Here is a 72,089-nt window from a genome sequence, read left to right on the forward strand (position 1 = left end):
GGTTCTGGGTCCCGAAACAAATCCCACTTCCCACCCGAGACCGTACCACAACTACACGGGACACCCGACAACTGCGCACATTGGTCAAATACCCTGCCCACGTAAAGGCCATAGAACTTGACAAGACTAAACAACTAGGAGGCCGAATGCCCCATAAAAGTACTTCACAGGCCCTCCTCGTCCCTTTGACAAAGATGTCACGGGTCTGGCTCCTTAAAAATATACAAAGACCCTCGAACAACACCCCCCCCCCCCCCCCCACACCCACCCCCTAAAGTCCTCCCAAAAACTCCTAAATTTCCCAAACTCTCACGAAACCCCCAGTGGACCCCCGTCCAACTCTACTGTCCGCATATAAACCTTGGCCCGCCCCACACTCTTTTAAACCCACCTCCTACCTTATGTCATCCCGATCATCAACTACTCGACCCGTCTTCTCCCCCGACCTCTGTTACCGCAACCGATGTCGTAAAGATTTTCGCCAACGGTGTGAAAATTGAATGGAATGTACAAAATTGAGTGTGGTTCTTTACACACAACATAAAAAAATAATACTGAAGATACCATTTTATACTAGTTTAATATCTTGGTACAAAAAGATGGAGGTCCTCAAGAGCTTTTAAATGTACTTTACTACATTTAAAACTAATAACCAAATGTCAAGTTATGTGAATGTGAAGTTTGAGAAGAAGAAGAGAAAAACAAAATTTTAAGATATCCCACATAGATAGGACAACATCATGATTCAAGAGTATATAAGTAAAAGTTTGTGAAGTATGCAAGGAGCACAAAAAGGTTAAGTTGTATAACTTGGATGAATAGAGTGGCCAAGTTATTCGAATAGTATTTTGGACGGAATCGGAACCGGACTCGGACGGATGACGATGGATCCGGGAGCAGGACCGGACGATGATTGGATGAAGCCGGCGAGACGGCGATGGACAAGATCGGATTGAACCGGTCGGGACATGCGGATTAGTCAGTTGATCGCGATGCATGGTGTTTTGAAGATTTTCGGTGTAAACACAAGACCAAAAGCTTGGTAGTATTTTGTGTTTTGAAAAGGATGTGAGCAAGGCTTGAACCTTGCACCTCCAAGTTGAAATTCAATAGGCTTACCATTAAGCAAAGTCATATCTTCAAAAGCTTTACTTTGATCATTTTCTATGTAAATTCTCATATATGGTTATCATGTAATACATGAGCGCCAAATGGCAAACATGCATCTCATGCATGTCTTGCACCCTCACAAGCATCATGTGCTTGGGGGCATCTATAAAAGAGTGGATGGGGAGGAAAAACGAGCTATGTATTAATCAAGAAATTACGAGAAGGAAAATTCCTTATCCCATTTTTGTGATGTATTAATCTTGTCTCTCAAATCTAAAGTCAAGTGTTCCATCTTATCTCAATCTCTCTCTCTTTCAATCTATCTTAAATACTTTCTCGCTAAAGCTAGTGAAAACTTCGAATCCTTTCGACCCAGAACCCCGGCGGTTCCGCCTCACGATCCACACGTAGTGACGAATCTTCACGACACCGGTAGACAATAACCCCCCCCTTCGGTTTTAGCCCGGTGAAGAGCTTGAATGTTTTGTGGGGCTTACTTCTGCTTGGCCTCCTGTGCAAGACCCCGCTCGGCGCGACAAGCCCGTGAGCTCCCCGATTGGCGGCTTGGCAGTAGACTGTTGTTGTAACTTACCTCGGTCCGGCTCGAAGTCGGCGTTGTATTCTTTCCCTTGTAATATACATGCGCATACCTATTTGTGCATAATGGTGTCTCTGTTGGTGTCGAGTGCATAGCCCCTCCTTTGTTTTGTTGTACATAAGAGTCGGAAGAGCCGGGATGACGCGACTTCGACCAGTGGGTGGCATCGACGAAGACCTACCGGGGCGCAACGAAGGTGTTCCGAGAGTTCGAGAGACGGCTTGCTAGGCTCCAAGAGCGGGAACAAGGTCAAAGTCCTGTTGTTCGTTAGGTCGATCAACCGAACGGAACGGGAGGCCATCAAGATTGAGCTCGAAGACGATGATAGAGTGAATGGCCTTACGGAGGACTGGTCGAAGGTTGGAAGGGTATGCCAACGGCTAGAAGGTTAAGAGGAAGGAGCGCGACGGTGTGCCATCACAACGGGAAGAGGTTGAACGTCAAAGAGAGTCGGCAAGGCTTGGCTTCACGGCCAGGATTGCGGAGGCGTACGCAGCTCTTGAGGCAATGCTTGAGGAAGAGGAAAGATTGAGGCGGCAAGCCGACGCCGAGGAGACGAACTTGCCCCACGAGATGGTAGAAGATCGGTATGACAGTACCACGGGAGAGGGTGCGGAACAAAAAGCCCTCTCGGCTTGCAGAGATAGAACGGCCAAGGACAAGGTCGAGATACTGATCGCGGAATCAGAACGTCGGGACCAGCGGTTTCGGGCACGTCAACCCAAAACTCCGGACATTGGAGAAGCAAGCCCAGGAGGGGCTTGCACGATCGGTAAAGGGACGACCACCGACCACGAGGAGCCGGTGGCTATGGACCAGGGCGTAAATAGGACTGGCGATTCTACGTGTCTTCCCACACTTGCTCCGAGTGCCCACGTGAGTCCCAAGAGTAGGAAGGCGGCGGCGAGAGACTCAGAATCATCGGCGAGACGATACGAGGAAGGAGCGGACAAGAGCCCTCGGAACAGATTCCGGAGAACTTGGCATCGGGCCCTTACGCCCATGTGAGACCGAGGAGAAGGATGGCAGTATCGAGGAGTCTTGGCATGATGCCATCGAAGATGGATGGGAGGTGGCCCACGAGAAGGTTGACGAAGAGACCAAGAAATGACTCGACCGAGGTCCGAACCACGCGGCACTCCGATTCGGGTGGAGCTCGATCCGGTCGTGGATTGTTCGACCTTGGCTAGAATCAGCATGAAGGTGTCGATACGGGAGAGGGTGTGGAACGAGCTGCCCTCTTTTACATGGGGAGAAAGACCGATCGGGCGAAGGTCGGGAATCGAAAGGAAGGTGATCAAGGGTTCAGAACGAGTCCGGCAAGGTCAGCATCAGAGCCGAAACTCCGGACATTGGAGAATCAAGCCCAGGTGGGGGTTGGTTGATCACAGAGTGGATGCTTTCCACCGACAGCACTAAAAGGGTCGGTGGCCCTGGACGAGTCGCCGAAAGACTTTGCGAAATCGATTACCCCACATCTTGTCCGGAGACTTCGGCAGTTCGGTCGACGTGGCAACATGAGACCGAAAGAGATGGAAGATGGAGGCGGGAGCACAACGAGGAGAGCGACGATGAGTTCGGGAGAAGTACAAGGGATGAAGCGGAGAACGAAGACCTGTCCTACGGATATCCTCACACCGATCCGGTTGTCGGCCCGAATGCCGGCGTGAGCCCTATAGGAGAGATCGGTGGTGACAGGAGAACGGAACCCGGCAATCCAGAGAATGACGGGCGGACCTGGAGGAGAATGGGGCGGAAAGGACTTCCGGATAACTGATCCAGAAGAGAGGAGAGAGCAAGCCTACAAAGAGACCGGGAACACGGTACGTCGGTACCACGGGAGAGGGTGTGGAGCGAGCATAGACGACCTGGGATAAGGGTCAGAGACTTAATGGAGGCCCAAGGAGGATCCTTCACACTAGTTCTAGAGACTCCGACAGTTGGCCTGAGAGCCTGCGTGAGACCTAGAGTGACGATTGGTGGCGGCGAGGGGACGAAGGCAAAGAACTACGGATGGGCGGTCCATGAAGATCCTCACACCGATCTGGCAGTCGGCTCGAGTGCGGACGTGAGTCCTATAGGAGAGATCGGTGGCGGCAGGTGAACGTGACAGCCGAAGAGGCCGATGCGGAGGTCGGGAAGACAGCATGCGGTGCTGCAATGACCTTACACACACCGGTTCTAGACACTCCGGCAGCCAGCAACGAGGTACGGCGTGAGACCTAGAGAGAAGAACGGTGGTAGCGGCAAGGCGGGCAACCGAGATGCCAAAAGGGGGAGATGTACGGAGATCCTCACACCGATCCGGCGGTCGGCCCGAGTGCCGCCGTGTGTCCTATAGGAGAGATCGATGGCGACAGGTGAACGTGATCGGAAGGCGAAGAGGAAAGACTGAGGGTGGGCGGTCAGTGCAGATCCTCACACCGATCCGGCGGTCGACGTGAGTCCTATAGGAGAGATCGGTGGCAGCAGGTGAACGTGACAGCCGAAGGGGAAGGCGAAAGATTGATGATAGGCGGTCTGCGGAGATCCTCACACCAATCCGGCGATTGGCCCGAGTGCCAGCGTGAGTCCTATAGGAGAGATCAGTGGCGGCATGTGAACGTGACAACCGAAGGGGAAGGCGAAACATCAGAAGGGGAGGTCCCACGGAGATCCTCACACCGATCCGACGGTCGGCTTGAGTGCCGGCGTGAGTCCTATACGAGAGATCGGTGGCGGTAGGTGAACGTGATCGGACGACGGGAAGTAGAGCGAAAGAAGGTATGAGGCCGACGAGGCGGCCACAAATCGGATACGGGCCAGACCGGCAGGGTCAGCAAGACAAAGATCGGACGCGCTTGGTACGCAAGTCGGTAACCCAACAAGATGGAGGCCCAAGAAGGATCCTTCACACCTGTTCAGAGACTCCGGCTGTTCGGCCGACGTGGCAACGTGAGACTGAGGGTAATGGGAGGTGGTGGCAAGGGGATGAAGGCGGCAATAGCAGAGGCACCGACCAACCAAGGCGTTACGAGAAAGAAGGAGGCCGTGCAGGCCAGGAAGTGGCAAGGGTGATCTTCCGGTGAGCTGCTAGGGACACCCAGTTAAGGAGCGGTGGGCCGAGCTGAAAAGGGGCACACCCGAAAGAGGAACAGAAGATGTGTGTGTGGCCATCAAGGGCCAAAGCGAAGCACGAGTACGGGATCTTGTTCGGCACAGGTAGTGCCAAACAAGGAAGGCGGAAGACGGCACACGGAGGTGCCAGGAACGAGAACACGCACGCGCGTAAACAAACTACGCGGGATGGAGACCGGAAAACAAGATCGAGGATCGGAGAACGATCCTCCACGCCTGCTTCAGAGATCTCAACGGATTAGTCAGAGTGGCAACGACTGGTGTGGCGTGCCAAGCCCGAGATAACAAGCTGGTGAGAGCGAGGAGACGACGGCAAGCAGAAGGCTCCAAATCGGTGGCAGAAGCGCAAGACGAATGTGTGGCCTAGCGGGCCATCACGGGTGCTCCTCGGATGGAGGACACCACATATCCGAAGGGATGAGAATCATGCATACGGCCAAAGGAAGGGCCAACGGGAAGCACGCGCACTACGGGATCGCAGCAAGGCCCTATCGACGGGTCAATCGAGCCTACGGAGAGGCAAGCGCGCGGAAGAACCGGAGCCGACGGTTCAGACCGGCAAAGCCGACGTAGCAGCCAGAGTGCGGGTTACGAAAGACTGGATCCTCACCTACCGAAATCTTTCACCTTCCCCGAATTTGGCACATGCCAGTGGATGTGCGGTTTGGTGGGGGCGGATGTCGTGAAGATTCCGGGCCATAGTGAGAAACTAGGGAATATCGAAAGAATCGGCGGGGTGGAGCATGTGCACTCACCCTTATACAAATCATGTAAAGGATAGGGGTGCCGTTATGGGCCGGACAGTAGTTAATTCAGGATAGAGGATCCCATGTAATAAGGGATTTATCCCACATTGTTACGCTTCCCTCTCCTTGTTCTATAAAAGGAAGGGAGTGCCCTTTGTGAAGGGGTTGCCCATTTTGAGTTAGGAGGGTATACCACTTCGGTCGAAGGTGTGTTAGTTCTTCTTCTTCTTCTTACTTTAGAGTTCTTTGAGGTCTTCTTCTTCGTGTCTGTTTAGGGTTTTAGCCCGGTGAAGAGCTTGGATGTTTTGTGGGGCTTACTTCTGCTCAGCCTCCTGTGCCAGACCCCGCTCGGTGCGACAAGCCCGTGAGCTCCCTGATCGGCGGCTTGGCAGTAGACTGCTGCTGTAACTTACCTTGGTCTGGCTCGAAGCCGGGGTTGTATTCTTGCCCTTGTAATATACATGCTCATACCTGTTTGTGCATAATGGTGTCTCTATTGGTGTCAAGTGCATAGCCCCTCCTTTGTTTTGTTGTACATAAGAGTCGGTGTTGTGCGCATGCTCTCCCTCTCCTCTCTCTCTCTCTCGTGTTCCGCCGCATCTGGGTCGTGCCCGGTGTCAGTTTTCTTGGAATTCTTTTTCTCCCTCATTCGAGACCCCCGTGATCCCGCCCCTTTCACACGCACGCATGTAACAACGCGACACTATCGCTGACGTTTGCTGGTGGATGGCATTCCCTTCCGTACCACAAAGACCCATGGCATCATCCCCAACATCATCCCTACCGCCTACACCAAATATTCCGGACGCGAAGGTTGGTGTTACACTAAAATCCCCCCTCACCTCCACGACCGTTGTAGCGCTATCGCCCTAATTGGTGACACCACCTCTACCGACACCATCGCCCTCATATCGACGAGTTCCTTAAGTGGGCACACGATCCTCAACCGGTCTAGTGGGCTTACGAACTCATTCAATGGGTCAAGGAATGGCAAACACGACCCAAATCAGTCACCAATTTCGCATGGTTCCTCACTCGTTACCTGTGTGCAAAGTTTAACATCGGCCCTCTAGCCCCTCCATACACTACCAGGAACAACACCGCAAGATAACTGTACCAGGTCAATCCGAGCGGCTCCGCATTCCAGAACGTGACTTCTTAAGGCAAGTCCACCAAGGCGAATGAGAGCACCCACCAACGCACAAACAACCCCAAATCACCCATGTGACAGCCGAAGATACCCTCGACACACCTGGAGATATCACACATTGTGTCAAAGAATTCCAGATACGCGAATTCAACCCCACCGAAATCCAAGAATTGTCAACTACATTCCACTACGTTGTCGTGTGGTTTTTCACACACGATATGAAAACTAGTAAAATAACTATTTACGATTAGCTTAATATATGGATATGGAAAGATAGATGTGTTAAAGAGCTTCATAGCGTATTTTACTACGCATAAAACGAATAAACAAGTATCAAGTTATGTGAGTGTGAAGTTTGAAGAAAAGAAAACAAAAGACAAAATTGTGAGATATCCCACATAGATAGGACAACATTGGAACCCAGAATATATAAGGGAAACCAAAACATATTCATTCTATCAATGTGTGGAGCATAGGATGTTCAAGGTGACTTGGGCTACACTATGTGGTGTGCACGCTTCGGGTGTATGCCCGTCTAAATGGCCGTGTGGACGTTCTCGGAAGTATGCGCGTGTGCAAGTTTCGGGCGTACGCGTGGACGTTTCGGACGGACGCGTATGTGCGGGCGAGCGTGCGGATGCGTGTGTGTGCACGCGCGCATGTGTGGACGCATGTGTGGATGTATGCGTATGTGCGACGCGGACGCGTGTGTGCGCACGTGTGCATGCGTGGATGCGTACACTACGGCACAGACGAGACTTTTGTGCGCGGATGTGTATACGGTGCGGGTTGGACACGCTCGCGCGTGGATGCGTACACTATGGCGCGGTCGGGACGTGCGCATGCGTGGATGCGTACACTACTACGTGGTCGAGACTTTTGCGCGCTGACGCGTCTACAGTTTGGTTGCGACGCACGTACAGATTGCGCACGGGCTAAACTTTATGGATGATTGTGTCATTTGGCCGAATTATACGGACAATCGCATGCAACCAAAAGCCAAGGCCATGCAACTAAAAGTAAAAAGACATGAATCTAAAAATGGAAGCATGCGACTAAAAGCAGAGGCCATGCAACTAAAAATAGAGGCCATCCGACTAAAAGTGGGCATGCAAAGTAACATTGGCGCATGCGTGGATGCGTACACTACGGCACAGACGAGACTTTTGTGCGCGGATGTGTATACGGTGCGGGTTGGACACGCTCGCGCGTGGATGCGTACACTATGGCGCGGTTGGGACGTGCGCATGCGTGGATGCGTACACTACTACGTGGTCGAGACTTTTGCGCGCTGACGCGTCTACAGTTTGGTTGCGACGCACGTACAGATTGCGCACGGGCTAAACTTTATGGATGATTGTGTCATTTGGCCGAATTATACGGACAATCGCATGCAACCAAAAGCCAAGGCCATGCAACTAAAAGTAAAAAGACATGAATCTAAAAATGGAAGCATGCGACTAAAAGCAGAGGCCATGCAACTAAAAATAGAGGCCATCCGACTAAAAGTGGGCATGCAAAGTAACATTGGGGAGGAGGATCAACGAGGAGCTCGATATATGTCCCATTTTTTCCCTCCTAGTTTTTTTTCTTCTTTTTTTTCGCTTCTTTCTTCTTCCCTCTCGGATTCGAGAAGAAAATGATCTCGCATATTGATATCAAACTCCTAGCTTTGTTTACTGGATCTTTCTTCTCAAAAATTATCTCTCGTATTCATATCGGACCACTCCTTGCATGGTTGTTGGCTCCTTTCTTTGAAAAACTAATCTCTCATTTCCATACCCAACCCATTGTAACACGATTTTGAAATTATAAAGAATCGATTTTCTTTTGCAATAAACGAATGATTTGCCTCTCCCTCTTGTCTCATGCTTAAAACTTGCTTGTGTTGTTCATGTTGCTCTAAATCCTTCTAGTCCAGAACCCCGGTGGTTCCGTCTCACGATCTGCACATAGTGACGGATTTTCACGACAACGTGTCCCATCATACTAGGGCCACAACCCCTCGTACTCGCAGCTGCACCACCGAATCAATCCTTCGTGACCTACGGAACCCAACAACCCTACCCCTCCCAACCTCGCCTACCTTTCTCCTCTGAGAATCCCCGCCTGCGTCCCCTTGCACAACCACCCAGCCACCACCCCTCATGCCTACCGACGACACCCCGCAACCTCGACCCCGTAAGCTCACCCGCCACAACGCCCTAGAAACTGAAACCCCCCTTCTTCCTCTTGAGAACCCCAACCCACCACCGTCTCCAAGCCCGGTTGTGCCCTCCACACCCACCCTTGATACCACCCGAATGACCACCCCACCAACATCCCTACCGGTCCCTGTTCCCCACTCTAACCCATCCAACTCCCTCCACCACCACCAAACCCTTAGACAACATGGTGACAAACATCCTTGTTGAGCGGCAAGCTTAACCGGATCCGGATCGGCATCCAGAAGGGTGAGCCGGTGAGCTGGGGAGTCGGTTAGCTGGATCAAGCAGTAACCGGAAGCCAAGTAGCAGCTAGTCTACTAGGGAGTTAATATCTCGTAGTTAGTGTCAAACGCTCGTGTGAGCATTGAAGTACACCGTACTTCTGTTAGTCTGGATGGACTTGTATAAAAGTGTTCACTGAACACATACGATGTACAGACTGAGTAGTATTTTTTGAATTGAGTTTCTATGTGCTCTGCCTCTGTCTCTGTCTCTCCCGCGTACTGTTAAGCTCTCCATTAAACATGTTTTCTGCTTTCTGTTTTCTATTGCTTCCGCACGCTATTTGTTTCTACATGGTATCAGAGCGTGAGGGTTGAGAACCTCTGCATTCGACATTCGCTTTCGCAAGAAGAAAACCTAACCTTTGTAAAGAACAAAAAAAACAAATGGATAGAGGAATGGTTAGCTCGCTCCCGGTGGAGAAGCTCGACAGATCCAACTACCCATCTTGGTCATACAAGATGCACCAGTACCTGCTTGGGCATGGTTACTGGAGCTATGTCGACAGAGCTAACGACACAGCACCTGATGCAGCACACAAGGACTTCCCGATGTGGGAACAATCGGCAAGTAGAGTGATGTACTGCTTTGCGTCCAGTGTCGGAGACCAGCTGTTGAGCCACGTCCGAGATGCCAAGATACTGAAAGAGGCTTGAGGAAACCTGAAGAAGGTGTTCGCCGCAAGCACTACAGCCCGGAAGTTACAACTCCGACAGGAGTTGAGCAATGTCCAGCAAAAGGACATGTCGGTGGCTGATTACACGGCCTGAATCAAAGAGATCTATGACTCGCTTGCCTCTATCAACGTCACAATAGAGGAAGATGAGATGGTACAGGTCTGTCTTGGGGGCCTGCCGTCTAAGTTCCGAGCTTTCCGGACATCAATATGTACGAGGGAGAATACACCGTCATTTTTCGACTTACAGTCGATGCTCCTTGTAGAGGAGAACCATGCCGGTGCGTCAACAAGTGCACCCACTAACAGCCAGATGTTGTACATGGAGGCGGATCGACCTCGTGGGCGTGGTGGAAGAGGTGGGTCGGCACATAGTGGAGGCGGTAGGCAAGGGCAAGACCGACGGTACAGAGACCGTGCCGACAGCAGTTCCGGGACCTCCACAACTAGGGGGAGTCAAGGTGGCGTCGGAGGCCGACAAGACAAATCTGCCACGGAATGCTGGTACTATGGCAAAAAGGGCCACAGAGAAAGCAAGTGTTGGAAGAAGCGCGCCGATTCGGACAAATCTGGATCCGGCAACCGGCCGGGAGAACCGGCAAAGCTCGCACTACGCACAAGGATCAAAATGATTCGGAATTGGGAAGACCGGTAAGGGGCCAACCTTGGTGATGAAGCACGAGGAAAATTCGATAAAGAAGACCACTTCCAAATCGGAGGAAGTGTGGTACGTTGATTCTGGTGCATCAAATCACATGACGAACCACAAAGAGTGGTTCTCCTTCCTGGAGAAACCGGAACAACCGGGAGTTGTCGAAACCGGAGACGACACTCCTCACCCAATCACGCATATCAGTGAACTCCCTTTGAGCCATGTCGGACAAAGGGGAAAGTTGATGAACATATTGCACGTTCCGACTATCACGAAGAACCTAGTGTCGGTCGGACAGATCGTTGACCAAGGAATGTAGGTGCGATTTATGCACCTCGGGTGCTTCATCGAGGAGGAGGGCCAGATTATTGCGCAAGGGCGCAGAGACGGGAGGATGTTCATCGTCGACACCAATGACATCAACACCACTTTGTTCACCAAAGGACAGAAGATTGAATCGGACATCGATCTTTGGCACAAGCGGATCGGCCACGTCAATTACCGGAGGCTTCAAGACCTGCAAACGAAACAAGTTGTTTTCGGTTTGCCAAAGTTCAATGGCCGGAAGGCCCAAGTATGTGAAGCCTGCCAACTCGGGAAACAACACCAGCCAGTCAGAAGAGGAACCGGTGAGTAGTGAAGACTTTGTCGTGCTCTCCCCGCGCAAGGAACTAAGGAGACAGTTCACACGCAAAGAGAAGGCGAAGAAGAAGATGTCGGATCATGAAACCGGTAATGATGAGTCGGATCAGAGCGGATCCGACTCAGGAAAAAAAAATGACGGCTCTTCCGTACCGAAGACCGAACCGGCCAAGAAGGGCCTCAAACCGGGTAACGGTGGGTTACGTCGGTCAACCCCCCAGAAGGAACCTGTTAAGCGGTATGGGTACAATGAGTACATGGCGCATCACTATGCATACATGACCCAGGTGGCAGAAGTGCGTGAGCCGGAGAGCTACGTAGAAGCGGCAAGGGATGCAAATTAGCGTGCCGCTATGGAGGAAGAGATGCGGGCACTTGATGCCAGCGACACATGGGACCTAGTCGACCCTCCCCGTCACAGTAAACCGATTGGATGCAAGTGGGTGTACAAGGTAAAGTACAATGCTGACGGTTCAGTTAACCGGTACAAGGCATGGTTAGTGGCAAAGGGATACGCGCAGACCCACGGAATTGACTACGACGAGACCTTCGCTCCGGTAGCGAAGATGACAACGGTTCGTGTGGTGCTGACGGTTGTTGCGGCAAGGGAGTGGCATCTTCACCAGATGGACATGAAGAATGCATTTCTTCAAGGCGATCTACAAGAAGAGGTCTTTATGACCCAACCTCCCGGTTTTCCATCGGAGATGAACAAGTCGGCTGTATGCCGGCTGAAGAAGTCACTTTATGGCCTGAAGCAAGCCCCTCGAGCTTGGAATGCAAAGATTACGCACCGGTTGCGTAAGTTGGGGTTTGCGGCCTCCAAGTCCGACACTTTGTTCATCCGGCAAGGTCCGGACGGTCCGGTTTGCATCTTGTTGTATGTTGATGATCTAGTCATCCGGACTCGATGAAATCAGCCGAGTCAAGTCCCAGCTGTCGGATGCATTTGAGATGAGGGACCTGGGGGACCTTCACTATTTCCTTGGGATCAAGGTGATCCAAACCCCCGACGGCATATTGCTCTCACAAAGACACTATGTGTTGAATATGTTATACAAGTTCGGCATGACGAAATGCCGCCCTATTTCTACACCCTTGGACCGGAAACAGAAGCTCTGTCCCAACTCCGGCCCGGCCTGCGATGAGAAACGGTTCCGACAAATTGTCGGAAGCCTTATATATTTGACCATCACCCGGCCCGACATCAGCTATCCAGTCGGTGTGATTAGTCAATTCATGTAGAAACCGACCATCGAGCATCTTCAGTGCGCGCACCGAATACTGCGGTATGTGAGCGGCACGAAGGACCGGGGACTGTTATACCGGCGAGGTATGACCGAAGAGCTAGTCGGCTACACGGATGCAGACTTTGCCGGCGATGCATTAGATCGTCGTTCCACGTCCGGCTATATGTTTTCCCTTGGTAGCGCGGCTATTGCGTGGAGCAGCAAAAAGCAGCCAACAGTGGCTCTATCGAGCACTAAGGCTGAATACCGGGGCGCTACCGTTGCCACCTGTGAAGCCATTTGGCTTTAGTGGATCGAGATGCCGACCCTAATCCTGATCTACTGCGACAACATAAGCAGCATGCAACTCGCCAAGAACCCCGTATTCCATGCTCGCACAAAGCACATCGAAGTGGACTACCACTTCGTGCGTGAGCGTGTCCTGAGCGATGAAGTTGAACTTCAGTATGTTCATACGGATCGACAAGTTGCAACACTTCACTGAAATGCTTGGTGTTCAGCATCTCAACATGCCACACTTGAGGGGGAGAATAGGCAAAGACACCACCGGAATGGGCAAAGGCAAAGAGACTGCCGATTGCGCCGGTGGGGGAAGAACCGACAAGGGAGAGACAAGAAGAAGAAAGGAGCCGAGTCGACAAAGGAAGTTGACACATCCGAACAAGTCGGAACAAGCGACAGCAAAGGCAGAGTCAAGAAGGACAGAGCCGACTAGAAGAAGAAGGCCAAGACCCGGACATGATCCGATGTGGTGAAGGGCCTGGAACCAGAAGACAAATCGGGAGCAACCGATTCGGACAAGAGCCGGAAAGAATCAGAGACAGCTGATTCGGTTCTACAGAAGGATTCGGAAGAACCGGATCAATTCAAGGACAAGAGGACAAGAAGGCAGCAAAAGTCGATGCCAACACGAAGGGATCGGCGAATCGGCAAAAGCCAAAGTCACAACAACGAGGGAGTTGAATTGGGTCTGTTGAGCAGACAAGCCAACCAAGGAAGTCGAGGTGCGTAGGAACAGAAGGGTCGCGGCAAACCGGACCGGACCGGACGAGGAGCGCAAGTGAGGCGGAGTGACACCAGAAGGAGCCAGGTGGAAGGATCGTTTGCCATAAAGACTGATACTACGATCCGACCTCAAATTGAGCTTGAGGGGGGGTGTTGAGTGGCAAGGTCAACCGGATCCGGATCGGTTGAATAAGCCTGAGCCGGATTGGCATCCAGAAGGGTGAGCCGAAGAGCAAGTGAGCCGGTGAGCTGGGGAGCTGATTAGCTGGATCAAGCAGTAACCGGAAGCCAAGTAGCAGCTAGTCTACTAGGGAGTTAATATCTTGTCGTTAGTGTCAGACGCTCGTGTGAGCATTGAAGTACACCGTACTTCTGTCAATCCAAATGGACTTGTATAAAAGTGTTCACTGAACACATACGATGTACAAACTGAGTAGTATTTTTTGAATTGAGTTTCTGTGTGCTCTATCTCTGTCTCTGTCTCTCCCGCGTACTGTTAAGCTCTCCATTAAACCTGTTTTCTGCTTTCTGTTTTCTATTGCTTCCGCATGCTATTTGTTTCTACAATCCTCAAGATGACTTCCATCGTAAATTGCTGCCTACTCCAAGTCCACGCGCAGGCCCAACAGACCGCCACCAACCAACAGGAGGCCTCTACAAGGAATGCGGTCTTGGCCACCGAACTGAGGAATGCCCACCATATCAACGCATGCCAAGCCGCCCCCCATGACCTCCTAAAGAAAGAACTGCTTGCTGAACGAAACCGACACCACGAACTCGCTAACAAGTTCCACCAAGCCCAGACAAAGTGGCACCACAACCGAGAACCCACAGCACAAACACACGCTAAACTCTCTGCCGAGTATGTACATCTTACCACACAACACCAACAGACAGAAACCTAACTCGCAGCTATGACTGCTAACCTCTCCGCACAGTTTGAGTCTCTGGCCAACACCATAGCTAAACTCACAAGCGAGATCGCAACACTCCAAGCTGAACATGATGCTATGGTCCAACAAGTGGAGATCGCCAACGAACGGAATCGATGCCTGCTCATCAAACATTGCTGCCAGTGCGCCGAACTCGAGAAGGACATCACCCAACTCTGCACAACCAAAGCCGCCCTCAAGCACGCCCTCAGCCCTGGCACGACCGGCGCCTCCACCGTTCATACACACCTCTCTAGTCCGCCCAACACTCCGAATATGACTTAGGCGCTCTCAGTGTATGTGACCTCGACATCTCTCCTCTCCGAACTCTTCACCACACCACGTACACCGCGTAACCTTCTATCCCAGGGCACGTGTGTACTTCGTCCGTTGGCCGCTACACGTCGTGTGTTCTTCAACGAGACCCCCCCCACTCCCCCCGCCCCGATTGGCAAACGTTCATCCACGTACTTCCGGAAGACAACCACGCCCTCACCCTCTTTATGTTGTACCCGGAAGACACCGATGAACCCTCACCACCGGTAGGTGACCTCTTCCCCCAACACCTCCTTGTTTTGTTCCTCGAAGGCATGGCCTATCTCTATACTGCCATCACCCCAGATTGGACATAACCAACCTGGTATGTTTTGCCTACCCTTTCAATGTCACGATGCAAGTCAATGAAGACCAGTTGGCCTAGCTCTTCACCACGCTAGTGCACTTACACCGAATCGCCAACACCCTCACCCGTACCCTAGTGGAGAGCGCTACTGCCTATGTGCCCCTCTTCGGGTTCCTTTGGTTAATCTACGCTTGGCAAACCGCCTGGGACGTCGGGTTTCATACCTACATCTTCAGCATCGAATGTGTAGCATTCAACTGGCCCACCGATCTCGAGGCTGATGACATCCAGAAGTTAGCCCTCTACCTCGACGTCACTCGGGAGTATCAACTTATGACTTTTGACGAGGCTCGTGCTCGCGCACTCCTACCCCCACACACCACCCACCCCCCGCCCAAGATCAACCCAGAGTGGGACCCCGACTCACTCGATGATTCCGAAAACCAACCACCCCCAAGCCGTAACCCTACCTCATCCCCACCACCACCAAGTTGACATCTTTCTTCACCCACGCGTTTACCGAGATAAGATGTCTACTTGGGCGGCCGCAAACCCCATCTCAACTCGAGGATGGCGCCACCCGGTGGTCGACCCCTCATTGAACCACCTGGCATTCAACCCCCGTGGCACCTCCCCTGGTTCACGCACATGTCCTTCCAGGAATGGTTTGCCCTACACCCTCCAGAGATGCGCGCCAATCCCTCCTTTTTTCCCCTCCCACGTCGTTGGCCATGGCACGAACTTCAAGTAGCCCACACACGACAACCCACCCTCCAGTTCAATTGGCCCGTATTTCCACGACCCCCTCGCACATCTCCAACAGAAGCTAGAATGATCCGGATCATGTGACGTTTCTTCCGTACATACCTTGACTTCCTTGACCCCGACATTCAAGCCAATCTTTGTTTTTTGTAGCTACTGCTCATCCTCCTCAACTCTGGCCCTTATGAAACTTGCACATTCAAGAAACACGACCACCCAGCGTGGGGTCTTGCCTTTGATTTGAATAAAGGCCCCACACGTCATCAATTGGTCGGCCCCTGGGCCCATGTCAACGTGCTCCATGCCATCTACAAACAGGATTTTGAAACCATGATCGACACACATTTTTTCCCCTCTTACATAAGTTTTGATAGAAACCCCCCCTCTCCCTTCGCCGGCTACAACACCTCCACGTGGATAGCCGGCCCCAAGAAGGACTTTTTCACTACGACTGATCAAATGCAACAAATCTAGTTACCGCCACTCAACATATGTCGTCTTCGCCACCATCCTCGCCACCGACCACCCCTCGACGAACCTCCCTACTCTATCCTTCTCGCCCCCGAAACCCGAAGCTCTCGTCCCGCAGTGCACCCGGGGGTGTGCACTCATTAGGTTGGGGGGGATGTTAAGCGCTCGGATCACACCACGACCGGTAATGAAGAAGAGTGCATCGACAATGACGTAGTATGGCTAAAGGACCTACAAAGAGGGAATGGCAAGAGGAAAGAGGACTAAGGGACATCAAGGTGTGAAAGGTCCACACCCTAATTGTAAATGCCATATAAACCACATAGTGGTGGCTTTGTAACGGTTCTCCCATTTGTAAAGATATCCCTAGTGATTAAGAGCTAGAGCTTCCTCTCCTCCTTCTTGTAACCTTTAAGGTTAAGAGAGATTAGTGAAGTGTTTAGTTAGAGAACACTAATCTCTATTCCTTGTTGGTGCTAGACCTCTTAGCAAAGAGGGTTAATAAACATAACCGTTATTCTTGTTGTCTATATTCATTAACCTATTGTCTATGAGAACGAGCTTGAGAGAGTGAGAGAGATAGCGTGCTAATAATCTATTAATCGTTAAGTGAGTGTGAGACTCAGAGGTGTCCGACAACCATCTCCGCCCGATTCACTATCAAAAGGGTATATGCCGGTCCGAACTCTACGAACGACATTGAGGAGTTAACTCCATCGATACATAGATCTTACATAGAAACACAGAGGAAGATAAAGTGTCTACGGTCGAATGGCAGAAAAGAATACTTTCCTGGCCAATTCAACTATTATTTGCAGCAGATGCGAATTGGGAGAGAATTCAGTTGTAGATATACGCCGAATCAAAATGGCATAGCCGAGCGGAAGAACCGACCACTTATGTAAGTGGCACAGGCATTGCTAGAGGAGAGGAGCATGTCCAAATTCTACTGGACCAAAGCGGTCCGAACCGTGGTCTACATCCAAAACCATATTGGGGAGAAGGTGTCAGCACACGAGTTGTATTTCGAGCGGAAGCCGAACTTACAACACTTAAGGGTATTCAGGAGTATTGCCTATGTACAGGTGCTCGACAAGAAGCAAAGGAAGTTAGACCCGAAGTCAGAGAAATGCATATTGGTCGACTACTCACATGAGAAAAAGTGTGATAACCCCTAAACGAAAGAAGTTCAAGTAAGTCGAGATGTCGCATTCAACGAGTCGACATCATGGTACTCTTTACCGACTCTGCCTCTCGACAACTCCGACCACCCGATCACTGAGGATGAGACTAGTGAACCAAACATGATTAGGGACAAAGAAGAAGAATAATATTTTGGCACTCTGGAGGAGAGTCCAACCTCATTCCGGTTGAATGGGCTGAATGAGAGACTGAGTCGGATCGACCAGTTGGATGAAGAGCCGGCGAGTGGTAAGGATTCGACCATGCATTCCCTACGCAAGGAACCGAGGAGACAGTTCACATATAAAGAGTTCATTATTTACTATAAGGTAAAACTTTTTTTTAGATAAAAAAGTTAACGAAATTGCAAAATTCGCATTACTTTCTTAGTATCCATATGTTCGTTTTCTTCTCATGAGAGGTTTATGCATGTGTGTATGTGTAATGTTAATAACTTAATTCTATATGTAAATGTATGTATGTGGCTATTATTAACCCTATTTCATGTGTCTTCCATGCACAAGAGATCTTGTTTTTCACCACCAACAATATCCACTCAACTCCTATTAATGCCAAAGCTCAAGTTGTGTTCGAATTGGTTAGCCCAATAAGATTTTCGATTCTTTGGAACAACAATGTAGGCGGGTTCTCTCCAATCAAACCGTGCATCATGCGATGTTACTACAAGGATATAGAGTGAAGTTGTAGCCACACGAAAGAGCCAATGCAATGGCCTCACGAGCGGAACAGATGGAGCTGAAAGACAAGAGTTAGCCTTTATCCAACAATGGTCGTTCTCTCCCTTTCTTGAGTCAATGGGCCTCCACATAAGATGGTGCTATCACGTCCCTACTAGGATTTGAATATATTCTCATCTATAAAAAAATTATAACTAATGGAAGAAGTGCTTTTTTGGAAAAAGTAAATTTAAAAATCAATTCTATATGTAACATGTATGTGTATGTACATGTCTATATGCCATGTGCATTGTAAATTGTAATCTCTGTGCATGCTTGTCACTTGTGGTATATCTACATTTCTATGTGTGTTTCATGTATGTGTGTAATACCCAATTTCAAAATTCATTTATGTCTATATTAACCCTATTTCATTTATGTGTATTAAGTTTTAACCCTATTTCTATTTATTGTCATTTTTGTGCGTATGGTTCATAACTTTATAATTTTTATACTACATACTATGCCCTAAAGTTTAAATCCTATTCTTAACTCTAAACATACTTGGATGGGAGAGGAGAGGAGCTTCGTGTTGCGCTAATATGCAAAAATATGGTAAGAGAAGATGTGCACTTTGTAGAATGTTTGCCCCTTTGTAAGCAAAAAAAAAGTAAACAAGCAAAAATATATGGTATGAAAACAAATGTTTGAACAGACAAATGCATATCTTATGTACTAAGCATCAATTTATGATTATTTTCTTCTATAATCCTTGCCATTTCTTGTTTCAAAGCTTGAGATTGCATATTTTCATGTGCTTCTTTCCCTAGAACTACCCCAATATGCTCATGTTGTTTTGCTAGTTCAACCACAAGTGATTCAAGAAACGTCAAAAGCACAGATTTCCACAAAAAGCTCAACCAAGTTCTCTTCTACATCTTCTCTTACCATTGATACATCAATGGATCAAGAGTAAAAGCTCAACTCAATATTCACACTAGTGGCACGCATTTGAAAATGGCTACCATTTATTGATCCATTCATTTTAGCTTCTTTGCATCTTTGAGGTCAGTCTTAAGTTGCCCAATGGTAGATTCCATATCTAAAACTTGTAGACCCAACTCTCTTGAGCTTGTTGGCATTCCTAAGCTCAGAATAGAGATAGTCCACTTCCAAACCTTGCTATGCTATCTTCAGATCAATTTAACACTTGAATAGTTGGAAAATTGCCCATACACTAAACCCATTCATTTAGAATGAATGTAGTGAAAACATTGCTTTAATTATCACCAATGACAAGACTGATGTGGTTCATAAACCTACCCACCATGCCAATGAAATTATCAACATTACGGTGAGTGCTAACCAACATCCAACAAAACTATCAAGAGAAGTTTGTGCACCAATAGAACAATTCATTACTGGGGTAGAAGTTCTATGGACATTTAGAGGCTCCTCGTGCCCTTCTATCCTGGAGAAGATCCATTACTAGTTTCAATACATTTGCCAAATAAGAGGGTTTCTAAGACCACACAAGTAATTTGATGATATTAAGAAGATGTGACACTTTTTGAGGATGTATGGTCAATAGTAAATAATAATTTAAATACGAGATAGCGAATAAGCAAATTATACTCAACCCTAAATGCTAACACAAATAAACCTTGATTCCTTAACCTTATTTCCTAAGCACCATTGAGTAAGAACAAATCAACATTAATCATATCCAACCATATTCTGAAAATTTTACATACTATATTAAGCAACTAGTAAAGAAAATGGAACAATATAAAATTTTGATTGAAAATTTCCAAGAATAAGCTCCCCATTTGTAGCATATTTGTTCACTTAATGTTGTTTGAATTTCCTTGTTTGCTTCCTTTGTGATGTAGCTAATTGTATTGAAACAATCAACATTGGGTATCAACTACATTAATTTACAAAGACTAATTGATAAATCAATCTGGTTTCATACCATCATCTAAATCAATGTTATCAAAATGACGTTAAATATTGATTTATTGATAAATTATTGTTGACTAACCTGCTAAGCAAATTTACATCCCATCATTAACATCATCTTGTATCACATCTAAGAATGGGAATCTTAGGAGAGGTTCTTAGAATTTAGAGCATATAAGCTTCACATGCATTTGCAATCTCAACGGTCAATAGATACATCCTTTCCTAGTTTTTGGGTTCGAGAAGCAAATGAGCTTGATGTGATTAGGCATTCTATTATACCAGAACACTCGGCCGGAGGTAATTCGACATCCATCTTCGTGGAAATGACTGCATGTGGAGATCGTACATTTCCTCGTGTTTGGCATGCGACCATGGTCTTACAATGTTCGGCCTCATCTTCACGGATGTTTACAAACACATCATACAAGTTGTCTGGATAATCATATGAAATTTATATAGTTTAGGGGGATTTTACCATCGAAGTGTGTAAGGTCAAAAGAGAAGAGATCAAGGTCAAATTACCAACTTTTGGCCTTCGCGACTCGGGGACACGATTTGTCTGGAATTCGTCTGGCAAAAGAAAAGGGGAAGGAATAATCTTTTTTAAGCACTTAAGCTCTCTTCTTGTATGTGGTTGATCATAAATAAGAAGTGGTGAATAACACGCATATATTATCAATTAATGGCCTGGTAGAATAGGAAAATAAGAAACTCACCAAACATATAGAGATCACCCTCGGTATAATATTTTACGGCAACCTCAGGGGCAGGGAGTTTTATGAGTTCATCTAGAAAAAAACCACGAACTGGTTTATAAGATAAAAAAATTGCCAAAAAGGATGCATGCTTATAAATGAGCTCTGAATTATAACATTCATATTGATATTTATACAGTTAAACCCACCACCATGTTTCTTGATAAATTTATCATATGTACAAAAAGCATGCCTTTCCACACATTCGGAGAGATGATCTGTAAAGCAGACGCAACATCTGTAAGAATCTCATATACTTCTCTCTTTCAACATAAGCCTATTTACTAGCCTTAGTATATGATATAATAAAGATATGTAAACCGATAGCATCAGAGATGATCTTACTAACATGCCATCCTCGGACTGACCATATACATTGATGCTGTTAGGAAAAAGTATGCAACGGCGATGTGTTGAGCAAGGAACCGATCAAACCATCTCTCATCTCCTCCCAAAGCCTGGAGTAATAATTTTGATAAAAACTTACAATGTGTTCCTTTAAGAGAAAATTCAATCTACACAACATAAATAGATATTTGGGATAACAGAACCTCCATAATGAGTAGATGATGAAGCTCATTCCAACTTTCTGCGAAATGGACTTTCAAGTAATCAGCCCGACGCCACCACCCAAAACTCTCGTACATATGCAATACTGATAAGAAAGCTAATAATAAACAGGTAAAAAGTATAAATGTTTTGTGCCACTCTACAAAGATAGCTCCCTTCAAATAAAAAGAAAATTCTCATTTACAAAAGAAACATCTGTATGCAAGTGTTTGTAATGAATGTTGTTACCAAAATATGGTACTCTTGCAATGGTCTCCAAGACATAAAATCGTGAGTAGTGCTGATCCGCATATAAAGCATCGAGGAAAAGAATGACAGTATCCTACATATAAACCACAAACTCCATATAAATATCCTCATCCCAAATTTATGTCTTTTAAAAAGAGCTTATATTAACTGTAAAACAAATCCACTCAGAACGAGCACCACCGTTGCCTGGCATTTTCAGATGTTAAGAACCTTGAAATAATTATTTTAGGGCCATCATCAAACATAGAAAATCAAAACCCAAATATATGAGCCTTACGTACATATATTTAGCTTTTAGTGTTGCAACTACAACCATAATATCAAACTTGAAAACATTGGCTCTTCTCCCAAATACACCATAAGCTGATGTTGGAGTCTTTGGAGGGTGGCCGCTCCTGAACTGCACTTTCTTTCATCTTTATTATCTCTCCTCTACATTCTCTCTACAGTGAAAGCCAATGTCACTAAGGAAATGCAAACATGGGCAGACATGGCCAAAGATGCCAAAGCTCAGGCTGAGCACGCCCAAAACGAATTTAAAGCAAATGCTCCTTGGATAGAGGTAGTGAAAAAGCAAAAAGGAACATCCATGGATAGGACGGCAATGATGATTGCTACATTAGAAGAAGAAGCCAAGAGGAAAGCTCGTGCGTTGCATATACGAGTGGTTGGTTGGGCCGAAAAAGGAAGTCCACAAGAAGATGCCAAGAATCTCGGAACAAAGATTGGAGCATCAGATATTCCTTTTGCTTCGGCGTGGGGGGTGGGAAGAGATGACTCTAGAGCTAAAGCACTTATCATCCACTTCATGGATATTGACAAGAAAAAAGCTTTCTGCTCTAAAAGAAAGGCACTCAAGGGTGAAAAAATATACTTAGATGACGATCTCACTCCGGCCCAAGTGGCACACCGCAAAGAAAACATGCCACGACTGCTTGATGCAAGAAAGGAAGGAGAATGGGTCGTATATAGAGATGGCAAGGTTATTATTACAACGAAGAGAACCCCATGACAATATATAGCCTATGAGACCCTACGCATGACCATATGGAATTGCAACTGCTCTCTACGGACAGATGTCGGATATTTTGAAGATACATTGAAAAACACAGATATTGCTATGTATACAAAGACTCACCAATGCATGGCTAGCAAACTCCCCGAGGTACAAGGATATAGATGGGAGTCAATATGTCGCCCCCAACCTCGGACACCAGGAAGTACTAGAGGTTCAGGAGGAGTGGTTGCGCTATACAAAAACGAGTTCCATAATAGAGTGCATGTTGTCCATAAGGATGTAGATGCACTCTACATGTGGATACGAATCAAAAGAGGGGATCTCAGGGAGTTATATATTGCAATTTGCTACTTTCCACTTAAAGGTTTGCACCTCTAGGTGAATCACCATATCTACCTCTATATGATGATATCATCAGATTTGCTGCTATGGGGGACATTATACTATTAGGAGATTTTAATGCACGAACCAAGGATGAACAAACAACTATGTTTAACACCAACGAGGCTGTTTATAGAGAAGTTATGGCAGAAGAGGTTGGTCTAAAGCGACAAGCTCAAGATATGAGTGCTATAACTGAATATGGAAAACACTTTCTAGCCTTGGGAAGTGCGCATGGATTTGTGATATATAATGGCTTGTCACAATGGCCTGGATCAGATGCTTTGACATGTTGGAACCCAAAAAGAGGTGCAAGCACAGTCAATTATCTAATGGGATCTCTATCTCTTATACCTGAAATAAAAGAGTTCACTATATCGGGTAGACCTATTGGCATGGCAGCAAATCATGCATATCTACGCTTCGAGGTAAAGGATGGATGCACATAGGATGTATATGCTAAGGAGAGTGGGCTGGCTAAGTATCTATTTACTCGCGAGACAATTGATGTGTATAGTTGTGGTGTATACAATGGCATGCTAGATTTAGATCCTTTCGCACCCCTTGAAGAACTTACCCAAGGACTATCAAAATCATTGCATAAAGCAGCCACGAATGCCTTTCCTCACACAATGGCCAACCCCCCCCAAACTTGGTAGAGTAATACAAATTAGTTGGTATGATGAGGAATGTCGTGCCCAAGGAGATGCTTGCAGCTTGATGTAACTCGGGGCATTTATACACACAACCAAGCAAAAGCAACCTTTCAACGTCTCGTAAGGAAGAAGAAGAGATTTTATTTGGCTAAATTTGAAGATCATTTGTATCGCTTGTTCCTAGGACAAGAGAGTAAAACAGCATGGAAAATGTTTAATGAGAGGCAACCTACCACACAACTGACCTCACCTCAGGTGTAGCATGAATATGCAAAGGTTCTATATGATATCTTGGGGCAACCTCCTCTTCCCCACCTAGATGGCTCATGCCCACATGAATCAACCCTTTTTACTCCACAAAATGTAAGAAATGCCATTGATCGGCTACAATTTGGGAAGGCCCAAGATCGTGATGGATTGGTGGGTGAGCACTTTATCTATGCGCATGACACCTTGCTCCCATTGCTAGCACACATCTTTAATAGAGACATGTGTGAAGGTTTCCCTACTAGATGGTCTCAGCATACCATTGTGCTAATCGTTAAGAGTGGAGACCCAATGATGCCAAGCAACTATAGGACAATCATGATTGGCCATTACTTGGCTAAACCATATGGCTCGATTCTAGAATCAGAATTGAGTATATGGGCAGAGCGGGATGGCTGCCATTCAGTTAGACAGGCAGGCTTTCGGAAGGGGTTCACAAGTTTGGATCACATATTGACCCTCCGGGCCCTTATTGAGGAGGATAGAGCCCATAATAAGAGGATTTATTGCTGGTTGGTGGATTTCCGAAAAGCCTTTGACACTGTGCCACGTGCTCGGCTTATGCAACGGCTAGAAGCCCTTGCTGTTCCTACATATATGCAATGGGGAATCTATGCACTCTATGAATTTGTGTCAGCAAAAGTTCGGTCTCCCAAGGGCCTGTCAAAGGCAGTGGCTAGCACAATTGGAGTGAAGCAAGGATGCCCACTATCCCCTACTCTCTTCGGTCTTTATATAGATGAGGTATCACATTAAATAGAGAGATTCGGGGGTTCCGGAGCACGCCTAGCAAGTATAGCTATACAAATATTACTATATGCTGATGACATTGTGCTGATTTCTGACTCTCCGAAGGGACTACAAAGACATCTAAATGCCTTAAAACTATTTTGTACGGACAAAGGTTTGTCAATCAACATGGACAAAACTAAAGTGATGGTGTTTAACACCACTCAAGCATGGGTAACAAGATCAGAACCAAAATTCCTCTTGGGAGAAGAAAAGGTGGAATACACACGCTCCTACACATACCTATAAGTAACATTTACAGGACCTAGGTTCTCCTTACAGGAGGTTGCTTGTGCCCAACTTTCTCGTGGATATGCAGCCCTTGGTGCTCTCAAGAGACAATGTGCACATTTGCAATTCCAAGAGCCAGGAACTAAGTTGTGGTTATTTGATACACTTGTCACACCAACTCTTCTCTATGGAGTAGAAACATGGGGACCGAGTCTTAACAAGGCAAATCATTAGAAAAATTTAGAGAGACCTTTAGTGTCAATAATTTCTTGCATAATAAGGAGCAAAGCATCGGTGCCCCATGATATAATCCGGGCAGAGATGGGAGCAGCACCTATAATCACCGAGGCACTGTTCCGATCAGTGACATTTATCCAACATCTTTGGGAGCTCCCTAAACGAAGGTACCCAGGGTTGGCACTTAGGTATGCTGAAATGCAGCAATGGTTCGAGTCACATGGCATGAGTATAAATGCACTACTGCCGTTCCAATATAGCTTGGCCTGTCCCCATCTAAATATGACCAAAGTGGAAAAGAACAAAGTGATCCGAACTGATATTATTAACTTGGAAAGCAAGATAACACGGATCAGTCCCAAAATACCACTTGGTACAAAGATGGCCCACTATAAGACACACTTCTTACATACATCGGAAGATGGATTCATTATCAAGCCACCTTACATGGACATAGATCTATCCTATGCGCTGCGTAGTGTGATAGGCCAGCTGCGAACTTCATCACATCAGCTATAGATTGAGGTAGGCAGATAGATATACACGACTACTTCTAGAAGAGAGAATTTGCCAATTGTGTCATCAAGGAGTGGAATCTAAAGAACACTATGTTTGTCATTGTAGTGTCTTTTATGAAATCAGAGAGAGACACCATTGCCTCTTTAAACAAGGCTTTGGCCCACTACGCAATGTAATGGAATATGAGGACCATCGATGCCTAGGACTTTTCTTGCTAGAGTTCAAGAGACATCGGGAAAAGTTGTTGAAGAATACAACCACACAAGCTCATCCACAAAGAACAATCACAACCTTCTTTAGCCCCATCACTCCTAATGCTACAAGTCCATCATGGGATACAAAAATGGGCCCCAGACCAGGACATAACAAAGGGGTTACAATTGATCGAGCAATATCAATTTTCCGTGCACGTAGGCCCGGCCCTACCCCCATGAACCACGACCTCGACACCCTTGTCATCAACAGATAAAAGCCATTAACTTCCGCCATCGTAGGTGCCTCCCTCTCTTCAGAGACATTTACATTCTAGATCGACCTATGCTAGAGATCTTTTGAAGACAAAAGCTACAATATATCTAACTTGAGAATCTCACATGTGCCAAAAACCAGATTCCCTCATTTCTTCTCTTTTCATCTTATTTACTTTTATATTTACTATGTAATATTTATTTTATTTTGATTTGTTCTCAAAGACAAGAAAACACTCAAGATGTAATCTCTTATTTGGTCTTTGGCCTCTTAAAAGACGTTAATATATCTTTCTTTCTTCTTTCTATCTACAATATATCTTTCTTTCTTTTTCATTCTCTTCCTATATTATTCTCTCTAGAATCTGCAACTCTTTAAAATTCCAATTCTCCAAGATTATTCCCTCTTATTCCTCATTTTTTGTACCTGTTTAGTATTACAAGAGGCACTTAACTTCCATACAACCATTTCAACCACATTTCCCAACTTTTTACAAATAGGATATACCAGCCTCTTTTGCAAGAGCTTGATTTTGCTACTTGCAAACAGGCTCTGCTCTTTGGCTGTGTCTCTACTTTTTGCAACTATTTTGCTACTGCTGTCTAACAGCCTTCTCACAGCTTTGCTGTGTCTATTTTTTCTTACAGCTGTTCCGCTGCTACTATTAACAGCTTTTTTCACATGGTATCAGAGCTGTGAGGTCTCCATAGCCTCAGCCTGATTTTTTGCCAAAGAGCACACAAGCCTATCTTCTTTTATTCCACCCTCCCACCCTTAAAAGCAGTTTTCTTTTCTTTGCAACCTCCCTCCCAACACTAAAGAGGAGGTTGTCTTAGTAGCCACCCTCCCAACCTATAGAAGAGGTTTTTTTTTTCCCCCATCTGAGCTTTAGCTAGCGTTAAGGGAGGAGTAGAAAGACCCTAAGCATCTACATACAGCTGTTGAAAACAGTCCACATGTAGCTCAAGAGGAGGATATCAATGGCCTCACATGCCACCATTGTTTCATCAACCATTCCCCAACTCCCCAAAGAGTGCCTTGGATGGGAGCAATTACTTCGATTGGAAACTGCAGATAGAGACCTTGCTACAGTACCATCCTGAATGGAATGTAGTCTATGGTAGTGAGAACAAACCACAGGTAACTTCATCTTCTTCAACCACATCAGTTGTTGATTCATTTAAAGCTGAGATTGAAGGTTGACTAGATAAGGATTCTAGTGCTCATGCTTTCCTCATGTTTAATATTAAACTGAACATTGCCCATCTATTTCAAGATGCAAATGAAGAGACAGCCAACAAACTATGGGCAGCCACCAAAAACAGCTAGTTTCCTTGGGAAGCAAGTCAACCAAAGTTGAGTTTGTGCATCATCTAATGATCGAGTTTCCTGCATCATTCTCAGCCTTTTGTAGCACAATTTCTCTTCTTCCCAACACTCCTGATATGAGTACATTCCTGGGCATGCTTCAAGACAGGGCCACAAGGAAGAAAAGTGCTCAAACTTCTAATGAAACACTTCTCCATGCCAAAAGTAAAGGAAAGTGAAAGTACAATGGCAACTCCAACAACAAATCCAATCTAAGACCAACAAACAACCTAGCCTACAAGGAGCCAACTTGACATTATTGTGGCTACAAAGGTCACATTCAGCCCAACTGTCGGAAAAAGAAAAGGGACAATGCCAAGCAGTCTTATTCTTCTACTGAAAATAAACCTACAACAAAATCAAACTTGGCCCACTAAACCAAAGAAACCATTTTCCTTGGCATTGAAGAACATTCTTCACATTTGGTTGGACCAACTACCTCAACCATTGATGGGTGGCTAGTGGATAGTGGCACTACTGCACAAATGACTTATAAAAAAACTATTTTGCATGATGTCAAACCCAGCTCCTCCCAAATCTCCATACGAGATGCCTCAAGCATGGAGAGGCTTTCCCTCATCAAGCCACTCACTATGCAACATCCATCTTGGAGTTAGTGTACATTTGTGGTCCAATGAAAACCACTACTCTTGGTGGCGAACACTACTTCATGCTTATCATTAACAATTTCTTACGTAAGGTTCGGGTTTATTTGCTAGCAGAAAAAGCTCCAGCCTTCACCAAATTTCAAGAATTGGTATCTCTTTTGGAGAACGAAACATCAAAGAAAGTTCAAAAGATCAGGTTCAACAATGGTGGAGAGTTTATCTCACAAGCTTTCCACTGATTTTGCTCTTAAAGAGGCATTGCTTAACAATTTTCTGCACCCAATATTCCTCAACAACACAGCAATCTACATCATCAACTGCTGCCCAGCTAAAGCAGTTGCTGCAATGACCCCCTGTAGAAGCATTTACAAGTGTGTAACCCTCAATTTCTCATTTTTTGTGATGCAAATGTTCAGAATTCAAATGATAAAAGGACAAATTTTGAGCCCAAAACCAAGAAATACAAGTTCGTTGGATACAGCACACAATCCAGAATGTTGCTCATTTTTATATCGTGAAGTGATTGCTTCACAACACTCACCCCCTCTAAACTTGCGCACTTGTGCAACTTCACTCCTTTTTTACCTTCAACCACACCTCTAATCTATAAATCATTTATTACACTATTGGTATCGACAATCACTATAGTAGGGTCACTAGTTCATGCTACACACATCTCCTTTACTTTTTCTAACCTCAAGTATTTGATTGTTGCTCAAGCCTCAAGCCACATGTGATATTCTCAAGTTAGATATATTGTAGCTTTTGTCTTCGAAAGATCTCTAGCATAGGTCGATCCAGAATGGAAATGTCTCCGAAGCAAGGGAAGCACCTACGATGGCGGGAGATAATGGCTTTTATCTGTCGATGACAAGGGTGTCGAGATCGTGGTCCATGGGGCCAGGGCCTACGTGCACGGAAAATTGCCATCGCCCGATCCATTATAACCCCTTTGTTATATCATGGTCGGGAGCCCATTTGTGTATCCCGTGATTGACTTGTAGCATTAGTAAGAGTGATGAGGCTAAAGACAGTTGTGATTGTTCTTTGTGGATGAGCTTGTGTGGCTATATTCTTCAACAACTTCTCCCGATGTCTCTTGAGCTCTAGCAAGAAAAGTCCTAGGCATCATTGGTCCTCATATTCCATTACCTTGCGTAGTGGGCCAAAGCCTTGTTTAAAGAGGCAATGGTATCTCCCTCTGATTTCATAAAAGACATTACAATGACAAAAATAGTGTTCTTCAGATTCCACTCCTTGATGACACAATTGGCAAATTCTCTCTCTAGAGGTAGTCATGTATATCTACCTACCTCAATCTGTAACTGATGTGATGATGTTCGCAGTTGGCCAATCACACTACGCAACGCATAGGATACATGTATGTCCATATAAAGTGGCTTGATGATGAATCCATCCTCCAATGTGTGTAAGAAGTGTGTCTTATAGTGGGCCATCTTTGTACCAAGTGGTATTTTGGGGATGATCCATGTTATCTTGTTTTCCAAGTTAATAATATCAGTTCGGATCACTCTATTCTTTTCCACTTTGGTCATGTTTAAATGGGGACAATCCAAGCTATATTGGAACAGCAGTAGTGCATTTATACTCATGCCATGTGACTCGAACCATTGCTGCATTTCAGCATACCAACAATGAATGTCTCCACTTTCAGCCAATTGTCTTGATGTCATAAGTGCCAACCCTGGGTACCTTCATTTAGGGAGCTCCCAAAGATGTTGGATAAATGTCACTGATCGGAACAGTGCCTCGGTGATTATAGGTGCTGCTCCCATCTCTGCCCGGATTATATCATGGGGCACCGATGCTTTGCTCCTTATTATGCAAGAAATTATTGACACTAAAGGTCTCTCTAAATTTTTCTAATGATTTGCCTTGTTAAGACTCGGTCCCCATGTTTCTACTCCATAGAGAAGAGTTGGTGTGACAAGTGTATCAAATAACCACAACTTAGTTCCTGGCTCTTGGAACTGCAAATGTGCACATTGTCTCTTGAGAGCACCAAGGGCTGCATATCCACGAGAAAGTCGGGCACAAGTAGCCTCCTGTAAGGAGAACCTAGGCCTTGTAAATGTTATTCCTAGGTATGTGTGTTGGAGGGTGGCAGCTCTAGACCTGCACTCTCTTTCATCTTTATTATCTTTGTTCTATATTCTCTTTCTTCCTAGATTCTTCGCCCTCTAGAATCTGCAACTCTTTAAATGCCTTCTCTCTCTAGAATCTACAACACTTTAAATGCATTCTTTCTCTTCCATCTTTCCAAAGATATTCCTAGTTTATTGTACCTGTTTGGTAGTACAAGAGCCTCTTACTACCAAATAACCATTCTTAATTTTGTATAAATAAGCTATACCAGCCTCTTTTGTAACGAGATTATTTTCTGCTGCTACTTAAAAACAGTGTCTACTCTTTGCAACCATTTTTTCTATTGCTGTATAACAACCTTCTCACAGCTTGGCTGTGTCTATTTTGTTCTAACAACTGTTCTGCTGCAGCTATTAACAGCTTTTCTCATAATGTGTAAGAGCGTGTGTATTCCACCTTTTCCTCTCCCAAGAAGAATTCGGGTTCTGACCTTGTTACCCATGCTTGAGTGGTGTTAAACACCATCACTTTAGTTTTATCCATGTTGATTGGCAAACCTTTGTCCGTACAAAATAGTTTTAAGGCATTTAGATGTCTTTGTAGTACCTTCGGATAGTCAGAAATAAGCACAATATCATCAGCATATAGTAATATTTGTATAGCTATACCTGCTAGGCATGCTCCTGAACCCCTGAATCTCTCTATGTAATGTGATACCTCATCTATATAGAGACCGAAGAGAGTGGGTGGTAGTAGGCATCCTTGCTTCACTCCGATTGTGCTAGCCACCGCCTCCGACAAACCCTTGGAAGACCGCACTTTTCCTAACACGGATTCATAGCGTGCATAGATTCCCCATTGCATATCTGTAGGAACACCAAGGGCTTCTAGCCGTTGCATAAGCCGAGCACGTGGCACAGTGTCAAAGGCTTTTCGGAAATCCATCAACCAGCAATAAATCCTCTTATTATGGGCTCTATCCTCCTCAATAAGGGCCCGGAGGGTCAATATGTGATCCAAACTTGTGAACCCCTTCCGAAAGCCTGCCTGTCTAACTAAATGGCAGCCATCCCGCTCTGCCCATATACTCAATTCTGATTCTAGAATCGAGCCATATGGTTTAGCCAAGTAATGGCCAATCATGATTGTCCTATAGTTGCTTGGCATCATTGGGTATCCACTCTTGACGATTAGCACAATGGTATGTTGAGTCCATCTAGTAGGGAAACCTTCACACATGTCTCTATTAAAGATGTGTGCTAGCAATGGGAGCAAGGTGTCATGCGCATAGATAAAGTGCTCACCCACCAATCCATCACGATCTTGGGCCTTCCCAAATTGTAGCCGATCAATGGCATTTCTTACATTTTGTGGAGTAAAAAGGGTTGATTCATGTGGGCATGAGCCATCTAGGTGGGGAAGAGGAGGTTGCCCCAAGATATCATATAGAACCTTTGCATATTCATGCTACACCTGAGGTGAGGTCAGTTGTGTGGTAGGTTGCCTCTCATTAAACATTTTCCATGCTGTTTTACTCTCTTGTCCTAGGAACAAGCGATACAAATGATCTTCAAATTTAGCCAAATAAAATCTCTTCTTCTTCCTTACGAGACATTGGAAGGTTGCTCTTGCTTGGTTGTGTGTATAAATGCCCCGAGTTACATCAAGCTGCAAGCATCTCCTTGTATCACGACATTCCTCATTATACCAACTAATTTGTATTACTCTACCAAGTTTGGGGGGGTTGGCCATTGTGTGAGGAAAGGCATTCGTGGCTGCTTTATGCAATGATTTTGATAGTCCTTGGGTAAGTTCTTCAAGGGGTGCGAAAGGATCTAAATCTAGCATGCCATTGTATACACCACAACTATACACATCAATTGTCTCGCGAGTAAATAGATACTTAGCCAGCCCACTCTCCTTAGCATATACATCCTATGTGCATCCATCCTTTACCTCGAAGCATAGATATGCATGATATGTTGCCAAGCCAATAGGTCTACCCGATATAGTGAACTCTTTTATTTCAAGTATAAGAGATGGAGATCTCATTAGATAATTGACTGTGCTTGCGCCACCTTTTGGGTTCCAACATGTCAAAGCATCTGATCCAGGCCATTGTGACAAGCCATTATATATCACAAATCCATGCGCACTTCCCAAGGCTAGAAAGTGTTTTCCATATTCAGTTATAGCACTCATATCTTGAGCTTGTCGCTTTAGACCAACCTCTTCTGCCATAACTTCTCTATAAACAGCCTCGTTGGTGTTAAACATAGTTGTTTGTTCATCCTTGGTTCGTGCTTTAAAATCTCCTATAAGTATTATGTCCCCCATAGTAGCAAATCTGATGATATCATCATATAATGGTAGATATGGTGATTCACCTAGAGGTGCAAACCTTGACTAGGCAGGTAGAAAGTAGCAAATTGCAATATACAGCTCCCTAAGATCCCCTCTTTTGATTCGTATCCACATGTAGCGTGCATCTACATCCTTATGGACAACATGCACTCTATCATGGAGCCCTTTTTTGTATAGCACAACCACTCCTTCCGAACCTCTAGTGCTTCCTGGTGTCCAAGGTTGGGGACGACATATTGACCCCCATCTATATCTTTGTACCTCAGGGAGTTTGCTAGCCATGCATTGGTGGGTCTCTGTATACATAGCAATATCTGTGCTTTTTAAGGTATCTTCAAAATATCTGACATTTGTCCGTAGAGAGCCGTTGCAATTCCATATGGTCATGTGTATGGTCTCATAGGCCATATATCGTCATGCGGTTCTCTTCTCTGTAATAATACGGCCATCAAGCACTCGTGGCATGTTTTCTTTGCGGTGTGCCCCTTGTGCTGGAATGAGATCGTCATCTAAGTATATTTTTTCACCCTTGAGTGCCTTTCTTTTAGAGAGGAAAGCTTTTTTATCCATGAAGCGGATGATAAGGGCTTTAGCTCTAGACTCATCTCTTCCCATCCTCCACGCTGAAGCAAATGGAATATCTTATGCCCCAATCTTTGTTCCGAGATTCTTGGCATCTTCTTATGGGCTTCCTTTTTCAGCCCAACCAACCTCTCAACTTGACCTTTGGCATCTTTGACCATGTCTGCCCATGTTTGCATTTCCTTCGTGACATTGGCTTTCATTGTAGAGATGCATCTTTCCACTACTTGTCCTTTTTCAAAATCCACTTTTATAGCTCCTAACTCAACCTTACTCGAGGATATTTCATCCTTAAGGTATTGTGTCATGTCATCCTTGAGCTCTAATTGTGATTTCTTCAAATGGCTTATTATGTCTTTCTACATCTCTTCTAATAACTCCGATGCTGAACTTCATCAGTATACATCTGGTTCTCCGATGAACATGAAAAGAACACGCATGTCACAATGGCCTCTTCACTCATGCAACTTTGCCTTACTGTGCACTGTTGTGCAATCACAAGAACCCACTACCAATCACAGGAACTGTCAAAGGTCAAGTTGGGGATATTAGACAATGAGACTACCAATGTCTCCCATGAGTCAGGTAGTGTCATTAGCAAGAAAATGGCTTTGAGCTTGTCATCAAAAGGAGCCATTCCTAAGTCTTGCAGCTATGATAAGATACCTGTAAACAAGGACAAGTGTTCAGCTGCACTCTTGGACTCATCCAGTTGAATGCCAATAAGCTTTTGCATTAGGTGTAGTTGCTTAGCAAGCATATTGTTTTCATATGTAGCCTTCAGCTTTGCCCATATTTCAAAAGCAGATACCAACCCTTTGAGATCTACCAAAATCTCATCAGAAATAACCATCTCAATATATATGACAACCTTTTTGTTTAAAATCCACCATGCATCTTCTAACATGTTCTCTAGTTTTTCTGCCTCCAATGACCTGTCACAATCCTTCAAAAAAAGAGTTCCTTGCATTCTCTCCTTCCACAAGTCGAAACTTGTTCCCTCAAATCGTCGAATCTCAAAAAGGTTCTTCACGTCTGAGGAGGATGATGCCATAGCTACATAATAAAGAGGTCTGAACACTTTTTCTTTGCTGTACAGACCTATGCAAAAGTTCTGAAACTCTAAACCTCACTCTAATACCAGTTGTAAGGGTTAGGAATGATGTCAATAGGGCTGAGAAATACCCAGGATTCACCCTAGTATCGGCTCTTTAGATGCAACAGTGGAGCTATGGCAGAAATGATAGAGAAAGAGCAGTAGTTGGAGGAGCTTACCTATGAAGTGAGATCCAAAAGTTTTTAACTTATGTTTTATATGACCCATTTAGGGTTGGCCAAGTTTACACTGGACTTGGCCCAAAAATAACCAAAAAGTGATTAGTGACTTTTGGCCTTTATAAATAGGCCTAGACACATTTACACACTATAAGGGGTCATTTAGGGCCTTTACCCCAACACCATATGCATGTAGTTTTCGTTTTGTGCTTTTAGGCTTTTCTTGACTGGAGCTTTCAATTTTCTCCAGCTTGGCAAAACTCAATTGTAGGTCTTCCATGCCTTTGATTAGTTCATGAATTGATGATTCTACTTCTTTTCCTTTTTCTACTCTCGCTAGAGTTGTCGATTCTTTTGTTGGATGATCTCTCGTAATAAACTTTTTTGAGATTTCTGCATTGTCCTCCATCCACAATTCCCTCCTTCAGAGTATACGACAAACCTTTGGGACGTCAACCAAGTTGGACACAAGTCCCAATCTGCTTTTTCGATCCTCCGGAAGGATCACTAGATCTTTTCTAAATGATTAATCCGCTGTTTGAAGGAACAAATCTACATTCCCAGATTGAAGAAACTCTTGATCCCTCACCGAGAGCTCATTGTACTTCTTTTCAAATTCTTTCAGTAATTTTGATACTGAGAGTACTTTCTCTCCCTTCTCAGTCCACTCAAGAAAGGTCTTCTTTGTGACTAGTACTATTGTCAAGCATATATTCATCTAACAATGCTAGATGAAATCCACTCCAAATGTAGAATCTTTCTTGAAATTCCACGACCTTTACTTGAACAACTAGAGTCAACACTGTTGAATTGTGCCACCATATTTACCCCAGTTGCACCTTTATTGGTCATTTCATTCTCATAGACCACTAGAAATCTTCTGATGTCTTCACCATTGAATTGACCAATATTTTGAATAACCAATTGTATAGCAACTGTCAACTTGCTTTCCAATGGGTTAGCCGCACTTTGTTACTATAACATTCGGCTCATCATGGTTATCATGACGTTGACCATATCCGTATTGGCGCTGTTGTCAACCATTTTTTTTCTATCAAAGACACCTCTCGTAGACACTTCATGTTGCATTCACCAAGTTTTTGTTGTAGAGTTCGTGATCGGTGCATCAAACCGCAAGGTTATGTATAAGGAGAGTTTGTAATGAAAACGGAAAGAAACAAGCAAGGACAAGAGATGGAGGCCATGTGTGATTCAAGAAGCAAAAAGTATATGATAAAAATAAGCTTTATTATATTGAAAATACAAGATTTTACCAAAGATACAATAGTCAATCATAAGGACGACAACAATTCAAACCTCCTACTCCCACTCAAGCAAGATATAAGCCCGCCACCAATTCAGACCTCTCCCTCAACTCCAATTGTTTTCCCTCCCTCTATATACCAGCTTCCACCACTTCCGAAGTGGCTTAAAGCCATCATTTGTGATTCCCATCTCTCCAATGATGAACTTCATTAGTATACAACTGGTTTTCCTACCAAAATGAGAAGAACACGCAGGTCACAACAACCCCTTCACTCGTGCAACTTTGCCTTAATGTGTACTGTTGTGCAGTCACAAGAACCCACTACAACAAACGAAGCTCTTGTTCTTCCGAAGAAGAAAAGCGGCAATGGAAGTTGAACTTAATTCCAATGAGCGGAATAACACATGGGAGCTGGTCCCTCAGCCTCAACATAGGCAAGTCATTAGACTGAAATGGATTTTCAAGACCAAGTACCATGCGGATGGTACTTTCGATAAATGTAAGGCATGCTTTGTTGCAAAAGGCTACTCCCAAGTGGAAGGAGTGGACTATGAGGAAACCTTTGCACCAACCACAAGGTGCACCTCTATTTGATGTGCTCTTGCAATTGTTGCTCACAACAAGCCTATCTCTCAAATGGATTTCAAGTCAACCTTCCTTAATGGTGACTTGAACAACCTCCAAGTTTCAAGATTTAAGAGCGGAAACACATGGTGTACAGGTTACACAAAGCTTTGTATGGCTTAAAGCGAGCTCCCAAAGCTCGTCATGAAAAAATTGATGCATTCTTTCTCTCTCTCTTGGGTTTCAACACTGTTATGCTAACAACAATATCTATGTCTTTTCCCAAGATTTGTTATGGCTACTTTACAAGGTCCCTTGCTTCTAAAGTCGAGCAGCTCCATGTTGACCTCAAAGCCACATTTGAAATGATTGACTTTGGACTTCTCCATTACTTCTTAGGTATGGAGGTCTATCAATCACATGGTGGTATCTTCCTCAGCTAACATTGGTATCTCATGCAACTCCTTGAGACCTATCACATGTCAAATTGCAAGCCACTCTCATTTCCCACGGATCCAAACTCACAGCTATTTCCTGAGGATGATTCTCCCATATTTGAAGGTTAATTGGGGTCTCTTCTTCACGTAACTTACACCAGGCCTAGTTTGTCCTATAATGTGAGTATTCTCAGCCAAATCTTAAGTGCTCCAAGACAAAGTCATTCGCAAGCAGCTATTTCAGTTCTTAAGTATTTGGCCAACACACTCAAATATGGACTCCTAATCGGACGCTAATTGGGCAAGTTATATTGATGATAGACGGTCCACATCTGGCTATTGTTTTGTGTTTGGCTCAAGCTTAATTTCTTGGAAATCAAAGAAGCAAAATTCAGTTTCTACTTCATCAACAAAAGCTTAATATCGAGCCTATTTGGATACTTGTTGTGAGTTTCTTTGGTTAATGCAACTGCTTTGTCATATTCGTGTTTTGCAAGACTCTCCTATTCATGTTTTCACTGACAGCCAAAGTGCCTATGCATTGGCACATAGCTCAGCATTTCATGGTAGAACAAAACATATTGAAGTGCACTATTTTATTAGTGAATTAGTCAATCACAAGTTATCGATTTGTTTAATAAACCGCTTCCAAGGCATGCCATTGATCAACTCCTTAGTCGAATCAATGTTGGACCACCGTTTTGGAGCTGAGAGGAGGTGTTGAAGGGTGGCAACTCCAAAGCCGCACTCTCTTTCATCTTTATTATCCCTTCTCTACATTCTCTCTACAATATATCTTTCTTTCTTCTTCTCTTCCTAGATTCTTCTCTCTCTAGCATCTCCAACTCTTTAAATGCCTTCTTTCTCTTCAACTTCTCTAAGATTATTCCCTCTGATTCCTCATTTATTGTACCTGTTTGGTAGTACAAGAGGCAGTTAACTACCAAACAACCATTTCACCCACATTCCCCAATTTTGTATAAGTACGTTAAACCAGACTCTTTTGTAAGAACTTTATTTTTGCTTCTACCTGAAAACAGGCTGTGTCTCTTCTCTTTGCAACTATTTTCCTACTGCTGTTTCTACTATTTGCAACTATTTTGCTACATTTGTATTTATGCAGAAATATGTCGGTGTGGGCAATATATAGAAATACAAATTGACTGTTGTGAAAGAGTTTCACTCGGATTCGAAATCAGAAATTGAACTTAGACGCAAACAGGAAATAAGAAAGAACACACAATTTACGTGGAAAACCCTGATTTAGGGTAAAACCACGGAACAGAAATTTCACTATGAGAAATGACAGAATACAGTCACAGAACAATGAAACCTGATTTGGTATGAGCATGTACTGAAACCACAATTTCAGTCAAGCTCTTCAAACTCTAGCACGCAGGTGACTATTCCTTCCAAAGCTTCCGAAGCTTCTCTGTCTTTTTCTCTTTTGCTTCACACTTCTTTTCTTCTTACTTAGCTTCTGAGTACGTATACTCTTACACAGCCACTACTGTGCAGAAAACCAGTCGTTCTCAGATTTACCACACACACGCAACTCGTTTTTCTCTCAGATATATATATATGTCTCACACCCTCACATACGCTATGTAGGTTTTCCCCTTTATTCACTATTTCACTCTTAGTGAGTTATCCCACATACAGGCGCACTACCAGGCCTGTTAGCATATATATACTAAGTCATTTTCTTCTTTGAATGTAGAAGACATATGTATATGTATATGTGTGTCTATTCGATTGAATACGAATTTGACTCTCTCACCGAATTCAATCAGCTAACCCCCGATTCGGTTCTTCGCAACCGACTATTCTTTTACTTTCCGAATTTCGACCAAATTTGGTAATTCGGTTTTTCGGCCGATTTCGGTAATTCGACTCCTTTCGGCTTTTCGGCCGATTTCGACCAGTCGACACTCAAGTCGACTTTTCGGCCGACTCCCCCGCAAGGAGGGACGCCTTTACACAACAAACTCCCCCTTCACTCCTGTAGGGGGAGAACCAACCAAGCCAATCTTATTCCGGCATGCAACAAGTTTTTCCATAGGCAAAATTTTTGTGAGCATGTCTGAGCCATTTTCTTCAGTGGGGATCTTAGATAGAACAAACTCATTTTCTTCCACTCTTTCTCTTAACCAATGGTACCTTCTTTGAATGTGCTTTGTACGAGAGTGGTAGGTAGCATTTTTAGCCAGATGGATAGCACTTTGATTGTCACAATGAAGTAAGTACTTGTCTTGCTTCAATCCTAGTTCATTCAAGAACTCTCTCATCCAAATCAGTTCTTTTCCGGCTTCCACTGCAGCCATATACTCAGCCTCGGTGGTAGACAAAGCCACAACCTTTTGCAATCTTGATTGCCATGACACAGCTCCCCCTGAATACGTCATCACATACCCTGATGTGGATCGGCTAGAATCTACATCACCCGACATGTTAGAATCTGTAAAACCTTCTAGCACAGGTTTCCCGGAGCCATATCTAAGACATACATTCGAAGTTCCTTTGAGGTATCTAAGAATCCATTTCACAGCTTCCCAATGCTCCCTTCCAGGATTTCCCATGTATCGACTAACTGTCCCGACAGCAAATGCAATGTCCGGCCTTGTGCAAACCATAGCATACATAAGGCTACCAACCGCAGAGGCATACGGCACTCTTCTCATCTCTGCCTTATCTTTCTCAGATTTCGGACATTGTCCTGAATTTAACTTACAGTCCATTGGCAATGGAGATCCGACCGATTTTGCATCGCACATATTAAACCTTTGCAAAACTTTTGTCACATATTTCTCTTGTGACAGCCATAGCAAGTTTTCAGTCCTGTCCCGGACTATATGCATTCCCAAAATTTGTTTTGCCGGTCCTAAGTCTTTCATGGCAAATGATTTGCTCAATGATTTCTTCAAGCTTGCAATCTTTTTGACATCCTGTCCAACAACCAACATATCATCCACATACAACAACAGAATAAGAAAGTCACCCTCATTATACCTTTTCACAAATACACAATGATCGGCTTGTGTTTTGTGGAATCCATGTTCCAACATGAAGGACTCAAATTTCTTATACCATTGTCGTGGAGCTTGCTTTAAACCATACAAGCTTTTCTTCAACCTACACACGAGATTTTCTTTTCCTTTTACCTCAAAGCCCTCCGGTTGTTGCATATAGATTTCCTCTTCTAGCTCACCATGCAAGAAGGCTGTTTTAACATCTAGTTGTTCGATTTCAAGATTCATACTAGCGGCCATACTCAAGACAGTCCGAATAGAGGTCATTTTTACAACTGGGGCAAAAATCTCATCAAAGCCAACACCCTTTTTCTGTTAGAAACCCTTTACGACGATACGGGCCTTATACCTGGGTGTACTACCATCTTCACCAGTCTTTAATTTGTAGACCCATTTGTTTCTAAGTGCCTTCTTACCATCAGGCAACTCCATCAGCTCATAAGTTAGGTTCTCATGCAAGGAATCCATTTCTTCTTGCATGGCATTATACCATTTCTCCTTGTGTACATCCATAGCAGTGATCGATTTGGGAGACAACTCTGGTCTTTGTTGCTCCCAGTCCTCGATTGTCTTGTCTTCCATGAATATGACATCTCGACTTCTTATCACTTTCTTGTCAAGGAGATCCCACATTCTGTACCCGAACTCGTCTTCCGAGTACCCCAAGAATATACAAGGTTTGGACTTGCTGTCCAGTTTTGACCTCTGATCTTTAGCAACATGTACATAGGCCAAACATCCAAACACCTTTAAGTGTTAATAAGACACATTTCTTCTTGTCCACACTCTTTGTGGTACATCCCCCTTCAAAGGCACTGATGGAGACCTGTTTATGAGATAAACAGCCGTCAACATTGCTTCAGCCCAATATGATTTTGGCAATTTTGCATGTGCCAACATGCTTCTTACCCTTTCCATTATGGTCCGATTCATTCTTTCTGCTAGACCATTTAGCTCAGGTGTCTTCGGCACCGTATACTCAAGTTTGATGCCTTGAGTCTTGCAATACATCTCAAATTGGCCTCTATATTCGCCACCGTTATCTGTCCGGACAGCCTTCAGCTTCTGTCCGGATTCTCTTTCTGCCCTGGCATGAAACTCTTTAAAGACCGACAACACTTGGTCTTTAGACACCAGCACATAAGCCCACACTTTCCTACTGAAGTCATCAATAAATGTGACAAAGTATTGTCCTCCACGATGAGATGGGGCATCAACATAACATACATCGGTGTGAACCAACTCTAAGGCATGCTCTCTCCTCATTGGAGGCCTAGAGTGAAACGCTGTTCTATTTTGCTTTCCAGCCAGGCAATCCACACACTTTTCCAAATGCACTCCTTTCACCTCTGGTAGGAAATCCTTTTCCGCAAGGATATGCATTCCCCTTTCACTCATATGTCCGAGCCTTTTATGCCACAACTCACCATCTGAGCCAGCCACTACATTTGCTTCCTCTCGACACAACTTCCCATGCATTACATATAGTGTGTTCTGTTTTTGGGCTCGAGCCACGATCAGGCTCCCTTTACAGAACTTCCATGAACCATTTTGGAAGCCACCGCTGTACCCTTCATCGTCTAGCCGTCCAGCCGATATCAAGTTCAACCTGACATCCGGAACATGACGTACATCCTTCAACATTAACCTACAACCTGTAGATGTTAGCAAGCACACAGTTCCTATGCCCACAATCTTGCATTCCCCGTCATTTCCCATCTTTACATGACCATAGTCACCCGCTGTGTAGGATGAGAAACATTCTCTTTTGGGAGTTAGGTGAAATGATGCATCGGAATCCACTACCCATGAGCTCTCAGCACTTGCAAGATTCACACTAGCTTGTTCACATATGAACATCTCTTCCTCACTAGTTGCGATGGCTGAGGTATTTTTATCATCGGAGATTTTTCTAGGTTCGATCTCATCAGCCATGCCTTTGTCCTTCCTAAGGTGTCGACAATTCTTTTGGAAGTGACCAGGCTTCCCACAATAAAAACATGTAGGTCTTCCTCTAGATTTCGACCTAAACCTATCCCCATTTTCTGGACTTCTATGTTCTCTTCTACCTCTACTAAATTCTTGGGTCACATTAGCCTCCGATTGAGATAAAGCACTTTTATCCTTTCTTCTTGTCTCTTCATTTAGAATAGTCGTTTTTACTACTTGTAAGGATAAGTTGTCTTCTTTACATGAAGTGCTGAGTGTTACTATTAGGTTTTCCCAACTATCGGGTAGAGTACATAATAATAGTGTGGCCTGCATACAATCATCTAATGGGAACTTTGATGATGCTAATTGATTCACTAGTCCCATAAACGCACTAATGTGCTCTACTATACTCTCCCCGTCTACATACTTCAGTCTCACTATCTTCCTCATCAAGAAGGTCTTATTTAAGGCATTTTTCCTTTCATAGAGAGCGGAAAGCTTATGCCATAGCTCGAAGGCATTTGTGTCACTCGCTACATGTTGTAGGACACTAATGTCTACACATTGTCTTATGGTCGCCACTGCCTTCCTATTTAGGATTCTCCACTCCGAATCTATTACCCCCTTTGGTATATCCTTGTTTTCTATAGGCTCATACAAGTCTTTTACTATTAGGAGATCTTCCATTTTGATCTTCCAATCGGAATAGTTTTGTGAGTTCAAGACAATCATCCCAGGAAAGCCACTCACGCTCCCTTCCATCTAGAACCTATGCTCTGATACCAGTTTGAAAGAGTTTCACTCCGATTCGAAATCAGAAATTGAACTTAGACGCAAACAGGAAATAAGAAAGAACACACAATTTACGTGGAAAACCCTGATTTAGGGTAAAACCACGGAACAGAAATTTCACTATGAGAAATGACAGAATACAGTCACAGAACAATGAAACCTGATTTGGTATGAGCATGTACTGAAACCACGATTTCAGTCAAGCTCTTCAAACTCTAGCACGCAGGTGACTATTCCTTCCGAAGCTTCCGAAGCTTCTCTGTCTTTTTCTCTTTTGCTTCACACTTCTTTTCTTCTTACTTAGCTTCTGAGTACGTATACTCTTACACAGCCACTACTGTGCAGAAAACCAGTCGTTCTCAGATTTACCACACACACGCAACTCGTTTTTCTCTCAGATATATATATATGTCTCACACCCTCACCTACGCTATGTAGGTTTTCCCCTTTATTCACTATTTCACTCTTAGTGAGTTATCCCACATACAGGCGCACTACCAGGCCTGTTAGCATATATATACTAAGTCATTTTCTTCTTTGAATGTAGAAGACATATGTATATGTATATGTGTGTCTATTCGACTGAATACGAATTTGACTCTCTCACCGAATTCGATCAGCTAACCCCCGATTCGGTTCTTCGCAACCGACTATTCTTTTACTTTCCGAATTTCGACCAAATTTGGTAATTCGGTTTTTCGGCCGATTTCGGTAATTCGACTCCTTTCGGCTTTTCGGCCGATTTCGACCAGTCAACACTCAAGTCGACTTTTCGGCCGACTCCCCCGCAAGGAGGGACGCCTTTACACAACATGTTGTACTATGAATTACTCGAAATCATACTGAGGGATTGAATATGAATTAATTAATGGATATACAGATGCAGATAATATGTTAGGTTGTACATATCCGTAGAAACATGCATGAACATATGTGTATACGTATATTTGAATACATCCATACATACATATAAGTAGATAGAGAGAGAATTTTCTCACCGTAAGGAGAACATTGAAACCTTGCTCCGCCTTGATCACCATTCTGTTCCATCCAGATTCTGAAGCAGATCCCTCTGTTTCTCCTTCATTAGTATTCGATCTATCTTCAGCCAGGACAGACTTTACATTCACCCGTTTTCTGCATTATCATTAAAATAAGAAGAAATTCAGGCTGCTAGAAACCTTTCGAAGCATATTAGATTGCAAATTTCCTTCTTACCTGCAACAAAGACGAGGAAGAGGAGCCAGAAAGGTGGGAGCTCTGCGAGACGGGGAAGTAGAGAAGAAGGCGCGTTGAGTAGAAGACGAAATAGAATAGCGATTGATGGGTGGAATGGCTATGCTCCTTAAGTTTGCAGAAAAAGGTATGGTGCTTCCATCCAAAGAAACTGAAGAATTGAAGAACAGGACCATCGCCAAATTTGCGCGAGACAGAAACGTAAGAGTTGTTAGATATTTCTGTACATATCTTCTGTGGAAGAAAAGATCAGCCAAAGCAACAAAAACATGACTTGTATTCTCATTCTCATACAACTCATTTCTTTAGTCCTAAGTTCTAAGTTAACATAAGTGCATGTATGTACTCACGTGCACTTGTGTTTGTGGCCCTCTTTCATCCATCCATCTTACAATGAGATGATCCACATTATTGAACAACAACATTGTACTAGACAATTTTTTAACATCACAACTAAAAATGATCGGTATTAATTTGGTTGTGACATAATAAACTTACTTACCTTACTACCTATATTCATTACAACCCAAACGGAGCCATTTCCTTTGAATTATGAATAGCTCACAAGAAATTCCATTGACATATTGTTTGACTTACATTGGGTATTTGCAAAGATAACACTTACCTACCTTGACACTTGACGCATTGCCATGCACACTCAACAAATCAGTTTCGTAATAATTACGTGGTTACCCGGCGAACAGGCTAGTGCCCAAACCAACCTAATGCACACCATTTAGCCCTATATACATGTTGAGAACCAAACTCAACTTCCCTTGTGTGGAAACAGACCTTAGGAATAGCCAAGTGTGTGAACATCCCACCACCTTGTCTCATAACTAATGTGTCATAGAACATAACTTCTATGACACATAGTTAATAGGTAGGTAGTTAAGTCCCCACCTCTTTCCCAAGAGGTAGTAAGAGAGTGTAGAGAGAAGGTGACTATATAAGCACCTTCTCCTCTTCTTTGTAGTTTTGGTTATTGTTTTCATGTGCATATAGTTTTCTTGTTTTCTGTCTATTCCGTGTCAACAATTTCTCTCACACACACACATACACACAGATATCTATTCCACTGCACATAATCACACTTGATTCGTTACATGGTATCAAAGAAGTTTGGTAGCTTGATCTAAGCCCATCCGCGTGTGGTGTGCCTACGTCAACGTTCAAAGAAGAACCAGCTGATCGTTATTGGTGTGACCCTACATAGTTCGTATCACAAAGAAGAAGAAAACCTGTTCAAACCAGTCAACCATCATGAATACTCAAATGGGTAACTCCCTCCCTAGTGAAAAGCTAGATCGAAACAAATTTGCATCTTGGGAATACAAGATGCACCAATACCTTGTCGGCCAAGGCTATTGTAGTTATATCAAAGGAGCACAAGAAACTTAACCCAACCCAACACATGTCAACTACCCAACATGGTAACATGCGGCAAGTCGTGTGTTGTATTGTTTGACATCATGCGTTCATGATCACATGCTCGACTATATCAAAGAGGCCAAGACACCAAAGGAAGCTTGGGGGAACCTCAAGAAGATTTTCGCGCCCAACACAACTGCATGTAAACTTCAACAACGCTAAGAGTTGAATAACATCCAACAAAGGGATATGTCAATCACAAGGTAAACCTTGAAAATCAAAGAGTTATGTGACTCCCTCAGCTTGATCAATGTTAATATTGATGACGATGAAATGGTGCAAATATGCCTCGATGGCCTAGTGTCAAGGATAGTACTAGAGGCAAGGAGAATTAGTACTAAAGATAGCAGAGAAGAATGAGGATTAGTACTAAGAAGGGAAAGAGTGTGTGAGAATCACGAGAGAGGAGAGAGAGAGAGAGAGAGAGAGAGAGAGAGAATGATGACAATAAAAAGTATATTATATTATATGAAGAAAGATACAAGAACGGCTAGGAGGCTTAAGACTGACATTGAACTGAATTGGTTCTCAATAATGCCATGTGCCTCTTTTTATAGTGTGCTTAGGAGTACTCTTGACATTTCTAGAATGTTCCAGAGAAATCTTGAATATACATAATGTATAGCATAATGGTAGGGCTTCAATCTTTGTGACACGAGGTCATGGTTTCAAATCGTTTTGAAGCCATACCATGCTATATCATGACACTACCCCCCCCCTTAAGACGACGAGTGTTATGAGTCATCTTACATTGAGGACCTGGTTTGTCGGGATATTGTCGATGGAAGTCCTCAATAAGAGCTCAAGCATTTGCTACATTCTCAATTGGTTCCCAAGTATGCTCGCTTGGACTATAGCCTAGCCAATCAACCAAATAGTAGAGCTTGTTGCGAACAATCTTGGAATCAAGGATGGCAGCAACTTTGTACTCCGATCCTGCTTCAAGCTCGATTGGGGGTGGAGTGATGGGAACTAAACCGCTCCATATACGCAACGCTCGGCCACAACCGAGCTTAGGATCATACACAGAAAATGGGAAATAATGAACGACACGAAGAAGAGACGAGTACGCAGGATGTTTACATGGAAAACCCAAACTAAGGGAAAAACCACGGCAGCCCACAGGCTACAAACTATCACTATGTTAGAATGTACAGTGAGTTCACGGAGGCAATGACCTCATGCTCACGATTCTCGCCACAGGCGGCGGTTACAACAGAGGCAACGACCTCTTTCTATCTCTCTCTCTCTCTCTGTACATAGTTACACGCTCTCACTCACCTTGCACCAACAAGAATGACAACAAAACCATAACTCAAAGTTTGCCCTAAGTCATATTTATACTAATATGACTTTTCGGCTATTTACAAATATAGCCTCGATGGTCTCTCAGAAACATATTTACGAATATGTCTCTTCATCCAGTGAGCATTCCTCACCGGGTCTGCACCATCCGGCTCTCCGTAGCCGGGTACTCCTCATCCGGTTTCGGTCTCGGCCGAGTTTGTTCATCGGCATTGTTCTTCTCTCTTCCATCCGGCGGGACCTGTCTCCCAACGAACTCCCCCTTCACTCCGGCATGGGGTGTCTGACTAGTCCAATCCGCTTTCGGCATGCATCCAGCTTGTCGGGTATCAACACTTTGGTCAGCATATCTGACCCGTTCTCGGCCGTGTGGATCTTCGTCAGCGCGAACTCCTGGTCATCTACTCTTTCCCGGATCCAGTGATACCTTCGTTGGATATGCTTCATCCGGGAATGGTAGGCCTCATTCTTAGCAAGGTGGATGCAACTTTGACTGTCGCAATAGAGTCGGTATTCATCTTGCCGGATACTGAGCTCTCCGATGAAGTCCTTCATCCATAATATTTCCTTGCTGGCTTCCACAGCCGCCATGTACTCCGCCTCCGTGGTTGACAATGCAACTGTCTTCTACAACCTCGACTGCCACGAGACAGCTCCCCCTGCATATGTCATTACATACCCGGATGTAGACCAGCTGGTATCCACATCAGCCGACATGTCCGAGTCGGTGAAACCATCAAGTTGAGGTCTTCCGGAACCGAATTGGAGACACATATTTGAAGTGCCCTTCAAATACTGGAGTATCCATTTGACTGCGTTCCAATGCTCCTTGCCGGGATTGCTCATAAACCGGCTCACCACTCTGACTGCATATCCTATATCCGGTCGGGTACACACCAATGCGTACATCAAGCTCCCGACGGCAGAGGCATATGGAATCTTCATCATATCCGCCTTCTCTGCTTTCGTCTTCGGGCTTTGCTTTCTGGATAGCTTGCAGTTTGCCGGAAGTGTCGATCCGACCGGTTTCGCCTCTGACATGTTGAACCGGCGAAGCACCTTTGTCACGTACTTCTCCTGTGACAGCCACAATTGCTTCATTGGCTAGTTCCGGATGATATGCATCCCCAGTATCTGTCTTGCTGGACCCAAGTCTTTCATTGAGAAGGTCCAGTTGAGAGCCTTCTTCAGCATCCGTATTTTGACTTGGTCCCGTCCGATGATCAACATGTCATCCACGTATAGAAGGAGTATCAGGAAGTCGCCTCCTTCGAACTTCTTCACAAACACACAGTGATCGGCCTGCGTCTTGTGGTACCCTTGATCGATCATGAAGGAGTCAAACTTCCGGTACCATTGCCGAGGAGCCTGCTTCAGTCCGTACAGGCTCTTCTTCAACCGGCATACCAGGTGCCCCTTCCCTTTCTCCACGAATCCTTCCGGTTGATGCATGTAGATCTCCTCTTCGAGGTCGCCGTGAAGGAATGTCGTCTTCACGTCCAGCTGCTCTACCTCGAGGTCCATGCTTGCTGCTATACTCAGCACCGTCCGGATGGAGGTCATCTTTACTATCGGGGCAAATATCTCGTCAAAGTCCACGCCCTTTTTCTGCTGGAATCCCTTCACCACGATCCTGGCTTTGTATCTCGGGGGGTTGTCGGCATCTCCCGGTTTCAACTTGTACACCCACTTATTTCGGAGTGCCCGCTTTCCTTTCGACAACTCCACCAATTCGTACGTATGGTTCTCACGCAGGGAATCCATCTCATCCTGCATGGCACTTAACCATTTTCGGCTGTGGGTGTCATCATTCGCTTCTTCGAAGCTTTCCGGCTCCCCCTCATCGGTCAGCAGCACATGCTCTGCATCCGGAAATCTCTGGGGGGCCCTTCTCTCTCTGAGAGGATATCTCCGTCTTCGGGCTTCGGTAACCGGCTCCTCCATTTGCTCTTCATCCGAATCTGATTCGGGGACTTGGCCGGTTCCGGATTCGGCTTCCTCTACTTCTTCTTCAGCCTGTTCGGTATCCTCACCGTAACCGGCTGGTTCCTCGAGTGCTAACCGGTCTCTTGCCGGTTGGTTCTGTTCATCGTAGAGTCGATCCTTACCGGTCGACTCAGAGTTCATTATCTTCTTCTCCGACTCCCAGTCGGCGAGCGTCTTGTCCTCCATGAAGATAATATCTCGACTCCGGAATACCTTCTTGTCGGCCAGGTCCCACACTCGGTAGCCGAACTCATCGTCACCGTAACCGAGGAATATGCATGGCCGGGTCTTTGGATCTAGTTTTCCTCTCCGGTCCTTAGCTACATGCACGTACGCGAGACACCCGAACACCTTCAGATGCCGGTAGGATACTTCCTTACCGGTCCACACTCTCTGTGGCGTGTCTCCGTCCAAGGGTACTGAGGGTGATCTATTTATCACATATGTCGCCGTCGATAGTGCCTCAACCCAAAACTTCTTGGGTAGTTTTGCATGCGCTAGCATACTCCGAACCCTCTCCATTATGGTCCGGTTCATCCTCTCGGCCAGTCCGTTTAGTTCTGGCGTCTTCGGCACGGTAAATTCGAGCCGGATTCCCTTCGAGCAGTAGTACTCCTCGAACTGCTCCCGGTATTCTCCTCCGTTATCTGCTCGAACCGCCTTCAGCTTCCAGCCAGTTTCTCTTTCCACTCTCGCGTGGAGCTCTTTGAAGACGGATAGCACCTGATCCTTCATTTTCAACGGTGTGGTCCACAGCTTCCGGTTGTGGTCATCTATGAATGTCACGAAGTACTGCACTCTGGCATGTGACTTCGTGTCTACTTGACACACATCCATATGCACCAACTCCAGTGGTGCATTACGTCTCATTGGTGGCCTTGGTCGGAAGGAGGTCCGGTTTTGCTTACCGGCCAGACAATTAGTGCACTTCTCCAAGTGTACGTTCTTCACTGGAATGAGGTTGTCATCTGCAAGCCTCTTTATCCCCTTCTCACTCATATGACACAACCTCTTGTGCCACAGCTCACCGACAGTGTCGGATGCCACGTTCACTTCTTCCGGACATAACCGAGCATTCATCAGGTACAACGTGTTTACCTTCTGGGCCCGAGCCATAATCAGGCTCCCTTTGCTGAACTTCATGACACCGTTCCGGATGCTACCCGTGTAGCCTTCATCATCTAGTCGACCGGCTGATATCAGATTCAGACGAACCTCCGGAACGTGTCGGACATCCTTCAGCAGCAACTTGCATCCGGTTGGTGTTGTCAGCCACACGTCTCCTATGCCGACAATTCGGCATGTACCTTCATTCCCCATCCGGACACAGCCATGATCACCGGCTGAGTAGAATGAGAAGCATTTCCGGTCTGGGGTAAGGTGGAACGACGCTCCGGAGTCTACCACCCAGGTCATCTCATCGCAGGCAAGGTTTATCTCACTCTCCTCGGTGATGAGCATCAACTCTTCTTCACTTACCGCGATTGCCATCGTCCCCTTCCGGTTCGGCCCCCTCCGGTCTTTACCATTCCGGTCCGGTATCCGCTTCGAATCGGTACCGTCGGTTTCCTTGTCCTTTCGGAAATGCCGACAGTTCTTTTGGAAGTGTCTCGGCTTGCCACAATAGAAGCAAGTAGGCCTTCCCCTTGACTTTGACCGTGTCCCCGACTTCTCCCGGTTCTGGGGACTACGGTTTCTATGTCTTCCGCGTTCTGATTCGGTAAGGAGCGCTTTGGAGTCGCAACTCATATATTTATCTTTCCGACGCGCCTCCTCATCTAGCAAGCTCGACTTTACTCTTGCTAGGGATAACCGTTTTCCTTCCGGCCCGGCGTTGCCCAAAGTGACAACCAGTGTCTCCCAGCTATCCGGGAGGGAACCGAGCAGGAGTAGCGCTAGTACCTCATCGGCGAGAGGTACTTCCAATGAAGTTGCCTGGTGGATCAGCCCCTGGAAGGCATTCATGTGCTCCGCCATGTTGGAGCCATCATGGTACCGGAGTCTTACTAGCTTCCGGAATACCGAAACCTGATTAACAACATTTTTGTTTTGAAACATTATGCCGATCTTCTCCCAGAGCTCATGAGCCTTGCTCTCTTCATTGAAGTTGTTGTATAGGCTCATGTTGATGAAGCACCGTATGTACGCTGTTGTCTTCATGTGCATCACCTCCCATATCGCGGCGTCGATTTTGTCCGGTCTCTTGTCCCCGAACTGAACCGGCAGCCAGAGGTCTTTAACCACGAGCATGTCCCTCATCTTCGACTTCCATACCGAATAGTTGGAGCCGGTGAGCTTGAACATGCCTCGCAACGAATTGTCCATTTTCTATGTCGTTTCGCTCTGATACCACTTGACGGGAATTAAACGCTCCCTATACACAACGCTCGGCCACAACCGAGCTTAGAATCATACACAGAAAACGGGAAATAAAGCACGACACGAAGAAGAGAGGTGTACGCAAGATGTTTACGTGGAAAACCCAAAACTAAGGGAAAAAACCACGACAGCCCACAAGCTACAAACTATCACTATGTTAGAATGTATAGTGAGTTCACGAAGGCAACAACCTCGTGCTCACGATTCTCGCCACAAGCGGCGGTTACAACAGAGGCAACGACCTCTCTCTCTCTCTCTCTCTCTCTCTCTCTCTCTCTCTCTCTCTCTCTCTCTGTACACAGTTACACGCTCTCACTCACCTTGCACCAACAAGAATGACAACAAAACCATAACTCAAAGTTTGCCCTAAGTCATATTTATACTAATATGACTTTTCGGCTATTTACAAATATAGCCTCGATGGACTCTCAGAAACATATTTACGAATATGTCTCTTCATCCGGTTTTGGCCTCAGCCGAGTTTGTTCATCGGCACTGTTCTTCTCTCTTCCATCCGAAGGGACCTGTCTCCCAACATGGAGGTGGTGTAATACGATTCGGAATAGTGTTGTCTTGATATGGTTCGAGAAGAGAACTATAAAAAACCGGATGTATTCGTGGTTGCGGACGTAGATCAAGACGAAAAGTGACATCATTAATTTTTTCAATAATACGGAAAGGACCTAATCGTCGATAATCCAATTTATCGCATGGTTGAGTAGTCTTGATGTGGTGTCGTAATAGCCATACCCAATTTCCAATGTTAAAACAAGATGGAAGTCGATGATGATCCGCATAATTCTTCTGCGTTTGTTGAGCTTGATGTAAATGGGTTGATAGGTCTGCCTGTATCTTGCGTGGTCGCTCCAAATGATCCTCTTCACGAGGATTTGTGGGTAACTCTGGAGTTTCGAATACACACCACTGAGGATGATAGCCTGTATAAGCATAAAATGGTGTAACCCTAGTCCATGAGTGGATAGAGTTATTATAGGCAAATTCGACAAAGTGGAGAATATCTGCCCAATCATCTTGTTGATAACTTAGAAAACACTGAAGATATTGTTCTAGCATTTGATTTGTTCGTTCTGCTTGTCTGTCTATTTGAGGGTGATAGCCGGAGGAGAGGTTACAAGTGACTTTGAGCATTTTGAAGAGATGCTTCCAAAATTTCGAGACGAATTCAGGTCCACGGTTGCTGATGATACTATCTCAAAGGTGTTAAGAAACAAGCCAACAAAAGCATGTGATGCTTATTGGTAACCGAGATCTTCTATAGTAGCGATTAGGATATTAGCTACTATTAGACATATAAGTAAAACAATTATTTAGTTGTTCACAACTATTTATCTACTCACAACTAATTAGCTAAATATGTAAGTCACTTAAATATACTTAGGTAAAAAAGTAGGAAAAGTAAGAAGGAGAAAACAGAAAACAGACGAGAGAGTTTTTCTCTGTGTAATGAAATAGAACGGTTTTGGGCTACTATAGAGGTGAGTCTCCTTCCCCCCTTTTTTCTTTCTCTTGAACGCACAAATGATCCTGCACATCACGATCCGTTGTGCACTAAGAAGAGTCGTTGCGCCTTTGTAACATGGTATCCGTGCATAGTTGCTTGTAAAGGATAGACTATACAGATCTGAGAAGATTTCTCTGGTTACTGATCTGAATAAGAGAGTTGCTTGTTGAAGTTAGATGGCTGCTGAAAATGGAAGCCAAATAGTCACAGAAAAATTGGATAAAAACAAATTCCCTGCGTGGAAATTCAGAATGACAAATTTCCTGATGGGAAAAGGATATTGGGATTACATTGAAGGAGACCTAGAAGAGGCTCCAGAGATCCTTGAAGAAAATGCAACTACGGCACAGATCAAAGCATTTAAGGATTGGAATCAAGGGGCAAGAAGAGTATTGCATTGGTTGTCACTTAGCATCTCAGATTCGATGCTTGGACATATACAAGATGCTCTGCTTCCAAAAGAAGCTTGGGACAGTTTGGTGAAATTGTTTGTAATAAATACAAAGGCAAGAAAACTTCAATTGAAGACTGAACTAAATACCTTGGAAAAAGGTAAGATGTCAGTCAATGAGTATGCTTTGAAAATAAAGAGTATATGTGAGTCACTTGCTTCAATTAATGTGAAGGTAGAAGATGATGATAAAGTAGAAGTATGCTTAAGAGGCTTAGGACCTCAATATAAAAGCTTCAAAACATCCATTCTCACAAGGGATAGTATCCCAAGTTTTGCAGATCTGGTTTCAATGCTTGTAGTGGAAGAAAGAAATCAGATTGAAGACATAAACAAAGGAAACTCTGAGATTGAGGGGCAAACTCTCTACAATAGTGCTGGAAGAGGCCATGGGAGATTTGGTTCAACTAGAACCAATAATAATTATTAAGGAAGAGGACAACAAGCTATAAGTGGAAGAAACGACATTAGAGGCAGGGGGAGCAATTGAGGCAGAGGTAAGCAAACTTATTTGAATGATGATGGTTGTTGGTATCATGGAAAACTAGGTCATATATAGGCTGAATGTTATAAAAAAAAGAATAAAAAGAGGGAAGAGACAACAAAATAATTATGCTTCAACTAATGAAAACTGTGACAAGGAAGGTGCTTTTGGGATGCAACATGAGACAACAACAATGGTTAAAAGTTCACAGAGATGTAATGAAGATTATATGTGGTATGTAGATTTTGGGGCATCTAATCATATGACAGGACATGCAAACTAGTTTGAAAGTCTAATAGAACCAAAGATCCCTGGTTATGTACAGACAGGTGATAACATTACTCATACGATCGAGCATGTTGGAGATATTCCATTATGGGAAGAAATGGGAAAAACAAAGTATATGCTGAATGTTCCAAACCTTGCAAAAAATCTGATTTCTGTTGGAAAGATAGTAGAGCAAGGAATGCAAGTAAAGTTTAAGCAAAGGGAGTGCTTTGTAAAGAAACATGGAAAGCTGATTGCAAAAAGAAAATATCAAGGAAGAATGTTTGTTTTAGATGTGGATATATGCCTAAAAAGATTACAACCATGTTTGCAAGAGGAATGAATGTAATCTCAGATGTAGAAATGTGACATAAACGAATCAGACACATAAGTATGCAAACTTTGCAAAATATGTTGAGGAAAAATGTTGTGGCTGGATTGCCTAAGTTGAAAGACTACGAGATGAGCAAACTATGTGAAGCATGTCAATATTGAAAGCAAAACAGGCTGCCTTTCCCTCATGAAGGACATATAAGCAAAAACTTGTTGGATTTGGTACATACTGATGTATGGGGACCAACAAAAAATGTCTCAATTGGTGGTTGCAGGTTTTATGTAACATTCATTGATGATTGCTCAAGGAAAACATGGGTTTACTTCATGAAAGAGAAGAGTGAAGTATTTGATTGAATTTGTAAGTTCAAATGCATGGTAGAAAAGCATGCTGGGACTAGAATAAAATGCTTAAGGTCTGATGGAGGAGGAGAATACTTCTGAAATGAATTTTCTGATTTTTTATGCAATCAAGGAATAAGGAGACAATTCACATGTAGATATACTCAACAACAAAATGGAGTGGTCGAGAGAAAAAACAGAACTGTGGTAAACATAGTAAGAGCTTTGATGACAGAAAAAAATATGCCATTGTATTACCGGGTTGAGGCTGTAAACACAACAAACTATATTCTAAATAGATGTATAACATCTGGAGTACATGTAGTAACTCCTGAAGAATGTTTCTTTAGGACACTTAAAAGTGTTTGGATGCCTTGCTTATGTTCATGTAGTAAACTTGATCCAAAAGCTGAAAAATGTGTTTTCGTGGGATATTCAGAGGAGCAAAAAGGGTATTGATGTTATAACCCTTTGACAAAAAAGATTGTAGTAAGTCGTGATGTGATATTTGATGAGTTGGGTAGTTGGTACAACCCAAAACAAAATGTAGAAACTAATGAAGACAATGAAAATGAAGACATGGATAAATTTGAAAATGGAAGAGATTACCATGGAAATAAGGTTGGACAACAAAGTTCAACATCAATAGCATGTACTAGACCATCTAAAAATTCAAGCAGTAAATCTGACTCAAATGCTTGGAGTGGAAAAAATGTAAGACATAAAAAATATGATGATAAAAAGGGAAAATAGAAGATGCCAGAATATGAAATGTTTGATGAAGGATCTAGAAACGTGGAAGATGTAGATTCAGATGTATCATTGGATGATGATCTGGGTACACAAGCCTTGAAAATCCCTGGCATTGAAAAAGCAATGAAAGATGCACATCAGAAACCGAGAAGATCAGATAGAGAGAAAAAAACTATTGAAAGATTTGGTTATGATACATAAATGGCTATGCATTATGCATATATGTCTAAAGTGGTATAGATCCCTGATCCAAATAGTTTTGAAGAAGCAAAAGCTGAGAAGAAATGGGTGAATGCAATGCAAGAAGAAATAGATGCATTGGTTGAAAACAAAACATGGGATTTGGTAAAGTTACCAAAAGGAAAAAATGTGGTAGGTTGCAAATGGGTCTACAAAACAAAACATGATTCAAATGGGAATGTAAGTAGACACAAAGCAAGACTTCTTGCAAAGGGATATGCCTAAATGCAAGGAATTGATTATGATGAGACATTTGCACTGGTTGCAAAAATGGCAACCTTGAGGACACTACTTGCTGTAAGTGCAGCCAAAAGATGGTTTTTGCACCATATGGATGTAAAAAATACTTTTTTACATGGTAACTTGGAAGAGGAAGTTTACATGTGTCAACCACCAAGTTTTGGAGATAAGAAGCATCCAGAATATGTTTGTACGCTGAAAAAGGCTCTCTATGGACTGAAACAAGCACCAAGAGCATGGCACAAGGAATTTTCAGAATCTTTGGAAAAAATTGCTTTCAAAATGTCAAAGGTTGATCCATCATTGTATGTAAAAAGGATAAATGACTACATTGTTGTTATTTTGATTTATGTAGATGATTTAATCATTGGAGGTGATACTACGGATGAAATAAGCAAGTTGAAGAAAAATCAGGAAATGTAGTTTCATATGAAGGATTTGGGAGAGTTGAAATACTTTCTTGGTATTGAGATGATCAGATCTAAAAGTGGAATATATATGTAACAACTATGTTGAAAAAATATGGAATGCTTGGATGCAAATCTATTGATGTACCACTGGATAAGACCTGCAAATTGAAGGCTGATTGGGGAGCCAAAATAGCATATGTGAAATGTACAGGTCTATGGTGGGCAACCTCATATATTTGACTATAATAAGACCTTATTTGAGTTATGCGGTTGGATTAGTCAACCAGTTTATGCAACAGCCAACAAAGTCACATTTGGACTGCATTAGAAGAATTTTGAGGTATGTAAAAGCTACTCAAAACTATGGAATGTTTTACAAGGCTGATCTGGACATAAAGTTGGAAGGATATATAGATGTTGATTGGGCTGGAAGCCAAACTGATAGAAGATCCACAAGTGGATATATGTTTACATTGGGAAGTGCAGTTATTTCATGGAGTAGCAAGAAACAACCTATTGTTGCATTATCAAGCATTGGTATAAGCATTGGTATGATAGCGTAAAAGCATGATGGAAAAGAAGACTAATGATGATCTCAAGAGTGGATAAGTTGAGCTTGAGGGGGAGTGTTAAGAAACAAGCTCAACAAAAGCATGTGATGCTTATTGGTAACTGAGATCTTCTATAGTAGCTATTCGGAAATTAGCTACTATTAGACATATAGGTAAAACAACTATTTAGATACTCGCAGTTAATTAGCTGAATATGTAAGTCACTTATATACTTAGGTAAAAAAGTAGGAAAAGTAGAGTGAGAGAAGTAAGAAGGAGAAAACAAAAAATAGAAAACAGACGAGAGAGTTTTTCTCTATGTAATGAAACAAAATAGTTTTGGGCTACTAAAGAGGTGAGTCTCCTTTCCCCCTTTTTTCTTTCTCTCTTGAACACACAAACCATCCTGCACATCACGATCCACTGTGCACTAAGAAGAGTCGTAGCGCCTTCGTAACAGCAGGCCATGATGTCGAAATACCCCACGCATGACAATTTCGACAGTTTCTTCACTAGTGATTTCCTTAGTACAAGGTAAGAAATGTGTCATCTTAGTATATCGATCTACAACTGTTAAAATCATATCAAATCCCTTTGAAATTGGAAGATCTATGATAATATCTAGAGCTTGCTTGGATTTGGTAATGGTTCCAATAAACCATATGGATGATGTCTTGGCATCTTTTCTCTGCAACTTGTATCACATGTCCGAACATAGTCTTCGATAAATTGTTGCATATGAGGCCACCAAAATGATTGTTGTACTAAATCCAACGTTTTAGTACTACCAAAATGTCTAGTTGTATATGTGTCATGACAATTTTGGACTACTTGAAGGGGACAAGAACCATTGGGAACATACAAGAGCTTCTTAAAGAATAATAATCCATCATGACATTCTAATTGTCAATAGTTTGTACCTGGTGTTTGCAACTGTGAACAAAATGCTACCAAGGGCGAAATCCGACGTGTTTGTCAATAGTTAATTTCAGTGGCGTCAAACTTGTGTGAGTGGAAAGCCATAGGATGTAGTTTTTCATCGTCGCCTTGTTGTGACAAAATGCTACCAAGGGCGAAATCCAACGTGTTTGCCTCAATGATGAACAATTTTTTTGGATCAACATGAGCTAGAATTGGAGTTGATGTAAATGCTTTTTTAAGACTCACAAAAGCTGTGTCCGCTTCCTTAGACCAAACAAACGACTGCCCCTTCTTGGTAAGCTGTATGAGAGCCAAAATAAGGTTTGAGTAGTCTTGTATAAACTTGCGGTAGAAATTTGCGAAGCATAAAAAATATTGCACATCTCGCGACGAACGTGGAGTCTACCACTCTACCACAGTTTTGACCTTAGCTGGATCCATAGAGATACCTTCCGAGGAGATGACATAACATAGAAATTCCACCTAGTTGCACCCAAAACTACATTTTTCCAGTTTTGAATAAAGCCCATGTTCTCGAGGTCGTTTTAGTACTAATAGTACATGAGAAGAATCATGCTCTTCTTAAGTCTTTGAATAAACTAGTAGATCATCCAAATAGATGATCAAACACATATCTAAGAGATCTCGGAATATATAATTTCCCATGTGCTGGAAGACTGTTGGCGCATTGGTGAGACTGAATGGCATAACCGTATACTCAAAGTGTCCATATCGGGTGCGAAAGCGGTCTTCCGTTCATCTCCTGGTTGGATCCGTACTAGGTTATATGCTCCTCGTAAGTCGATCTTTGTGAAGAACATCCGTTCTAAAAGACTCTAGATAAGGGGAAGTGCATACCTATTCCTGATGGTGATATGATTTAAGCCATGGTAATCCACAACGAGATGAAGTGATCCATCCTTTTTCTTGACAAAGAATGGGTGCGTTGGCTAGAGATTTCGAATGTTGAATGAACCCTTTTTCCAAATTCCCCTCTATGTAGGCTCGAAGAACTTCTAGCTCGGTTGGTGACAAGTTGTAGATCGTTCCCCATGGTGGCTCTTCTCCTGGTTGTAAATCAATGGGACAATCATATGGTCGATGGTGAGGAAGAGTACGGGCTTGTACCTTATCAAACATGTCAGCATAATGATGATACTTCTCTGGAAGTTGAACTATGGATTCCTCTTTAGTGGTGTTGGAAGGGTTTACTGATACTGAGAATACAAACATTGATTCCTTGCATCCTTCCTCACGCAATTTGATGTAGCGAAATGGTTGAAATTCAATGAGTAGATACTTAGGTTTGTCGATACTGGAGTTCTCTTGTTCTCCAATCTATGTATGGGTTATATTATTCGAACCATGGTAACCCCAAGACATTTGGATGCTCTGGACTACTGATATTTTAAATGATACTACATACACCAAAATATCTAGGACAACCTGAATCGGCTTTGACTCTTCTACGATATTTCCAGAAGCAATGGGGCCACCATCAATGCCTACTATTGATGCTGGGGAAAAGGGATATCTGATGAGTTGGGCCAAAATTCCTATCCATGAAGCAAGAATTGGCTCTGGAATCTAAGAGTGCTAAGACATGTACTGGAGGGGTACTTTTAGTACTAACTATTACTTGAGCTAAGAACACATTGCTAACTTGCTTAGAGGGAATGGAACCACTAATGGGCTGCACAGATCTAGGGTTGCCCAACCAAACCGCTCCTATTTTGACTAGACTTAGTTGTTTAACTCTTCTTCTAATTGACTAAGGACTTCAAATTTGTTTGATAGACAGGGGTTATTAGTACTATTAGGACTATTAGACACTCATATTGAAATAGACTCGGGTTTCGTACAAGCTACTATTTGATTTACCTGTCTTCTTGGCCTATGTGGACAGTTTACTGCGATATGCCCTAGTCCTCCATAGTAAAGACATAATCGATTTGCACGGTGTCATTGCTTTTCTTCTTCCGACAATGGTCCACGATGACGTGTGGCGTCGATTTCCATCGGTGTTGGAGTATTTTCCGGAGATGCATTATATGACTCCCTTCCAAATGGTTTTGCTACGACCGAGGCATATGTGGGCTCCGACCTGGTCCTTGGCATTTGTAACTAGCGTTCCGAACGTCGTTCAAAAAGCCAATTATTGCATCGTACTGCTCGATTGATTGCCTCCGTGAGCCATTTTGGTTCTTCGGGGAAAGTCAGGAGTAAGTCTTTGACATCATTTCGTAGGCCGTATCGAAATTGCTCCATCAATGCTTGATCATCGTAGGGGATATTGGAGGCAAGTAGATGGAAATCTGCAACGTAAGCAGAGGCTGGACGATCACCTTGACGTAATTGTCAGATTTTGTTGATTGTTATTGTTATGCTATTAGTATCTCCAAAACAAGCTTTAAACTCGCTTATAAACTCTTCAAAATTAATTAGTAATGGAGATCTTTTTTCTAACAATGGAGTGAACCATGCCAAAGTTGAGCCGCTCAGCAACGTGCCTACTAGACCCACTCATAATGCATTGGTGGGATATTGGAAGGATGTATTTGAATGACTAATTGTACCTTATTAAGGAATCCTCTAAACAGTGATCGCATTCCATCGAATTTCATAGGAAGGACGATCTTGGGATCTTTATGAATCCCTTGAGTACTTGGTCCTTGTTGTTGCAATGTTACAATGGTTGCTTTAAGTTGTTGCACGCATAACGCCAGCTCCCCATGTTGTTGTTGTGCTTGTTGCTTTTCTAAAGAGATTTGTTGAAGATCCCCCAACAAGCGTTGATTTTCTTGTTCCAATGCGACAAACCTTTCTTTCAAGAACTACAACTTTGAGAAAATAGATTGGTATTCTTGAGTGCTAACAGTTGCCATAGTATTGGAGGAAGGAAGGATAAGAAGATTAGTATGAAGGGAAGAAGGGATACGAAGCTGAAGACTAATTCGGTTCAAACTATCAGGGATAGTACTAGAGGCGAGGAGAATTAGTACTAAAGATAGAGGAGAAGAATGAGTATAGTACTAAGAAAGGAAAGAGTGTGTGAGAACCACGAGAGAGAGAGAGAGAGAGAGAGAGAGAGAGAGAGAGAGAGATGATGGCAATGGAAGATATATATTATAATTAGAAAGATACAAGAACAACTAGGAGGCTTAAGACTGACGTTGAACTGAATTGGTTCTCAATAATGCCATGTGCCTCTTTTTATCGTGTGCTTAGGAGTACTCTTGACATTTCTAGAATGTTCTAGAGAAATCTAGAATATACATGAAATAATAAAATTAAAGAAAACAATATTCTTCATATTACAATTATGAGGAATGGTGCGGAATATTGCTCGGCCACAACCGAGTCTTGAATCACTTCGATAAGAGTGCAACACAGGAATGGGAATAGATGTACACAAAAAAAAAGGAGTACACAGGTTGTTTACGTGGAAAACCCTAAATGGGAAAAACCACGGGAGCCCACAGACTCCGAACTATCATTATGAAGAGAAGGGGTACAATCAGAGACTCGTAGGCAACGACCTCGAGCTTGGTTTCTTCGCGACAGGCGGCGGTTACAACAGTGTATCGCTCTGTATCTCTCTCCCTCTCTCTCTGTCGCTCTCTCTATACAACAGTTACAACAACAATAACGACTACAACCTTAACCTCATACAGTGATTGCCCTAAGTCATATTTATACTTATATGAACTTAGGGCTATTTACAAATATAGCCTCAATGGGCTTACTTAGAAACATATTTACAGATATGTCTTCTACATCCGGTTCTCACCGGGTCTTCTATGTCCGGTTCTCAAGATCCCATCCAGAGGGACAGAAATCCCAACAACAATGTATAGCTTAATGGTAGGGCGTCAACCCCTGTGACTCAAGGTCATGGGTTCAAATCCTTTTGAAGCCATACCATGCTATATCATGACACCTAGCACCTCGGTTCGGTGCAATAAGATTAGCTGTCCTCACAAAGGAGAATCCTTCCTCCTTCGATCTCCATTCGATGCTACGGGTTGAAGAAAATCACGTCCGAACGAGGAGCATTGTATCGGAAGGACACATGCTCTATTCGAATTCGGATGGAGGAAGGGGATGTGGTTGTGGAAGAAGAGGTTGATTCAGTCAAGGATGAAACAAGCAAGGACAACCCCACGAACAAAACTTCTACTATTGTAAAGATATTAGAAATACATGAGGAACGTTCGGTAGACGGGGGTGCCATCATGTTGGACCAAGCCGATAGAACAATTCAGTTGAGTACAGATATTGTGGAAAATTCTGCCACTATGAGGTAGAGTGCCAGAAAAAGAAGAGTGAGTCGGTTTTCACAAGTCGACAACTCACCAACTATGCCACTAACTCTGACTATGACGATCGTGGTAGTATGCTCATGATGAGGCATAGAGTGAACTCAATGTCGGCATCCGGCCCGACCAACACCTACAATCTGGAAAATGTATGGTTTGTCGACTCTAGCACGTTGAATCGCATGATTTTTTATGAAGATTAGTTCCATGAATTGCGAAAGCCCAACTACCCTGACTATGTGGAAACTGAGGATGACACAATTCACCCTATTCAACATGTTGGCAATGTCCCATTCGGGAAAGATGGTGAACAAACCTACATCAAAAGTTTCTTGCATGTTCCGACCATAATGAAGAATTTGGTCTCGGTCAGCCGGATTGTGGAACAAGGCATGCAAGTTCGGTTTAATCATGGAGGCTGCTTTATTGAGAAGGAAGGCCGCCTCATCACTCGAGGATGAAGAGAAGGTTGGATGTTCATTCTCAGCTCTCACAAGATGTAATCGGCAATGTTCGCAAAGGGCCATAAAGCCTGTTATATGTAGATAGACATGTACATAGTGTGAAAAGGCCAAAATGACGGGTGTTCTTATTTTTACTTTAGTTATTCTTTTGTAGCTATAGGGAGAGACAGAAAACCTCTCTATGATATACAGGCATAATAGATTGCAACCATCGTTTAGGATTTTTTGCTCTCTATTATTTCAGTTTCTGCATTCATACGATTAAGAAGAATTGTGGCTCTTTGCTCCACCGATTGATAACAGGATTGATAATAGTGGTATCAGAGCAAGGTTATGAGACTGCAATAGGAAAAGGAAAAGGGAAAACCCCATGGTAGTGGGCATGTTATACAGGTGATTGGTTCATCATCCTCAATTAAAATAGAGAAAATAAATGCTACATGTGATGATGGTGTTGACATTTTGGTTGTGGATGATGATGCTACTTATGTTGAGGTGAATATAGCTCACTCACTTTTTCATACATGGTTGTTGGACTTTGGGGCTTCATTTCATGTGACCCCACATAGAGTGGTTCACACGATATGAAGCTCAGCCACTTGATACAATCCAGCTTGGAGATTCACGTCAGTGTGATGTGGTTGGCATTGGAGATGTTCTGGTACAATTTTCTAATGGTTCTCAATTTCTTGTACAGAATGCACGTCATGTGCCTAGCTAACTCGTAGCTTGATGTCTATTGGATAGCTTGATGACATGGGACCTGTTGATACACCTACGAGCATGCCAACATACATACCATATCGCTTGTTTTACATATGCCTGTTGCACTTTTGTAGTATGTTTGGGGGATTGCAATACAACTCTCCCTGATGAGTGGAGAAAACAGGTAGGTAAATTTGTTGCTTGTCTCTATAGTGTATGTAGTAGCTAATTAGTTACAACTTAGCTAATTATCTAAGCAATATAAAGTGTGGTAGCTAATTAGCTATTGTGGTTCTATAGTGTAGTAGCTAATTAGCTAAAACGTAGCTAATTAGCTAAGCAGTATAAAGTATGGTAGCTAATTAGCTACTATGAATCTATAGTATAGTAGCTAATTAGCTAGGTTGTAGCTAATTAGCTAAGCAATATCGAGTGTAACGAATTAGCTACTACCATACTTAAGTATAGTAGCTAATTAGAAAGGTGGAGCTAATTAGGTACTGCCAACGTAGCTAATTAGCTACTATACTTAAGTATGGCAGTAGCTAATTAGCTATTGACTATCTATAATATAGTAGCTAATTAGCTAGGTTGAGCTAATTAGCTAAGTAGTATCAAGGGTGGTAGCTAATTAGCTACTGCCAATCTATAGTGTAGTAGATAATTAGCTAAGTAGTATCAAGAGTGGTAGCTAACTAGCTACTGCCAATCTATAATGTACTAGCTAATTAGCTAAGTAGTATCGAGAGTGTGGCTAAGCAATATCAAGAGTGTGAGAGTGTAGCTAAGCAGTATCAAGAGTGGTAGCTAATTAGCAACTACCAATCTATAATGTGGTAGCTAATTAGCTACAACGCCAAGCAGTATAAAGTGTGGTAGCTAATTAGCTATTGAAAATCTATAGTATAGTAGCTAATTAGCTAAACAATATCAAGAGTGGTAGCTAATTAGCTACTGCTAATCAATAGTTCAGTAGCTAATTAGCTATGTTATAGCTAATTAGTTAAGCAATATCAAGAGTGGTAGCTAATTAGCTACTGCCAATCTATAGTGTAGTAGCTAACTAGCTAAGTTGTAGCTAATTAGCTAAGCAGTATCAAGAGTGGTAGCTAATTAACTACTGCCAATCCATAGTGTAGTAGCGAATTAGCTAAGCAATATCAAGAATGGTAGCTAATTAGCTACCTCTAAACTAATATATAGTAGCTAATTAGCTAAGGTGTAGCTAATTAGCTAAGCATTATCGAGAGTGTAGCTAATTAGCTACTACCAAACTAAAGTATAGTAGCTAATTAGCTAAGCAATATCGAGAGTGGTAGTTAATTAGCTACTGTCACTATAGTGTAGTAGCTAATTAACTAAGCAATATCAAGAGTGATATCTAATTAACTATTCCCATACTTAAGTATAGTAGCTACTTAGCTAAGTTGTAGAAAAGTCATCTTTAGTTGTCAGCTAAGGTGGTAGAAAAGCACAATAGTGTAGTGGATAAATAGCTTCATAGAAGTAGCTACACCTAAAGAGAAAAAGTAGTAGCTAAAGAGAAGCCACTAATTAGCTGACATGTTGTTGTAGAATCTCATGGATTAAGGAGGTTACATGAGGTGTTTGGTGCTGATGACGTTGCAACTGATGAGGAGATAGCTGGCAACGTGGCTGAAAGTAAGAGTCATGCTATCACATCTCCTTCGGATCAGCTTCACCCTATTCTTTTGGAAGATTGTATTGAATTAGGTAACGTTGTGATAAGCCATTAAACACTCGACCCATCATGTAAATCTAAGGTTCATAACAACAATGTTTTTGAACTCTTAATGCAACATTTCTTCGATTCGCAAAACCTTGATTCAACCCTATCGAGTCCATTAGCCGAGGATGTCCCACCAGATCCCACTCTACTTGAATAGCTAGCGCAAGACGTGGCTGACACGCAAGCCACTGCTCAGGCGATGGAAAGTGTTGAGAATCAAGCTCAACATAGTGCAACGTGTGAACACACCTTTTGAGAATCTATGATTACTCAAAGGTCAAGAGTCACATCACTACTCTTTACGCATTTTACTATGTGTCATAGAATCATATTCTATGACACATAACTAATGAGTTACATATTCCCCATGACTATGAGTCTTCACATTCCCCAAGAGAGAGTGGTTGTTGTAGTTAGTTAATGAAGAGAGAGGGTGACTATATATAAAGCACCCTCCTCATACTTCATACTAAGTCAGTTGTGACTCCTTGTAATGCCACATTTTTTTATTTCATATTCTCCTTGTGAATATACATCTTCTTCTTCTTGAGTATTCAATTTCCATTCTATCTAATTTACCTTGTGTTTTCTCTTCTTTCATCTCTTCTCTCTCACATATACACACATAACACACATCTCTTCCGCTACACAAGAATCATAATCGATTCTTTACATGGTATCAGAGTGGTTTGGTAGCTCGATCTAGCCTATTTGCGTGTGTTGTGTTCTACGCCGACGTTCGAGAAGAACCGGTCCATCGCTATCGTAGTGCGACTACATAGCTCGTATTTGAGAGAGAAGGAAAAGAAAAGAAGGAAGAAATCTTCATCAACAATGAATAATCAAATGGGGAGCGCACTCCCTAGCGAGAAGCTAGATCGAATCAACTTTGCATCTTGGGAGTACAAGATGCACCAATACCTTGTCGGCCAAGGATATTGGGGTTACATCAAAGGGGCACAAGAAAATCGACCCGACCCAAAAGACGCTGACTACGCAACATGGGAGCAAGCGGCAAGTTGAGTGATGTATTGCTTGGCGACATGTGTTCACGACCACATGCTTGGCTACTTTTGAGAAGCCAAGACGCCAAAGGAAACGTAGGAGAATCTACGAAAGATTTTCGTGGCCAATACAACCGCGAGAAAGCTTCAACTCCGCCAAGAGTTGAACAACATCCAACAAAGGGATATGTCCATCACGAGCTACACCTTAAAGATCAAGGAGCTTTGTGATTCACTCGGCTCGATAAGCGTTAATGTGGGCGATGATGAGATGGTGCAAATATGCCTCGACGGCCTTGCACCTCGGTTCTGCGCGATGAGGATCGCCGTATTAGCATGGGAGAATCCGCCCTCCTTCTTCGATCTTGAATCCAGATTGTTGGTCGAAGAAAACCATGTTCGAACAAGGAGCAATGCCTCGGAAGGCCACATGCTTTACTCACACTCGGACGGAGGAAGAGGACACGGTCGTGCAAGAAGAGGTTGATTCGGCCAAGGACGAGGCGGACGAGGCCCGACTTACGAAAACAACTCACAATTTCAGCATCAAGATGGAAGCCATCGAGGAACCTTCGGAAGAAGGGGGAGCTTCCATTCTAGTCCAAGCCGACAAAACTCGGTCGAATGCGGATATTGCCGAAAAATCGGTCACCACGAAGAAGAGTGCCATAAGAAGATGCGCGAGTCGGTTTCCACTAGCCGACAACTCACCAATTACGCTACCAACTCCGACTATGACGATCGTGGCGGAATGTTTGTAATGAGATGTGGGGGACTCCGCTTGTCGGTCCGCGCTGGATTCCTCATTTGTTCGCGTGTTTCCGTCTTGTGTGATCTGGTGAAATAGCTCCTCCTGGCTTTCACCAAAATCATCTAAGAGTTGTGCGAGTTCTTCGGAATCTTGGTCCGCTAGCGCACGATAGTCTTGCGCTAGGTCCTCGCGTATGGCCGCAATGCTCTCCTCATTTATTTTATAGAAACCTCGGCCGTCTTTTCGCCGGTTCTCCCAGTCCGCACGATACGCGTGCAATTCTGCTGCTTGGGTTGCCCACGCCATCCATCCTTTGTCCAGCGCCGTTTTCAATTGTGCTGTGAACCTCTCCCGATTTGTTTGGAGAAGGACACACACGTAGTCTGTGATGGCCTAGCAACGGTTGCGTGCGTCCTCCATCGACTTCTTGAGGTTTGCAATTTCTTGTTGCCTCACCGCCGCTGCTTCTTCGTACGTGGTCTTCAGGTCCACCCATAGCTGGGATTCCTTTACATGTTGTTCTTTTAATTTCCCCATTTCATTGTTTAGGTGGATTTCAAGCTGATGCCTCCTTTCTTGTTTGAACACCAGTCGCTCGTCGAACCATACCTTCTTTTTCTCCAATAAGGCTCGGAGTCCTGCGATTGCCGCTTCCGATTTCTTCGCTTCATCCCGTAATTGGGCATTTTCATCTTTTGTTCGGATGTGCTGAGCTACCTCCGTAGCGAGTTTCTCTTCAAGGGTTTTTACTGCCTTCCGGCCGTTATCCCCAATCTCCTTTTCTCTGTCTGAGGATTGGCGCAGTTCAGCTCAAAGGCGGTCAATTTCTGATTCCGCTAGTTGCACGACCCTTTTCGCTTTTGAGGCGATGGCGGTCTGAGCCTCAATTTCTTCTTTTAAAGCGTCGATGGTGTGGATTGGTGGCGTAGTTACGTGGTGCGCCATAGTCACGTTAGCTTCCAACTCCGCGATGCATTCGTTGGCTTTTTGCAGCTCGGCTTGGGTCATTTTCACCTTCTTCCAGACATTTTTATTTTTAATGGCCATCTCCTTGGCGCCCGTGATGACCTTTGCTAATTCCCTATGGACTTCGACTAGGGCCGTGTTTAATGGGGGTAGCTCCATCCCCACTCGGCGTACACCGGCGTTCCTCTATCTGCCGACCTTGGCTAGCCGGTCCTCATCGTCGCTCTCCGTCATTTGTGTTAGGGCGCGCTCGATCATCTGGCGCTCCGCGTGCTTCTCGGCCATTCGTTGGGAGGCCTTTATCTGTTGCGTTGCCAGGAATTCCATGAGCTCAAAAGAGGTTCCGAACTTTAAGAGGGCACTGAACTCATGGGCCGTATCTGGGATATCTGGATATGCCAAAACCTTGCTTTTCGCCGTCAATACAGCTTTCCCTCGTTGGGACTGGGTCGTGATGATCGGTCGTGGCTCCCGGATGATTTCGAAGGTGGTATTGAGCTCCGTACTTGTGGAGCCATCGGTTTCGGTCGTTGTCTCTACCGCCGTGGGGACGTCTTTGGCCAATCCCCGCCCATCTTTCCTGTCCAATCTACCCCGTTTCGGTCTGGGGCTATCCTGCCGTGTTTCGGCGTCTGGCTCTGGGGCGGCTTTCGCGGAACGTGCCGGTTGTTCCTCCTGCGTTGTCCGTGTGTCTGGCTGGGCAGGTTGGGGTTCCTCTTCCCACTCTAGGCAGCTAACTCCGCTAACCTACGCTTTGCGGATCGGGGCGGGGGCGTGGGTCGGTTGGGCTGTGGTGCCGGTAGGCCTCGGGGTGGGAATAGCACCGTAAGGTACTGTTGTATGATTGGCTTGATCTTTTTACCTGCCTGATACGCATGCAGGACTTCCCTTAACGTCGGCCCTGTGATGACCCCCCAATCGACCGCACACCCTTCAAAGGTATCGATAATGATGCCCGCCTTCTACTTGGGCATCCCATATGCATTGACATGTATGCAACCGACCTCTAACAGGAACTTGAAAACTTCACGGAAGAAGGGATCCGGGATTTGCTTCGTTCTATAGGCCTTGGCGGAGGAGGAATATGGCCCGAAATATCTCTGCAACGCCTCTACAGGAGGGATTTCGAAATGCCTTTTGCCTAGCGATGATAGGTCCAACTTTTTCCAGATGGAAGAGTTGGTGACCGTGTCGATGTTAAGCTTTCTGGCGATGTCCATGGAATCCGGGTGTGGGGGTGCCTCTGCGACCTGGATGTACCCATCCATGCGTTTCTCCACGAGCCATCGGCGTAAGGCAGTAGAGATGAAGATCGGCATCGCCAGAGTAGGTTCGTGGGGAGGAGACTGGTGGTTGCGGTGGGCTGGAGTTCTGTGATAGGATGGAGGAGAAGGTGAGGGGAAGGAGCGATGGGAGCGCGGATAGTTAGAAGGTAGGGTTCTGTTTTGTGCAGAAGATCTTCTATTTCCTTCTTTTTGTGGCTTAGGGTTCATTGGGCGGTGAGCCATCGTGGTGCCGCGTGTTCTTGAACTAGGAGTCTGCGCATGCATTTAGTCCTTTTAATAGTGTCGCTATCTTCTTGTTTTTTTTTTTTCATTACGGTTATATACAACCTATTTTTACATTATGGTACAAGTGGGGCCGTCCTATTTACGCCGCGGGTTCTCCGGCTCTGTCCTGTTCGGCGGTGAATGGGTTAGGTGGCGTAGGGCCCAGGTAAGGTTTAAGGCGAAACCCATTCACCATTTGCCGTACTACTTCCCCGGCCAACGTACCTAGTTGGAACATGCCTTGTTCCGCTCCAATTATCTAGTACAAGCCGGTCCAACGGAATCGTAACTTCCCTGGCATATGGCCCATGCGGGTTTGGAAAACCAGCACCGCTCGACCGATGACGAACTCCTTTTCCCTTGCATTCCGATGTCGATCCACAAACACTTTACATCGTCGTTGTTCCTAATCCAACACAGCCATGCTGTGTACGCGTTTCCCCCGAGTTCGAGTAGCCAGTGGAGCCGTACCTCCTTCGACTTGGCTTCCGATAGTCGGTCCCGTACCTGAATCCGCAAACTGGGTACCTAAATTTCTACCAGCATCACAGCCTCCAGCCCAAACGCTAGTCGAAACGGTGTTGACTGTATGGTTGTTTTGTTGCTGGTTCTGTACGCCCATAACGCACTCTGTAATTTGGTATCCCAGTCTGTTCTATTTTCATTAACGATTTTCTTCAAGATGGTCTGCAATGTTTAGTTTGTGGATTCCACTAACCCATTCGCCTGTGGATAATATGGCATACTCTTCTTATGGACTATGGCGTAATGATGTGTTAGTTCCCGAACCACTATATTGAGAAAGTGACTCCCCTGGTCACTGATGAGCTCAATCGGACAGCCGAACCGGCACCAGATGTGCTCGTAAAGGAATCTCGCTGTGACGGCCGCCGTATTTTCTCGTAGTGCCTTTCCTTCTACCCAGTTGGTGCAATAATCCATGGCTATCAATATGTATTTATTGCCCGTACGGGCTGCCGCCGGTGTGAAGGGGCCCACAAAATCCAATCCCCACTTTTGGAAGGGGTCTAGCGGCAATACGGGCTAGTGTGGCATCCCGGCGCCCTTCGTGGGCTGGCCCATCTGTTAACACAAATCACACTTTCTACAATACTCGGATGCGTCCTTCTGCATTGTCGGCCACCATAAGCCCGCCTGCCATATTTTTCGGGCTGTAACATCGCCTGCGTAATGGCCGCCTACCGTGCCGCAGTGCGCCTCCCGTAAAACTGCTTCTTTCTCATCCTAACGTACCCCACGTCGCCAAATGCCGTCACTTCCTTTGTGATATAAAACTCCTTCTACGAGGTAGAAGTTACGGCTTCGGACGGCTAGTCATTTCTTCTCGTCCGTGCGTAATTGTGGTGGAGGCAATCCCGTAGTCAGAAAGTATGTCATTTCCATAAGCCACCGGTCCGGAAAGGTCGATTCCGTTCTTTTTGCTAGTGCTGCTACCGCAAGATGTCGGCGTCCGGAAAATCGTCGTCTTCTCTCTGTACTGTTTCTCCATTTTCGAGTCGACTCAAAAAATCTGCCACTGCCTGTTGCGTCCCTGGTCGGTGCTGGATTACAAAATCGAATTCTTGAAGCAGCAACATCCATCACGCCAATTTCCCCGTTAGGGCTTGTTTCTCCACCAAATACATCAGCGCCGAATGATCCACGTGGAACGTGAATTTCCTCCCTAGTAAATAATGCCGGAATTTATTGATGCTATAGATCATCCCTAACGCCTCTCACTCCGTTGTGGAGTAGTTACACTCTACTGTGGATAATTTGCGACTAACATAGTACACTGGACGGTACCAGTTTGGTTTGGTGAGCTGCATTAGTGCACTTCCTATTGCTATGTCTGAGGCTTCAACGAACACGTGGAATGGCTTCGCCCAAACTAGTGGTTGTACGACGGGGGCCTGTGTGAGCATTATCTTAAGTGCCTCATAGGCCTTGTCCTCCGTTGCGGTCCATTGGAAGGGAGTCCGATGCACGACAGCATGTAACGGCATGGCGAAGTCCGCCAAATATCGTATCATCTGACTATGCCACCGTATTTGTCCTAAAAACCGGCCGAGTGATTTCGCGTTTATTGGAGTTTTGGCTTGCGTAATCGCGGAAATCTTGTTCAGATCGACCGCTATTCCCTCCTTGCTGACTATATGGCCTAGGAGAGTCCCGCTGGTCACGCCGAAAACACATTTCGCGGGATTCAGGCATAAGCGTGCGGTGCGGCAATGTTCCAGGCACAGTTGTAGGTGCGTAAAATGGTCTATTGTTCTCCCATATACCGCAAAGTTGTCTAAAAAACCTTGCATGAATGCCGGGATGTATTCCCCAAAGATCTCTGTATTTGTCCGTTGAAATGTTGTCGGCGCCCATCTTTAGCCCGAACATCATGATGACTGTCACATAGACTCCCCAGTCCGTGACAAATGCCATCTTTTCTTGGTCCTCCGGATGCATGCGTACCTGGTTATACCCACTGAAGCCATCTAAAAAACTATGCATCTCATGTCCTGCGACGACGTCCAGTACGCTATCGGTGAATGGTAAAGGGAATGTGTCCGTAATGGTTATGGCGTTTAATTTTCGGTAATCCACGCATACCCGTATTTTTCCATTTTTCTTTGGAACGACCACTATCGGACTTAACCATGTGGCTTGTTTAACTGGCCGTATGAACCCCGCCTTCAGGAGTTTGTCAATTTCTTCTTTAACGCGGGTCACGTAGTTTGGGTTCATGCGGTAGCGGCGCTGCTGGACGGGTTTTGCGTCGGTTGCTAAATTGATCTTATATTGATAGAACTTGGGATCTAACCCCTTCATGTCCTCGTGAGCCCAAGCAAACACATCTTTATATTTCTTGAGTAGTGCGATCATCGTGTTTCTCTAGTCCGGCCTTAATTCCTTTGCGATGGAGAGGAAATAGGGTTCCGACTCCGTACCCACATTTACTTCTTCCAAGGCGGAGGTGGTGACTCATCGTGAAATTTCCATTTCCCTTTCTAATGCCGCACGTGCTTTGCTGAGTTCCAATATGGACTCTGGGTTTGGTTCGTATGCCTCGTCGTGCAGAATAGTGGTCGTGGCATATTCTGTCGCGGTCGCGATGACGTCGATTTCGAACAGCGGAATGATCCGAGGGTGCTCATCTAGGTATGCCTTTAATTCTGCATCCTCCACCCTAGCTAGTATATTTATATCTTCTGCGTATAATGGTGT

General features: G+C 44.3%; 2 protein-coding genes and 1 pseudogene across 2 annotated transcripts; 1 reads left to right on the top strand and 2 right to left on the bottom strand.

The window, feature by feature from the left end:
• Positions 1 to 20,063: 20,063 nt before the first annotated feature.
• LOC147854532 (ubiquinol oxidase 4, chloroplastic/chromoplastic-like) lies at positions 20,064 to 44,052 on the bottom strand. The gene is made up of 9 exons (XM_087331710.1): positions 43,729 to 44,052; positions 43,509 to 43,647; positions 21,600 to 21,693; positions 21,353 to 21,468; positions 21,151 to 21,259; positions 20,951 to 21,019; positions 20,763 to 20,834; positions 20,569 to 20,616; positions 20,064 to 20,478 (listed from the first exon to the last, which is right to left on the bottom strand). The coding sequence occupies exons 1-9, from the start codon at positions 43,920 to 43,922 to the stop codon at positions 20,243 to 20,245; spliced, it is 1,077 nt and encodes a 358-aa protein (XP_087187836.1). The 5' UTR covers positions 43,923 to 44,052; the 3' UTR covers positions 20,064 to 20,242.
• Positions 22,651 to 23,705, top strand: LOC147854533 (uncharacterized). The gene is made up of 2 exons (XM_087331497.1): positions 22,651 to 22,984; positions 23,017 to 23,705. The coding sequence occupies exons 1-2, from the start codon at positions 22,660 to 22,662 to the stop codon at positions 23,466 to 23,468; spliced, it is 777 nt and encodes a 258-aa protein (XP_087187623.1). The 5' UTR covers positions 22,651 to 22,659; the 3' UTR covers positions 23,469 to 23,705.
• On the bottom strand, positions 28,908 to 30,509 carry LOC147854534 (uncharacterized; annotated as a pseudogene).
• Positions 44,053 to 72,089: the final 28,037 nt, after the last annotated feature.

This window comes from Azolla caroliniana, unplaced genomic scaffold (assembly GCF_043228905.1).
Source record: "Azolla caroliniana isolate FFs.n. ecotype wild unplaced genomic scaffold, voAzoCaro1.0.p SCAF_15, whole genome shotgun sequence".
Lineage (NCBI taxonomy): Eukaryota > Viridiplantae > Streptophyta > Polypodiopsida > Salviniales > Salviniaceae > Azolla > Azolla caroliniana.

What these genes read in the sequence shown, in the direction of transcription:
- LOC147854533 (XM_087331497.1), top strand. Translation starts at nt 22,660, where the DNA reads ATGACCATATGGAATTGCAACTGCTCTCTACGGACAGATGTCGGATAT. An exon ending in GGAGTTATATATTGCAATTT is followed by an intron (nt 22,985 to 23,016) that starts GCTACTTTCCAC and finishes TTGCACCTCTAG; the next exon opens with GTGAATCACCATATCTACCT.
- LOC147854532 (XM_087331710.1), bottom strand. Translation starts at nt 43,922, where the DNA reads ATGGTCCTGTTCTTCAATTCTTCAGTTTCTTTGGATGGAAGCACCATA. An exon ending in TGCAAGAGTACCATATTTTG is followed by an intron (nt 21,469 to 21,599) that starts GTAACAACATTC and finishes GTTTATTATTAG; the next exon opens with CTTTCTTATCAGTATTGCAT. An exon ending in GGGTGATCTCTATATGTTTG is followed by an intron (nt 20,617 to 20,762) that starts GTGAGTTTCTTA and finishes TTCTTTTGCCAG; the next exon opens with ACGAATTCCAGACAAATCGT.